This window comes from Eutrema salsugineum, unplaced genomic scaffold, assembly GCF_000478725.1.
Source record: "Eutrema salsugineum unplaced genomic scaffold, Eutsalg1_0 scaffold_5, whole genome shotgun sequence".
Taxonomy (NCBI): Eukaryota; Viridiplantae; Streptophyta; class Magnoliopsida; order Brassicales; family Brassicaceae; genus Eutrema; species Eutrema salsugineum.
Genome location: NW_006256612.1, coordinates 543,226 through 615,314, shown reverse-complemented (window position 1 = coordinate 615,314; position 72,089 = coordinate 543,226). Strand labels below are relative to the sequence as shown.

At 35.5% G+C, this 72,089-nt stretch overlaps 5 protein-coding genes and 2 non-coding genes across 8 annotated transcripts; 3 read left to right on the top strand and 4 right to left on the bottom strand.

Moving 5' to 3' along the window:
• Nucleotides 1–20,183: 20,183 nt before the first annotated feature.
• On the top strand, nt 20,184–21,197 carry LOC112084175. The gene has a single exon (XM_024153411.1). The coding sequence runs from the start codon at nt 20,184–20,186 to the stop codon at nt 21,195–21,197; it is 1,014 nt and encodes a 337-aa protein (XP_024009179.1).
• Nucleotides 21,198–27,227: 6,030 nt separating this feature from the next.
• LOC112084174 lies at nt 27,228–28,784 on the bottom strand. The gene has a single exon (XM_024153410.1). The coding sequence runs from the start codon at nt 28,782–28,784 to the stop codon at nt 27,228–27,230; it is 1,557 nt and encodes a 518-aa protein (XP_024009178.1).
• A 2,883-nt stretch (nt 28,785–31,667) lies between these two features.
• On the bottom strand, nt 31,668–31,774 carry LOC112084232. Its single transcript, XR_002898191.1, has one exon. It is a non-coding gene; the product is annotated as a small nucleolar RNA R71 (small nucleolar RNA).
• Nucleotides 31,775–34,849: 3,075 nt separating this feature from the next.
• LOC112084173 lies at nt 34,850–35,239 on the top strand. The gene is made up of 2 exons (XM_024153408.1): nt 34,850–34,972; nt 35,015–35,239. Exons 1-2 carry the CDS (start codon nt 34,850–34,852, stop codon nt 35,237–35,239), a joined length of 348 nt encoding a protein of 115 aa, XP_024009176.1.
• Nucleotides 35,240–46,154: 10,915 nt separating this feature from the next.
• LOC112084225 lies at nt 46,155–46,259 on the bottom strand. Its single transcript, XR_002898184.1, has one exon. It is a non-coding gene; the product is annotated as a small nucleolar RNA R71 (small nucleolar RNA).
• A 12,548-nt stretch (nt 46,260–58,807) lies between these two features.
• On the top strand, nt 58,808–60,751 carry LOC112084144 (extensin-like). Of its 2 annotated transcripts, XM_024153256.1 has the most exons (6): nt 58,808–59,066; nt 59,272–59,376; nt 59,586–59,690; nt 59,902–60,006; nt 60,213–60,317; nt 60,607–60,751. In XM_024153256.1, exons 1-6 carry the CDS (start codon nt 58,847–58,849, stop codon nt 60,618–60,620), a joined length of 654 nt encoding a protein of 217 aa, XP_024009024.1. In that variant the 5' UTR covers nt 58,808–58,846; the 3' UTR covers nt 60,621–60,751. The 2 variants fall into 2 exon arrangements, with proteins under 2 accessions (XP_024009024.1, XP_024009025.1); XM_024153257.1 differs by lacking the exon at nt 59,902–60,006.
• Nucleotides 60,752–70,508: 9,757 nt separating this feature from the next.
• On the bottom strand, nt 70,509–70,964 carry LOC18991639 (ubiquitin-conjugating enzyme E2 D1). Its single transcript, XM_006414956.1, has one exon. The coding sequence runs from the start codon at nt 70,962–70,964 to the stop codon at nt 70,509–70,511; it is 456 nt and encodes a 151-aa protein (XP_006415019.1).
• Between the last annotated feature and the right edge of the window lie 1,125 nt (nt 70,965–72,089).

Below are 72,089 nucleotides of genomic sequence, written 5' to 3'. Positions count from 1 at the left end.
AACCATGTTGGAAATTCATCCGGATCATTCGGGTCCACCTAATAAGAAAACAACTTGTTTTAATTTCTTGATTTTGCATGGAACCATGTTGGAAAATCATCCGGATCATTTGGATATATATCAAAGTAGTCTTTTAATTTATATTTTATACGTATTTACGCTTTTAACCACTGGGCATAGTGTTGATCTTTACGGTCATTGATTTCAGTTTCAGAAACCCCAAAGATGCATTCTTTAACCTCATCAACGAATGTGCTGAGAAAACAACAAATAGTTAATTAAGACTGACAAATATATATATATATATATATATATATATATATTTCTTCTGGAAAAAAGTATCTTTCGTACGATGATAACTCTTCGCAATTTAGCAGGATATACATATGTGCACTGTGATAATCTTTTTCATTAGACCACCAAACTTCTTTTAGTTTTCCACTAAGACGTCCGATCAGCGAGAATATGTCAGGTACACCCTCAACTGCATATGTTTGGCCAACTCCTCCATCATCATATCGAGTAGCTCTTTTGCGTGTTCGTACTTTCGGTGCAAAATAGTACAAAGTGAAGTGCGAAGTCTCTTGCGTCAAGCTTCCCGCCACAATTGAACCTTCCACTTTAGCTAGATTTTTGGCTTTACCCTTAAGATGCTTCATGAAACGCTCGAACGGATACATCCACCTGTACTGAACTGGTCCACCGAGCTCTGCTTCGTGAGGGAGATGAACAGGAAGATGTTCCATAACATCAAAAAATGATGGTGGGAAGATCTTTTCCAAATTGCACAACAAGATTGGAATATTCGATGTCAGTTGTGATATTACATCAACTGATAATGTTCGTGTACTAAGATCCCGAAAAAAAGCACCAATGCCTCCAACAGCTTCATGGACATTTTTGTAAGAGTTCAGCAAATGCAAATGGAAATAATCGTTGCATAAACACGTGGCATTCATGGTTTTTCATCCCTGCAAACTTTACCCCCTTCTCAAAAGATTTAGAAAGATTAGAAACATACCCATCAGGAAATTTAACGTCAGAAGAAACCCATCTGAACAATGCTGACTTTTGATCTGCACTCAACCGAAATACAGGAACTGGTGCTTTCCGTTTCTCAGTATATGGAACTCACTTCTGTTGCATAAATCAGGCAAGTCCAATCTTGACTTACCATTGTCTTTTGTTCTTCCCGTTACGTTCATAACTGTATGCATGATGTTATCAAAAAAGTTTTTTTCAATGTGCATGACATCAAGATTGTGTCTGAGCAGATGATCTTTCCAATAGAGTAGTTGCCAAAATATACTTTTCTTGTGCCAATTATGATGAACTTCATAACCTTCAGGCATATTTGCAGGAGTGTGCCAGTTTCTCCAACGCGTTACTGTTTCCTCCGCCCCCTAATGCTCGATTTGCGCATGTATATCAGCTCCTGTTAAATTTACGGGTGGAAGGACATGTACACTTTTGTTCTTCATAAATAACCTCTTGTTCCTCCGATATGGATGGTTATCCGGTAAAAACCTCCGGTGACAATCAAACCAACAGGTTTTTCTACCATGTTTTAACTGAAACGCATCAGTTCGATGAAGACAATAAGGACAAGATAACCTCCCATGTGTAGTCCATCCTGATAGCATACCATAAGCGGGGAAATCGCTTATTGTCCACATAAGCACAGTCCGCATAGTAAAAATTTTGCCCGTAGAACAGTTATATGTGCGAACGCCGGTATACCATAACTGATTCAACTCATATACGAGTGGCTGCAGAAATACATCGAGAGCTCGCTTCGGATGATTGGGACCTGGAACCAAAATACTTAGGAAAAGAAATTCCCTTTGCATGCACAAATCTGGAGGAAGGTTATAAGGAGTTAGGATTACTGGCCATAATGAATATTGTCTACCAGACATACCAAATGGACTAAAACCATCAGTGCGCAGACCAAGATAGACATTCCGTTTGAACTTAGCAAAATCTGGGTATACCATATTGAAGTGTTTCCATGCCTTTGCATCTGATGGATGAACAACTTCTCCACCTACTTGTGTATGTTCTGCATGCCATCTCATTGATGCAGCTGTTCTTTCAGATTGATAAAGCCGTTTTAACCTATCAGTTATAGGGAGATACCACATACGCTGGTATGGTATCCTTTTACGCCCACCAGTTTGCGGCCTGTATCTTGGTTTTTGGCAAGATCGACATTCCTCCAGCTGATCATCATCTTTCCAAAAAATCATACAATTGTCAACACATACATCTATCATCTCAGAAGGTAGACCAAGACTAAAAATCAACTTCTGTATTTCATAGTATGTTGCCGCTGCCAAGTTATCCTCCGGTAGATACTCTTTCAGAAGATCAGCCCAATCATCCATGCAAACCTCAGCCAGGTTATGATCTGTTTTAATTAACATCATCCTAGCTACCAACGATAATTTAGACAGGCCTTCTCTACATCCTTCGTAGATTGGCTGATTAGCATTGTCTAACAAATCATAAAATCGTTTGGCATCTACAGTAGGTTCCTCAATAGCATTACCAGTATGCGTTTCATGAAATGCATCAGTCACCATCTCATGCATCCTATCATGATCTAGACTTCGATCAGATTGATACTGATTAGGCTGATGACCATAATTTGATTCATCAAAATCAACATGACTTTGATAATTACTACTACTACCAGCATTCCCATGAGTATTCCTGCCATATCCTTCTCCATGTAGATACCAAACAAAATATTGTGGCATAAACCCTCTATTTAATAAATGCGTCCACGTGGTTTTGGTTAGTGTATACCTCGTATTCTTGCATTTCAAACAAGGACAAAACATCTTCCCGCTATCTTTCGTTCTCTCCATATTTGTGGCCTGATACATAAATATTTCTAACCCGTTCTTGAATTCTTCTGTCAACGCCCCATCTGTATCTTTACGCATATACATCCAGCTTCTTAGCTCGTATATAGACATCTTGAAGTAAACTCAAAATACATCTCTTTTTATTGATTAGACAATAAAAGAGCCGGTCTCTTGTGTCACGTCTAGCCACGTGAATTGAGTAAACCTTTTAATATTATTACTTATTTTTTTCAAAGAAATAACTACTAATTCTGGTTTCCAGCAATGGACAACCCAATTTACAACACTATACTAAGGTTTAAGAGACCTAAAATGTGTCTCCAAGATGCTGATGCTCTTATGTTTGAATGATGATGTGTTGTGAATGAAAGAAGGAATGAAGATCTATTTATAACAAAATTTCGGACTTTACGACGCTTTTACGACAATTTTTTACATCGCTTTTACATTCAACATTAATATTACGACGATTTTACGTCTATTATGCGATAAAATATTTCAAAGACATTAGATAGGTAAACATGTTTTAAATGTTCCTCACCTAACTTCTTTGTCGACGTAAAATTGTCGTAATGTACATCGAATATAAGTCTTCGTATATTCGTCGTAATAATACATCTAATTTACAACGATTTTGCAATTAATAATCTCTCTTTATCGATATATAATCGTCATAATTCGTCGTAAATTGTATGTCGAAGTTACGATGATTTTTTTGTACGACGGTTTTACGACGATTTTTTGGTTTGACGTAAAATCGTCGTACAATCGTTGTATGTTTGCGATGATTTTTAAACCGTCGTAATGGACTGTTGGAAAACGATTGTTTTCTTGTAGTGAACAGTATGGGAGATGCCCATACTTTGCTTAACATCGTACTCTGAGAAGGATAGCGACACCAAAAAGGCGCGGTCAGAAAGCGGGCACATACTGCCAAGGAAAGTAGGTGAGAAAGCCAAACGAAGACATGCACATGACATAATCATCAAACCCAAATGAGATTGCCAACCGACCCAATGACCCGACACCCAGGATCCAATCCGGTATACTAACTCAGGTCAGGTAAAACTCTATAAATACTTCTCTTCCTCTAACGGAGAGAGGGGGATCAGATTTGATTCCGCTATCTTGACTCACCCTTCTTGACTCATGTTATCACATAGATATTTGTGAGCAAGAAGAGTACTTTTATATGCTTAACACTTCTTATTTCTGAGATTTCAAGTCTCTTCTCCGGCCGTACTCCGGTCATCCTCATGACAGATTTAGCTCGGTCCACTTCCTAACTCTCATATTATCATATATATAACTGTGAAACTAAGGAGCTTTAAAGATATTCTCTTCTAAACACACAGATTTCCTCACTTTCGAGACTAAGTCTCATTTCCGACCACTCATCAGTCAACTTCATGGTTGCTCCTATGCGGTGAAGTTCATCCACCCCCAAACTCTTATTTTCTTCTCTTTCACCTCAAAGAGCCCTCCATTCAAACCTCGTTGCGGATCCATCCCTTCTAAGGACCCGACATGCACCCAATTTCTTCACTCGTTTTCCGATTATTCTTTCTGCTCTCCGATTCACCACTCTGTGGTCTTTCTTTATTAGTTTACTGACTTGAGCGTCGGAGAGCCATCGAAAAACATCATCCCATCGTATTTTGTGGGCCTTCATGTCTCTTCCTTTTTTTGCAGGAGACTTGCCCCGACAAAAGGACTGAAAATCCCCTAAACACTAACTATATAGATCATAATGAAATTATTAATTTTAAAATCTAAATAATTTACCAATTTCTCGTGTATTACACAAAACCTAAGTTTAAGTCAATCTTAATTAATACAATATATGTATTCTGATAACACCGGATTTTGACCATTTTTATGGATCATTTTAATATCTTTTACAGGTGTTTTTACTCCATTTTCAAAGGTTTTCAAAGGATTTCTATGTTTTCGGATTTTAAAAGAATTTTCAGGTAATTTGGGATAAAGAGGCACATAATGGAACAAAAAGACTCTTTTGGATAAATGCAGACCGTCAGAACTCTCATGGAGAGACGAAGACCTTCTCACCATCTGATCACCCTCAAAATTGGACAACTTATAGAAGAATCAACCAGCTTTCAATTGAACTTGGTTTGGAGACATTCCAACGGTTGGATCTCAAGAGATTTCATTAGCCCCGGAGCCACTCGAAGTCGGCCAGCAGTTCACGCGACCGCAGCCAACAAGCTATTTGCCGCGGTCAGAAGCTTCTCGACCGCGGCCAACAAGCCAATTGCCGCGGTCACAACACTCCCGACCGCGGCATTCAAGCTCCGACTTAAAGCCCACTTATCTGAAGTCCAAAGTCATTCTCAGCCTCAATTTCGGAACCCTAGAGACCATGGAGCATTGGAGACTATAAATACATGTCATTTAGGTCGTTTTTAGAGAGAATCCTTCATACTTTACAGAAACCCTTTTCCTTTAGCCGTTTTTATGAGATTTTTGTAGAAGATTGTTCAAGTCCGAGTTCTTCAATAGAGAAGCTTTCTTTATCTCTTTTCTTTACTGTTTTTCATTACTTTTATTAAAACCAATGATGATGTCGAACTCAGCCATGTCTGAGTAGATCCCGAGTTGGGCTTAGGGTTCCCGAAAGGGGCTCTCATAATCGATTAAAACATCTAGGTTTATAGATCTGGGATTTCGACCTATTCTCTGTTTATTCTTGTTCTTATTGCATGTATGCTTGATTGATCACCTAGTATCTGATCTAGATAGTTAGTGTTGCGAAAGTTTTCATTAAGTATCAGCCCTAGAATGAAACAGGCGATTTTTCCGTAGGAGTGGAAACCTACCTGCGGCAAGATCGTGAGTATTGACGAGTCTTGTGCAGCTCTTGCGTTCTCTCCCTTCCAGGGCCAGAGTGGAAACCTACTGGTCAGGGTTGCGAGAAACAGTTGGTTATGATCACGACGGTGACGTAGTCATACCGCCGTACTCTAGCTCTAGAACCCATATATTGTTATCTGTCAATCCCGATCTATCTACCCTAGTGTTAAAACCGATTATGATCCCTTAGAGTTACCAAAAGCTCAGCGTTTTTAGCCATAGTTTACAATTCCATCGATTTTTACTTGCTTTCTTAGACCTGTATTTCAATTTCCTTAGTTCGTTATTTACTTGCTTTATTTACCTTTCATGCGATATTTTACTTGCCTTATTTTTGTTTAGTTCCATATTTTACTTATTCCATTTGCATTTCATTCGATTTTCTTTACTTGCTTTTTAGGATAGATTTATTTGCTTTCTTTTGTTTTAGTTTAATTCGCAAGAAAAACAACCAACCTTTAAAACCAATTTAGTCTAGACATAAAGTTAAAAACCGTAGAAGAATACCAGGCACACAAATCTCTGTGGATTCGATCCCTAAATACTACAACTGATTAGTTGTGCACTTGCGGCTTTCATTTGTTTTGTTAAGGGTAAAACTTGTTCCCTCATGTAGTTGACACGAGCACGCATCAAGTTTTTGGCGCTGTTGCCGGGGATTTGTTTTGCTGCCTTTTGCTATTTTTCTTGTTTTAACTTCTGTTCTAGACACCTGATCTCTAGTTCTTTCTTGAAGTTTTGCTGAATTATCTTTCCCTTCTTTTTTTTTCTCTGAATTGCATGAATACCAGGCGCAGACCTGTAGAAAACATTCCAATTCTAGACGAGATAGACAAACACGAAAGAGAACTTCAAAGACTTAGACGAACGCAAGGAATGGCCAACGACGACCAGCCTGGAGATCCTATTAACCAAGCTTTAAATATGGACCAAGACGGGTCCGAACATGAAGAAAATGAAGAGAATGATCACAGAGGAGGTGATCATGCTCGACAAGATGGAGAGGAGGATGAAGTTCCTCCAAGAAACCGACCAAAAGAGAAAGAAAAGGAGAAGCCGAAAGCTTCTGCAAAGATCAAAATCATCATTCCACCAGATGCAACAGAAACTAGTGAGGACCAAATCCAGGAGCTGATTGAAAATACAAAAAGGGTTTTGAACAACATTAAAGTCCGAAAGAAGAATAAAGGAAAGAAGACAGCTCCTCAAGGAGAAGAAGTAAAACCTCCAGCAACCGGAAGTGATAAAGGCACATCAAGTGGAGTGCCATTCAAATCAGCCTGATTCCTCATGCTTACGTCGAGCTAAACGACTTAAAACAAAAGCGCTTAATGGGAGGCAACCCATTTAGGTACTCTTTTTTTTAGTTTTCTTTTCCTTTTTACAATATATGCTTTCTTTTTCTTTTTAAGTTTTAGGTATTTTATAAAACAAAAACACAAAAAAAAAATCAGAAAATTAGAAAAACCAAGAAGAAAAAGGTAGGTTTTTAGCTGCTCGGCCCGGCAAAGACTAGAAGATTGGACCATAGGCCGCAGGAGGAAGAGCCGCGGTCGCGACCGTTCGACCCGCGGCCAAGGGTGCATCGACACGGCGCCGTGAATGTGACCGCGGCCGAGCCCTCAACCACCGCGGTCGCGCGTCTCCTGACCGCGGCCGTTGGTCGTTGAGGTGATTCCGTGGATTTCTGCCGCTTCCCGGTGTTGCCTGGTGTTTTCCCGGTGTTGCCTGGTGTTTACCTGGTGTTACCTGGTGATTCCCGGTGCTTCCCGGTGTTTCCCGAAATGTTCCCGGTAAAACCCGAAAAGATCCTCCGTAAGTTTTAAACTTTCCTAATGTGCAAACAAGAAAAGGTAAGTTCCCGTAAACTTAAAAATTTCCTGAAATTTTCCGTTTTTGCTTCAAAAACGCTTTTTAAAGAAAAGGAACAAACTTTTTGGATTAAATCTCCTTCTTCTCTTCTCTTCCAAAAAGATTTGGAGATTTAAGAGAAAGAACACATTTTTAAATTCTTAAGCTTTTTAAGAGATTTTTGGCTCAAACCTCACTCTTTTTCAAAGCTGATTTCAATTCTGCCGTCAATTCTCTCTTTCCAGCAAGGTATGAACCTCAAACTCACCATTCTTACTCGATTTTGAACTTAGGGTTTTCTTTAAAAACCCAAAATCTTGGTCTATTGATGGTGTAAATAGCTTAAGAATGATAGATTATCCATTTAGGTTATCTAAAAATCGATTTTAGCACCTAGCTTAAGAGAAATTGAGATTTTTGAAATTTGGACTCCACATGCTTAATAAAAATCGAATTTGGAACAGAAAAATTGATGAATTTGATTTAGTCTTATGTGATTAGTGATTAGTATTGGGTAATCTTTAGAATTTACATGGAAATTGCTCATAAAAACCGATTTTTAGAAGATTTCTATGTTGAGAACATCAAAAATCCGAATCTGGTCAAATCAAATTGAGATTTTTTTATTCTTCTTAAATTATTTTAATTATTATTCTTCTACCAGTGGAAATTATTCATTTTTAAAAATTAATTTTGTTATATTAGAGAATGTATAAATTAAAATTTTTATAAATATATGCATAATGATAGATATAAAAGACATATTGGTAGACAGCTCTTTGCATCACGGTTCAAAGAGCTGTCTCGAATGGCTTATGATGTGCTTTGTATTCCCATAACAACAGTGTCTTCTAAGTCATCATTCAGTGCTGGGAGTTGAGTTCTTAACAAGTATAGGAGCCGGCTTCTTCCATCAAATGTCCAAGCTCTGATTTGTACAAGAAATTGGCTGTGTGGCTTTGAAGTAATCAGTAAGTTTACATCAATCTTGAGTTAATATCATAATCACTTTCTGTCGTATGTTTGTATTGTTGTTTTGTTTTTTATTATTATTTTTTTATACATTGATTATATGAAATTGCTGATGCTTTATGATAGGTGATTCCGAGTTTGAGCCATATGAAGAAAATGAAGAAGATGATGGTGAAAGTGGAAGAAAGAAGATCCGAACAACATAGAAGCTATTAATGTCTCTATCTCCCTTCTATCTTTTTTATGACAATGTTTTAGTTGAACTTGTATCTTGTAAGCTGAATCTCGTTTTTTGCTGCAATTAAGTTAAACTCATGTTTTGAATCTTTTCATTTTGATACAATTAAGTAATTTTGAAAATGGTCTTATTTGGACTTATGGACAGCCCAATTGATCATGGTCCAAAATGGATTTGGTCTTATTTGGACATGGTCCTATTTGGGTGTGGACCATTAATGTCCAGAAAATAAAAATGTCCACTTGGACAAGCCCATTTGGACATGGACAGCCCAATTGACACTGCTAGTCATGAACTACTTGATTTCTCTGATTTAATATCAATTCTACTTGCTCATGGTTTTAATTAATCTCTTTATGCTAGTATTAGTATAACAGATCTTAATGTGTTAAAATCAGCATCCATATTCACTCTTTTTCCAAGAATCATTTCGTTTTGCAGAAAAATGGAACAAACCAGATCCCGAAGAAGCCGTCGCACTGGTGGCAGCTCCGAAGACATTCCCGATGATGCTACTCTAGGAGAGTACATGCTAAACCAAGCCAGACCGAGAATAAGAAGCTATGTCATGAGATTGTTCCAGCACTCAAGAGAAACACGAGCACCTCCCGAGCCACCACAGATTCGATACATTGGGAGGGAGACAAACCCGAGAGTGGACTATGCAAGGCGTTTCAAGAAGCTGAACATCAAACCCACGCCTTGCATTGATTATCATACACTCGAGATGCTTGGAATCAGAGAGGATGTGATCTGGTACATCGATGCACTTAAGCTGAGACCCTACATGGAGCTGAACCTTTCGACTTATCCCGAGCTAGTCCGTGAGCTTTTAGCGACCGTTACACTCCACCACACGAAGAGGAGGAACCCCAGAGCATCTGATGACATCTTGTCATTCTCTATCCACGGACAGCCTTATTCTCTCACCATTTCCGAGGTTTGTGAAGCTCTTAAGCTTCCATACACTGATGGCATTTACCTTGAAGATGAACCTGATCTAAACCTGTGGAGAGAGATGGGTCATGGAGCCTATGATAGTGGGAGATCTAAGTCAGCCCTTCTTAGCCACCCAGCAGTGAGAGTTGTGCACAAACTCTTAGCACACATGATCTTCTCTAGAGACAACATGGGAAGTGTTTTGAAGACTGAGCTCATCACACTTCAGATTCCGTTTATGGATGATCCACGACTTGCCTGCTTCGCATGGATCATAGCGCAGAATATGGTAAAGGTGAAGCATGATTTACATGGTTGCGAGGACGCTACTCCAGCTTTCGGGAGTGCTATTACAGCGATACTACAGGCTGTAGGATTCGATTTCTCATCTGATGATCCACTTCCCGATGTCTGGTATGATCTACTTTATCTCTCTCGCGATCACACTATCTCTCGTGACGCTTTCGATCCAGACAGGTTTGGTTACAAGTATTGCACTGGCACCGAGGAGCACCGAGTCCGCTTACCTTCAGCATCTATCCCGAGATTGAGCAACGGAGGACGCCCTCGATGGACTCCAGAATCTGATGATTTTCTGCCATCTGTACCTCGTCTACCATTCACCATTGGCCAATACATAGTGGCCAAGGCGAAGCGTGATGCAGCTGCAGCCCGTGCTCATTTTTAGCCATCTATTCCGACCGGCCACACCTCATCATATACATCATCACACACTCATTCCGATCTGGAGCGCAGAGTTGAGAGACAGGGACGACGCTTTGAGCGCGTTGTCACCTTCTTACAGGAGCAGCACCAGTTCGCAGACGACACATCGGAGGATGAGTGATTGATCAGCACTTCACTACCATCACGGTTCTATCATCATTTTCTTTTCTTTTATCTTATTTTATTTTGCTTTCATTCACCATCTTCTCACCAACTTTTTCACACTGGGGACAGTGTGATTCAAGTCTGGGGGAGGATGTCTATCCGTACTAATCATTTTTTTGCTTTTGCTTTTAAATTTCAAGTATTTTTTTTTAATTTTAATATGTAACCTATTTGACATTAAGTATTTTTCAGGAATATTTGACACAAAACTATGATGATTTAGACTTGCACGCTTCTACACTATGCATGATAGCTCATTTGTGCTTAGCACTAGACTAGGCGGTAGCTAGAGTACTTGCACTACGAACTCCCACCAGAGGACTTCTATTCATGGAGATTCTTTCTGACAGGATATACTAGCTCACTTTATTTGGACTTAATATTGATATCTAATTTTCTCATCATTGAATTTAGGCAGGCATCGACATACACATCTAGGACGTCTTTTACCATCACTTTTACCACTCTTTGTCGTCCTAGATGACCAGTTTATCTTTATCTGGTACCATACCCTAAACCAAAAACCCTTGTTTTCAATCCTCATGCATTCTCTCTTTAGTTGATATCAGCAGATATGTGCAAAAACGTCGGAGAGAAGAGGAGCGACGCAGTTTTCAGTCACTCACAAATGAGACTGAATGGAATTGGGAAGGAAGAGTATCAGAAACATAATAAAGCTTTACAAGAAAGATATTAACTGGTAAATTCGTGCTCTCTAAGACTCCATATCTAAAGGTGTTCCCTTTCTTTAAAAAAAAAAAAAAAAAAAAAAAAACGTGAAAAGAGAAAAGGGAACAAAAAGCCTAATGAGTCTTAGATTGTCGAAATTTGTGGGGCAATGAGCAACCACTATTCGTTTAAGGAGCTATGGTTTTGAAAGATTTACAAAAATCTAAGTCTGGGGGAGTTCGGACAGAACATGAAGAAGAAGATCAGGAATCTATGTCAAGAAGAAAGTGACTGAAAACTGTGGATACCAACAGCTTCACTCTCTTGCGGTTTTGCATAATGTCCTGCATCCTCCAGATCTTCAGGTAACCCTTAAACACTTTAAGCCATACCCCCAAAAGAATCCTTCTTTACACCTAGCCTAGATTGCCTTGCCTAGATTTTCTTTGATGAGAACCACCGAGATTTTTAATGAATGTTAAGAGCTAGTTGACTGGAAGTTAGATCTTAGTGCATAGATTTCTGCATGACGGATTAACGGACTAGTTATGCCTGTATTGCTAGTGAGAATTTTCTAGGCTATTCCCGATTGATGCATACTGATTGATATTGGTCTAGAAGTTTGGTCTCTGAGATTTTATTTAGTTCCTGCGTTTTCAAACCTCTCGCCGAGATTTAGCCTTTGTTTCGTTTGAGGACAAACAAAAGACTAAGTCTGGGGGAGTTGATAACACCGGATTTTGACCATTTTTATGGATCATTTTAATATCTTTTACAGGTGTTTTTACTCCATTTTCAAAAGTTTTCAAAGGATTTCTATGTTTCCGGATTTTAAAAGACTTTTCAGGTAATTTGGGATAAAGAGGCACAAAATAGAACAAAAAGACTCTTTTGGATAAATGCAGACCGTCAGAACTCTCATGGAGAGACGAAGACCTTCTCACCATCTGATCACCCTCAAAATTGGACAACTTATAGAAGAATCAACCAGCTTTCAATTTCACTTGGTTTGGAGACGTTCCAACGGTTGGATCTCAAGATATTTCATTAGCCCCGGAGCCACTCGAAGTCGGCCAGCAGTTCACGCGACCGCAGCCAACAAGCTATTTGCCACGGTCAGAAGCTTCCCGACCGCGGCCAACAAGCCAATTGCCGCGGTCACAACACTCCCGACCACGGCATTCAAGCTCCGACTTAAAGCCCACTTATCTGAAGCCCAAAGTCATTCTCAGCCTCAATTCCGGAACCCTAGAGACCATGGAGCATTGGAGACTATAAATACATGTCATTTAGGTCGTTTTTAGAGAGAACCCTTCATACTTTACAGAAACCCTTTTCCTTTAGCCGTGTTTATGAGATTTTTGTAGAAGATTGTTATCAAGTCCGAGTTCTTCAATAGAGAAGCTTTCTTTATCTCTTTTCTTTACTGTTTTTCATTACTTTTATTAAAACCAATGATGATATCGAACTCAGCCATGTCTGAGTAGATCCCGAGTTGGGCTTAGGATTCCCGAAAGGGGCTCTCATAATCGATTAAGACATCTAGGTTTATAGATCTGGGATTTCAACATGTTCTCTGTTTATTCTTGTTCTTATTGCATGTATGCTTGATTGATCACCTAGTATCTGATCTAGATAGTTAGTGTTGCGAAAGTTTTCATTAAGTATCAGCCCTAGAATGAAACAGGCGATTTTTCCGTAGGAGTGGAAACCTACCTGCGGCGAGATCGTGAGTATTGACGAGTCTTGTGCAGCTCTTGCGTTCTCTCCCTTCCAGGGCCAGAGTGGAAACCTACTGGTCAGGGTTGCGAGAAACAGTTGGTTATGATCACAACGGTGACGTAGTCATACTGCCGTACTCTAGCTCTAGAACCCATATATTGTTATCTGTCAATCCCAATCTATCTACCTTAGTGTTAAAACCGATTATGATCCCTTAGAGTTCCCAAAAGCTCAGCGTTTTTAGCCATAGTTTACAATTCCATCGATTTTTACTTGCTTTCTTAGACCTGTATTTCAATTTCCTTAGTTCGTTATTTACTTGCTTTATTTACCTTTCATGCGATATTTTACTTGCCTTATTTTTGTTTAGTTCGATATTTATTCCATTTGCATTTCATTCGATTTTCTTTACTTGCTTTTTAGGATAGATTTATTTGCTTTCTTTTGTTTTAGTTTAATTCGCAAGAAAAACAACCAACCTTTAAAACCAATTTAGTCTAGACATAAAGTTAAAAACCGTAGAAGAATACCAGGCACACAAATCTCTGTGGATTCGATCCCTAAATACTACAACTGATTAGCTGTGCACTTGCGGCTTTCATTTGTTTTGTTAAGGGTAAAACTTGTTCCCTCACATAGTTGACACGAGCACGCATCATAATCTACAATCAATTTTAAAATATTTTCAATCAAATTATCATATGTAAACAAAATTCACTGTTATATTATTTCACAACTAAGATTAACACCTGTTCATTACGCGGTGATTTTCCTTTTTTTTGAATTTTTTTATAAGAAAATGTTAGTCTTTTTCTGAATTTTATAATATGTTTATCTAATTATTATAGATAGATTTGTTGAATTATTTGATTAAATGTAACTATAAAGTTAATCCATTTTAACTTTTATTTTTCTATATATATGAATATAGTAATAAATTATAATGAAAAATATTGCAGAATTTTGAATATTTGTTTTGAATAAATGTGGATTGATTATTTATTTTGAAATATATAATATTTGATAGCATAATATATAAATATTAAATAAGAAATATCATATATTTAATGAAAATGAAAAAAAATACTTTCTAAATTTTCTTTTGGTTTGAAAGACAATTATATTCTTATTTTATTTATCTTTTCTTATTTGTACTTGCATAGTATATAATAATTTGGGAAAATGACGTAAATGACTTATTAACGTTTATTTTTTAAAATGACTTATTAAATAATTAAATAATAGTATAGAGATGCATATTGTATTGAAAATCGTAAATATTCAGATTAATACATTGTCAAAACTCATGTTTTCACCAATAGTTTTTAATAATCGATTGTTATTGCGAATATAACATGGGATATCATCTTCTTTCGTGTAATGAGTACACATAAACAAAATTTACTTAAAAACGAACTCTTTTAATCCAAGTCTTGCATAACATGGGATATCATCTTCTTTCATTTAATGTATTCATATAGGTTAAAAATTTACTTTTTCTCCAAAATGAACTCTTTTAATCCAAGTCTCTTGAAAAGTATTTTGAAAGTTTAAAACATAGAAATCACTTAAAAACATTGAAATCAGAATAAAAACACTTGCATAACATACCAAAAACGATTTATAAAAATGGTAAAAATCGGATGTTATCATAGAACTGGAGTTTTTTTTTCTTTAAAAGCGTTTCAGAGAAAGTTTTGTCTCTACATCTATCGAATTTTGAATGCTTTCAACTTTGGCTATCAAGTAAAAGATCCAGTTTTTATGCTTTGGTGAGCTCGAAGGAAGGGGTTATAATGGCACATGAAACAGCCAAGAATTGATGACTCGGGAGTATTAGGAGCAAACATCGCTGGTGGTTGAATATTTTTGGCGATAGCATTTAAATGATGCGGGGGTGAACTTAGGGATGACACATCTCATCTATACTCTAAAGCTGACACATGACTGTTGTGTTTATACGTCATTTGTTACATAGCTGAATTTTGCTTGGTTGGATTTTAATAAGAAAGGTTCACAAGAAATAATTGTGTCATGGAAGTTTCTTAAATTATATATTATGTTAGACCAACCACCGATATGTTATGTGCACTATATTTATTGTCTTTTCTCTTGATATTAAGTATAAGAAAACATGCTGAATTCCTACGAATTTTTTTACGAAAATTTTAGTTGGAAATTCTTTTTAATATTTTCCTACGAGCTTATAATAAAAAATAAAAGTTATAGAAAATTGGTAGGAAATTTCCTATGACTAAAATCGTGGGAAAACAGTCAAAATTTTTTAACCAATATTCAACCAAAAAGATATCCGTAGGAAATTTGATAAAAAAATAGTAGGAAATCGGTTGAGAAATTTTTACTGTGATAATGGTAGGAAATTCGTCAGAAATTTTGAACAACTTTACTACAAACAGAATATGTAGGAAATTACAAATCACTTTCTTATAAAACAAATATTTTATTATTTTAACTAGGTGGGGATCTGCGCCAAACGCGGACTTGCGATGTATACAAAGCTGATTACAAAATTTGTAGATGCGATCATTGATAAGTAGGAGGTTTGAAAGTTATATCTAATATTTTGAAATAATATGTTTTCATATCTTCCTGTTCTAACTATACTAACTATCATGAACCATTTATTTCTTTTTTTTTATAATGGCGAAAAGTTTTAGTAGTTGGACAATGGTATTGTGATCTGTATTGTTAACAAACCCATAAATTTGATAGTTGGATAATAGTACTTTTGAAAAAACTCATCACTTTATCAACTGTGACCATTATCGTTATGTGCATCAATATTTGCTGATGTACAACATTCCAATACCGCAGATCTTTAACTTGCAGTTTGTTTCAGTGTGTATTTTTCAAACACCATTATAGTTTTGTACTGATTTCTTTTATGTTTAATAAAAGTATCGATTCTCGACAATCAGAACAACAATTAATGGAAAAAGAGAAAGAGTATCAATTCTGAAGCATAAGTAAACCAAAGTGTCATTAAAACAAACTATTTAATTAATAAAGATCTAAACCAAAATAAATAAAATAAACTATCGTTTTCTTATATTCTGAAAGACGACTTTGTATACAACATTCAAATTATTGGTTTGTGGCTTACCCATAGTATACGTTATTAGAATCTTCAAAGTAGCTCTCGAAGTAACACGTGATATAGCCACATAAAGTTGTCTATGGGAAAATACGAGTTTTGGTAACTACACTCCAACCTTTTGCAAAGTTTATCATTGGTTTTAACTGATAGTCATTTCACAGGCGATTGCTATAGAGAATAGTCTACGCCTCATTCTAAAAAAAAAAACCTTGTTTCAGTGAGGGAAACAAACATTCGTGGGATCAAGACCTTTAGACTAATATACTCACCAGTTATGGCTAGCTTGAATAACATGTTTGGCCAATTGTGTTACCAAGAGTCTTGTTCCACTGCATAAACCACCACTAGGGTCAATATTTCGAAGCAACATAATAAGTGTTCCTATTTTCAATTTCATGGTTCAGTAATCCTGAGATCTTAATAATATTCAGATATTCCTGGGTGTAGACTTTTTCGTCAATCTTGCCCTTATTAGAAGTATCAATATTGTCCGAGCTAAATTATGTATGTTCCTCACCTAGAAAAATATTAAAAGAAGTTCACTAAGTATAACTTAAAATAATGATATGGAGCTCAAGTGTAAGATCATATATCTATATTTATAAAGCGTTAAATATGTTTACCTTGTATTTCCGATAACATGTATTTGTTTATTAATCTCATGTCTGCATTTATCAGGGTGAGAATTGCTCTATCTTGAAAAAACTTTGGGTCTCTCTCCAATCTGTATAAATCACCATACACTTCTCTTACTATCACTTTAACAGGATCGTCACATTATTTTATTAGTAAATCGTCAGAGATTTTAATTTTGGTTTCATCATCGTCACAAAATATATAGATCACTCGCTTATTGTTCCTTTTTATTGTTTTTTGAATGTCATGAAGACATTCCTAAATTATTATGAATCCTTCCTGAATATTTAGGGAGGCATTCCTAATTAAAAATTCAGACATGGATTCCAAAAGTTTAACAATATGTAGTTAGGTCTGAAATTAAAATGTAAACAACTTCTTTTTGGTCCGAATCAGCATACTATTCCAAAACATTGAAAACCTACTTGCTTCTTAATGATATTCAATCATCTTTATTCATCACAAAATTAGACCCGATCAAATCAAGAGAAACTGTTTGTTAAACAACAAATACATAAACATATAATACATTCGAAATCTTCAAGAGATATTTAAAACGTGATCATTGAGGGTTTCTTATTCAGGAAGACCTTCTTTAACTATTACGAATTTATTCCTGAAAATTAGGAAAGCTTTATTGAATTGAAAATTTAATAAGGTTTCTTAATTTTTAGGAAAAAAAGCTTACTAAAATCATCTTAACAAACTTCTCATGAAAAGACTTGTCCATGTTTGTACATATAAATATGTATAATTAAAAATGTCAAAAAAGTCGATGGTACAAAGATTAAAAGGACATTTGTTACAATAACCTTAAAAATATGAAAAATAGTCTAAATAGCCTTTTCAAAATTACCATATTTTTTTTAAAGACTTTTTTTTCCTATATTACTGATTTCTTTTATATTTAATTAAAAACGAAAATAAATTAAAAAAGGAAATTCAATCAACTTAAATAAAACTAACATTAAAAACAAATAAATACACAATTATTAAAGGAAAACGTCTATTTAAAAAAAAAGGAAATCATTTTTTTAAAACCAGTGTCGATGGTTTCTGTTACATTTTTGAAAAAGTACTCGGTTCCATCTTCTTCCTCATGAGACATCTTTTATTTTTAACTAAAATCTACTAAACAACAAAGGTATTAACAATCAAATTTATTACTTTCTTAAAAAAATCATAAATTGACTCATGTTTTCTTTTATTTCTGTATTAAGATTGATAATTTTTTAGGTTTCTCAGATTGTGTATTTTGTTTCTAATACTATTTTTTTGTGTGTAGGTACTCACTTTAAGTCTTACAAACCATGGTCAAAAAGGAACAAAATCATTTTCTGAGTTTTCAGAATTCAAAGTTCATGGAGATTCATGTAACTAAAACCAGTTTCATGTAGAAAATGAAAAGCATGTGAACTCTGCCATGTTTTAGCAGACTTCGAATCTACTTATTTTTGATAGATTTCATAAGTAGACTTAAGTAAAGTTTATAAACAATCAGTAGACTTGCGTAAAGTCCACAAGTTTTTTGGCAGACTCCAATAGCCAATTTCGCAGACTTATATTTAGTCCATGGAATTCGGTAGACTTTATAGAGTCTACAAGTTTTTGGTAGATTTCAATAGCTAGTTCCGTAGATTTACGTTTAGTCTACATACATTTGATAGACTTTCATGAAGTCTACGCATTTTGGGTAGACTTTAAAGTCTGATCCGACAGACTGATTACAAGTTTGACAACACTTGATAGACATTCGTGAAGTCTACATGTTTTCAGAAGACTTTGAAAGCCCATCCTGCAGACTTACTTTTGGTTTGCTGATGATCAGCAGACTTGCGTGGAGTCTAGGTAATTTGAACAGACTTTAAATATTGGGTCGACAGACTTGCATAATGTCCTCATGGTTTTGGTAGATTTAAAAGTTCTCTCTGTAGGCTTGCGAGTAGTCTGGTAGATAGGATCTTTAAATCTGCTAAAAATGTGGAGGCGATAGAACTTCATGAAGTCTACATGTTTCCAGAAGACTTTAAAAGCCCATCATGCAGACTTACTTTTAGTTTGCTGATGATCGGCAGATTTACGTGAAGTGTACGTAATTTGAACAGACTTTAAATCTTGGGTCGGCAGACTTGCATAATGTCCTCATAGTTTTTATAGATTTAAAAGTTCTCTCTGCAGACTTGCGAGCAGTCTGGTAGATAGGATCTTTAAGTCTGGTAAGAACTTGCAGGCGATAGGAAAGTTTATCGACTTATTGCAGACTAACTACAAGTCTGCCGGTTTAAAGTTTGGCAAAAACATGTAGATTTCATGAAAGTCTACCAAGCACTCCAAATTCAAAGTAAGTTTGTCTGATTGGTTTTTGTAGTCTGCCAAAAATGTATAGACTTCACACATGTCTGCTGAGTGTTTTGCAGGCTTCTAGTATGTCTGTTAAAATTCGATTTTGAAGTCTACCAAAAACATTTAGACTTCATGTAAGTCTACCAATTTTTTGCTGAAAAATCATAAGTCTGCGTGATTGGGTAGTGTCATCTACCGATAACTTGTGGATTTTATATGTTGGCAGACTAAATATGAGTCTGCCAAATCGTAATCTAAAGTCTGCCAAATAGTTCTATATTTTATGCTATTCTGATTTGTTTTTCTATATTTATTATATCGCAGGAAATTGGTGAAGTTCATAAAAGTTGAGGAACTCTTGATGAAACTAGTGTATATGAGGAAAAAAGTGGTACTATTGATGGAGGTGTTGAGGCTCCAGAAAAAAGTGGTACTCTTGACAGAGGTGGTGAAACTGATGAAAAAAATGGTACTCCTGATGAAATTGGTGAAAATGAGGCACATAATGGTGCTCCGGATGGACGTGAAGAAAATGAGGTCAATAGTGGTATGCCTAGAGAATTTGGTGAAAATGAGACACACAGTTTTTCCTTAGATGAACTTGATGAAGATGGACAAACTCGTGTTTCTATTGATGGTAGATATGGTTCTACTTCAGATATGTCTTTCCATGAGGATATTGGAGAGCATATGATTGGTGGCTTAGAAGGCACACAAAATATTTTGCAGATCCTAGAATGTATTAGGATAGGGCAAGTATATACTTCCAAGGCGGAGTTACAATATAAGTTGCGGCAGATCACAATTTTTCAGAACTTTGATTAGTCAACATATAAGTTGACAAAAACGTTGTTCATTCGCTGGTTGTTCTTGGAAGATTTGTGCATCGGCAATCAAAAAATCCTCAGAGTTTAAATTGTGAAATTACATAGACATTCATACATGTTTAGTCACGGAGAGGTGTTCTCGTCATCGACAAGCTACGTCAAAGTGTATTGGTGACTTATATTTGAGAAAATTTGGAAAAATTGGTGTTGGAATTATTCCTATGCACATTATGGATGTCATGAAGGCGGTGTATGGTATTGCTATTGATTATTGGAAGTCGTACAAAGCATTAGTGCATGCACGTGAGCTTGAACAAGATACATGGGAAAGTGGGTATGAGGATTTGCCTATGTTTCTTCATAAGATTAAGGCAGCGAATCCAGGTACAATTACCAGACTTATATGCGACGAGCAAGACAGGTTTAGGTTCTTGTTCATTGCATTTGGTGCATGTATCAATGGTTTTCGGTTTATAAGAAATGTGGTTGTGGTTGATGGGGCTCATTTGAAAGGAAAGTTTGAGGGTGTTTTGCTTGTCGCCGCTTCGCAGGATGGAAATGGTGAGATATTCCCCTTAGCTTTTGGGATTGTAGATTCTAAAAATAATGCTTCATGGGAGTGGTTTTTAACCCAGTTACGTATGATTTGTGATGACCAACAAGAGCTAGTGATTATTTCTGATAGACATAGATCCATTAGAAAAGCTGTTTGGAAGGTGTTCCCACAAGCTCATAGAGGAATATGTACCTATCATCTCCATGAAAACCTCATTATGAAGTTTAAAGAGAGTACTACACTAAAGTTGGTAAAAAAAGCTGCAAGGATGTACAGGGTTTCTGAGTTTGTTGCACTATTTAACGAGATTCGAAGGCAAAATCCTGATATTGCAACATATTTGGAGAATGCTGGTGTTAGTTTGTGGTCTTGCGCAAATTTTCAAAGAGACAGATATGACATAACGACAAGCAACATTGCTGAGTCTATCAATAAGGTTCTTAAAGATGCCCGTGAGTATCCAACTGCTTATTTTTTAAAAGAGCTTCGGAAGCTATTTTCGAAGTGGTTTATGAAACGGCGGGAACAAGCTATGTCACTGCAAACATTCTTTACTCTAAGAGTCGAACTTAAACTGGAATATCAATGCAGTATTGGCAGTACTCTTATGGTGCATCATATAGATGCACATCATAGCCATGTCACCGGCGGTGCATTTGCTTGTATTGTTGATATACAACAGGTATGATTTCTTTTTTTTTTCTACTCATATTCTCTGAATATTACCTTATTATTACCATCTTATAACCTGTTGTTATTGTGTTACTAGTTTGGTTCAATCGTCTCGTACAGGTAACAGAGGAGTTGTACTTGTGGCGTTTACGACGTCGATAAGATACCATGTGAACATGCTCTTGCTGTTATTGGGAAGCGACCACATCTATCTTTGGAAACTCCTGTGCATCCTTAATACACAAAGAATACCTTTGTATGGTGCATATACCTTGTTTAATCCTTTTAAATCTTTAAATTTCAAAATAGGAGGACCATCAATGTTTGACGGACGACCAATCTTTGCTCCGAGACTGGGAATGGTATTGTAAGCCCATACTTGAAGCGTTTGTACAAATCCATCTAATGTGTATGAATTAGCTTCCAAATTTACACGTTGATTCAATCAGCCGCTTGAAAGCCTCTCTGCCCCAAGGATATTTCTCAAATTCGGGCAAGTCAAAAACCATTCGAGCAAATTCAAACGGAAGCTCCTTTTTATCATCCTCACCTATTATGAAAGTTGCTAAAATACACAGATACGTAAAACAAATTTTGTCTTCTCTTGACCAAGAAGAAACGTCTTCTAAAGCTCCTTTCAACTCTTTCTTGCAAGGGCTCTTCCTGCTTACTTTCAACTTCTTCCACAACTTTTTATGTGCCTTTGCTTCTATGCACATTTCAAAGTCGTTATGTCTTCAAACTCCGACAAAGAGAACCGAGCTGGTGTGTTTCCAAACAAGCACCACATCTCATGCTTTTTTTTGCATGCAAGTTGATTCACAAGAAGATACTCGACGATCTTAGATGACCAAGTGAACTTATTTTCTACAAACTGTGTAATTACACCCAGCGAAGAATCACGGATGTAGGTCCATACTTCTTCTCCAACAGTATTTTCTACTTATTCTAGAAACTCGGTTTTACTATGGCAATTGATGCTTTTTTTTTAGGTTTTGGCTCACAACCACGTGAATACAACCGTAATGGAAATCTTAAATTCACATTTGTTTGAATCGACATTCTGCATAAACAAGAATCAGAATTTACTAAATTTAGCACTCAATATCAAGCCACCAACCAGTATTAACAAAAGATTCTAAATAATTAACAAAGCAACACTAATAAAAGGCATAAAAGAGCAATGGTTCAGAAAAGATGGATCAATTTCTTGTACAAAATTAATCACCAAAAGAAAAACTCTTATGTCTACGCTTAGCCACACTCATCTAAATCAGACAAAAACTTACCAAAAGAAAAAAAACTTATAAAAAAAACTTTAATCAAACAAACATTGAATCGTTGACCAAGTACTATAAAAGTCAGCGTATAATATCTAAATAAAAAAAATAAACTTCTCAATGTAATTGACCACAAAAACTACAAGTAAAAATAACAAACTGACGAATATAATCTCTGCAAACTAACAAACTGCCTTTCAATGTAATCTCTGCAACTCTTAAATATTTTCAGAGATTTGAATTTGGAAACAAGCCAGACGAATTTGGAGACAAAGACAGACGAATTCCGGAGACAAGCTGGCCAAGCAAATCCGATATTCAATTTCAAAGAAGAGTTAGGCGAATTTGAGGACAACAGGATTTCGTTGGAGAAGAAGTATAATAGAGAAATGGTGATACCCAAAATACGATGAATGAAACGGACAGAGATGTTGGTGTGTCTTTTTTTTTAATCGTCTGAATTTCATTAATCAAAGGAAAAATGGAGTTTTAGAAATCCTAAAACCCTCTAAAACAAAGCTGATAAAACAAACATAGCACCAAAGCCTAAGAAAAGGACAATTACAGTGCTACAACTCAGCTTAAATCAGATAAGGGGATGCAGATCACCAAAGTGCTCCTGATCCCAATGGCTCTTCCTAGCTAATGCGCCACCACGTCCCGTTGTATCTGTTCGTGGAGCCATGAAGGTCCCCCTAGTGCCAAATAAGATTGAAATCTTCCATCTCGCAGGACACTCTTCGCTATTGCTCTAACAATGTGATTTGATTTTGGAGATTCTAAATCGAAATCGCATATCACGAACCCTCGGCGGAGTAAATGTATCTTTTCCGTTAAAGCTCTATACCTCGGCCACGACTCTGGTTTGGATATAGCATCCATTGCAGCTTTACAGTCAATGGCTATACGAACTTTTAGCATATGAAGATTTGTTGCACTTTCCAATACCCATATTACACCCCTTAGCTCTCCGGTGATCTGATTGGGGGAGCTTGTAAAGGCCTCTCTAGCATGATATTTCACCTCACCTCTATGGTCTCTCGCCATCCATGCTCCTCCACAGTGTAATCTGGCATTCCTCCAGTTAACATGCACATTGCACTTTATTACGTCCGACAGTGGAGGAATCCAGCGATCTTCCAGAACCCGCACCCTCAGAGAGTTGTTTTCAGGTTCCAAAGAATGTTTGTTTGCCTCTACCCACGCCTGAACGTCATCTATGATTCTCTGAGTTAAAACCGCCATCGTTTCCTGTTTCCCTTCGTATATGACTGCGTTCCTATTTTTCCATATGTTCCACATGATCCACGGTATTCGGACAGTAATGTTTTCTTCCAATACATCCGACTCCACCAAATCAAAGATGTAGGCCATGTTTTCCTCCAAAGTGTCTGCAAAGCCGTGACTCGGAAATGGGATTTGTGTGGCATTCAGTATCTGTTGTGCCGCCTGACATTGGAACATGACATGATTGATTGACTCAGTTGCCTGGTTGCAGAGTTTGCAGGTCGTGTCCACCTGTATTCTTCGCGTCTGCAGTCTATCTGCCACAGCTAAAGCTCCAGATAAGGTTCGCCACAGGAAGAAACGGATTTTTGGTTCAGTGCGAATTTTCCATATTCGCTGTTTGAGCGAAATACGGACTTGTTCCACCAGAGTCTGATGTGGTTGTGGCACCAAGGGGTGATTTGAGATAAACCATTGTCCACTCTTGACCGTATAAGCCCCCTGCTCTGTAAAAGCCCAAATGAACTTGTCTTCCACCTTTCCGATTTGTAAAGCCCGAATGCGCTCCACATCTTCAGGTGGGAATAATTCCATCAATCGGTCTTGCCTCCAAGTTCCTTCCTCGGAAATGAGGGATGAGACCTTGAGTTCCAGATCTATCTGTGCTTGTCTGTTCATAGGTCTACGCGGCTGTTGATCAAAAATCCATTTATCCAGCCATACTGCAGTGTTTGAGCCATCCCCAACAGATTTCATAAGACCTCTTTTCAATAACTCCTTTCCAAAGTCGATACTTCTCCATGCGTATGATGGCCGGTACCCTTCCCCTAACTCCAAAAAGCTCTTATTTGGAAAGTATCGTCCTTTATACAGCCTTGATAACAATGTGGTTGGCTCATTGAGAATTTTCCACGCTTGTTTGGCCAGCAAAGCCTGATTGAAGTCTTCAACATCACGAAATCCAAGACCTCATTTTGCCTTTGATTTACACATCTCCTTCCAGGATATCCAATGGATTTTGTTCTTTTTCTCGCAGGAATTCCACCAAAAATTTGTCATTGCTTGTGTAATCTTCTGACACTGATGCTTTGTGAGTTTAAAGCAGGACATTGCATACACAGGAAGAGCCATGGCAATAGACTTCAACAGAATCTCTTTTCCCCCCAAAGATAGTGTCTTTTCATACCATCCACTGAGCCTTTTGTTAAGCTTATCAGTAATGAAAGATAGCAAAGCTCGTTTAGAACCCGAAAAACATTCCGGTAGCCCCAGGTACTTACCATCTCCTCCCTCTTTCTCGATACCAAGCATGTTCCCAATACATCTCCGTTGAAAAGGGTCTATGTCCGCGCCATAAGTCACTGCCGATTTCTGGAAATTAATTTCTTGTCCAGAGAAGTCTCCATACAGCTTCAAGCACTTTAGGAATTCTGAGCATTCCTTGAAAGTTGCCCGACACAGAAAAAAGCTATCATCGGCGAAGAGCAAATGCTGGATTGAAGGGCAATTTCTATATAGCTTCATTCCACTTAGATTCTCTTCCTTTTCAGCTCTATTCATCACATGAACAAGTGCCTCCGCACATAAGATGAATAAGAAAGGAGACAAAGGATCGCCTTGCCGTAACCCCCTTTCTGGTTTGATGTACCCGTGTGATTGACCATTTAAGAGCACTGAGTATGAGACCGATCTTACGCATTCCATGATCCAGCCTGTCCACCGCGCATCGAAACCCAATTTGTCGAATAATTCTTGAAGGAATTGCCATTCCACTCTGTCGTAAGCCTTCGACATATCTGTTTTAATGGAGATGTAATCCTCTTTGCAGTTTGGGTTTGTGTGGAGACCATGAATCATTTCATGCGCAATCAAGAGATTGTCCGAGATCAATCGCCCTGCAACAAAAGCTCCCTGAGTTGGAGATATCAAATCTGGGAGAAATCGTTTAAGCCTGGCACATAAGATATTTGATATGATCTTATATGTTGCTGAGCACAGACTTATCGGACGAAGGTCTGTCATCTTGTTAGGGTTGGGAACCTTAGGGAGAAGACATATCTGCGTAAAATTCCATTCGTGGTGAAAACTCCCAGTTTCAAAAAATTGTTTCACCTCCACTGTCACCTGCGGTCCCACTATACCCCAGAATTGTTGGAAGAAATGCCCAGTCATCCCATCTGCACCTGCCGCGCTATCTCCTTTGATACTCTTCACCGCTAATCTGATTTCTCGATCAGATACCCTTTTTACCAACTCTGCATTCATCAGTGGTGTTACTCTTGCCTCCATCCCCTGTAATAATTCACTAGAGTTTCCGGGCTTAGTGGATTTAAACAGGGTTGTGAAGTATCTCTCCGAAATCTTCCCTTTTGCATCCTCAGAAAACTGGTCCCGTCCATCCTCATCTAAGAGCGCCACAATTGTGTTCTTCATTCTGCGTTTACGGACGCTCCCATGGAAAAAACTTGAGTTAGAGTCTCCTGCTTTTAACCATGCCTGTTTGCTCCGCAATTTCCAGTATTCCTCCTCCTCTCTAGTTACTCGAACTAAAGCGGTACGAAGCTCATTCAGTCTTGTTCGGTCCGGACTGAGTTTCGAGATCTCCTCCTCAAAAGATTTTTGGAGATGCTGTAACTGGACTTTTGTGTTACTTTGAATTGTTCTCTTCCATTTCGACAACTCCTTTCTGCAATCAGCTATGCGATCTGTGACTCGCCGAAACCCAGAATGCTTTTGCCAACCTCTCCTTATTACTTCTGTTGTCTCAGGTTTTTGACACCATCTCTTGTCGAAACAGAATCTTCCTCTACGTGTTTCGATGTTACCAGTTAAGCGAGTTAAAATCGGGCGATGATCAGAACCCCACTTCCTCAAGTACTCAGTGTGAGAGCGTGGAAATAATCGAAACCATTCTGCGTTACCAAACGCTCGATCCAACCTGCATTGAATCCACACTGTTTCTTTTTCACCATTAGCATTTATGATAGCCCTCCATCCACCCCATGAGAAGATATTGCCTGATGTTGGAGTTTCTTTTAGACGACAATCTCGGATAAAAGATCTGAACGGATAGAAACTCGTTTCAGGTCTATTGTGTCCCCCTGTTTTCTCCGAATTGTTAACAATCTCATTGAAATCCCCCACGAGGAACCAAGCATCACCTCTCCCACTACCAAAATCGGTTATCATATCCCAAACTTGTTGTCTTTTATCTCTTTCTGGGTCCCCGTACACAAAAGTTATGAAGAATTCCACTGCTCCGATCTTGACTTTTGTGTCGATAAGCCGTTTATTATGCAGCAAGATATCCACCTTATAAGTATCCTTCCAAAATAAAGCCAAACCACCACTGAGACCCACTGGATTCACCAAGAAATTGTGGCCATAACCCAACGATCTCGTAACTTTCAAAACGTGTTCACTAGAGTTTTTAGTCTCTAGGAGAAACAGAAAATCCGGGAGATGTTCACGACACATCTCCTCAAGGCGTCGAACTGTCAAGTCGCTTCTCATCCCTTGACAGTTCCAACTGATTGTCGTCATTGAGGATTGGATGGTTTCTGGTGAACCATCAAACCTTCAGCTTGTTTGGACATCTTCGTGGACACTCCCTCTCTTGCAGTTGCCTTGCGTTTACTCGTGTGTTCCACTCCGTGTTCTGTTTCTACCTCTGTCTCATTTTGTGAGGATCCATTCTGAGCTTTGCTTCCACGCGGTTTTCTTGCCCACGTTGCGTTTCTCTGCTTAGATCCCTTGTTTCGACTGTTTGTACCCGTTGAACTCTCCGTGCTCGTTCCAATTTTGAAGACCAGTTCACAGTTTGGGACTGGATCAGGGCCAGTATTATCACAGTGTGGGACGAAATTCACAATGCCCTCCATGTTAACACCATCCATTTTATCGTTTCCAGGTGGGTCTTTCTGCTTTATACCCGTATTGACCATTTCTTCCACGCATGTTCTCCCCTTTGTCACCTGATCGCCAGGAACCATCGTGTTCACTGGATTTGGATTTACGGTATCATGTGCTCTTTGGGAGTTTGGTTGACCTCCACTCTCCGCTAATGATGTTCCTTGAAACCGCATTGGACCCATTTTGTTGGTATCGTGGGACATGATTGTTTCAGCATTTGATTCTGAGATACCGACAACCTTGGGCGGAGCTTCAAGTCTAAGGTAAGATCGTTGTGCCACCGGATCCTTTGACAGATCATCGAGAGTCTGCTTCATTCTCATTTCCCTGATATATCTGTCATTCGGATCACCACTGTTCATGTAGATACGCATTTGATCAAAGACTTCTGGAGCTACTACATTTGGTCTTGGTGCGAACCCTGGGGGGGCTGATGGAATCAGATAAGGCATGATCTGATCAGCGAGGTTGTTGTGATGTTGTCTCTGCAGGTTTCCATTTTGAGTAATTTCAGACCTCTTCAAAGTCTCCGATACACCACGATTCTTCTGGTTGAGCAGCAAAGGGCATTTTGCTTTCTCGTGAGTTAAACGAAAACAGTTGAAACACTTCTTCACCAGACGTTCATATTTTATCTCTACCGTTTCCACACCTCCTCTGGGAAGATTAACCGTTTTCGTCTCTCGAACAGGTTGTTCCAGATCCAGGATGACTAAAACTCTTACGAAAGCTTGTAACACTGATTTCTCCGGGTCATATTCAATTGTTACAACTTTACCAATTCGGTCCGCTATTCTCTCAATGGTTTTGAGAGTGAAATAGTTAACTGGTATTTTATGAATACGAATCCAAACTGGTGCCGTCTTGAGAAAATTTGCAGGAGGGGTTTCCACCCATCTGTCCATAACCACTCCCCAATCATCGAAATCCCATATACCCTGCTTCATTACTGTCTTGATATCCGTCTCCAAGTCGAAGATGAATTGAAAACTTTCCCTTGTTAAAGCGATTCCTTTCACTCTTTCATAGACCTTCCATATTCTCGGCATCATTCGAAGCATTCGAGCCATATTCTGACAATCAGGGTTTAAAAGACGTCCAATCAAACTCTTACCACTTCTTTCCACAGCGCTATAGTCGTCCTCATCTGGCAGATCTATCGGAGTATCTTCGTCAAGAGACATCGATTTTAACGCGTTGTTTAGCAAGCCATCCATCAGAAGAAGAAAAAGAAGCTTTTTTTGTTGAGTTCTCCTTCGTTTGATTGCTTTGTGCTTGTAGGGTAACTGAGACGGCCGTAAGAACCCTAAATAAACACTAGAATTCTTTGAAGATTTACTGGGAAATCTCTTGTTTCGTGATTTTCGGAAGATTTTTTTGGGAGAAAAAAGGAAAATTTCGAAATAGATCGAATTAGCGGCAAGGAATATTTCCTTCCGAAAGTTTACTCCCCTAGGAATAGCTACACCAAAGCCTCTGTCCACGGGAGAGAGTCCTGAGCCCATATCTATTATACTTCTCTATTTTTATTTTTTTCATTCCTCCAAAATGCTGCCTTAGGACTTGAACCCTGTATCAGTAGCCGCATGATTAGAGTATTAACCACTGCACTACAACACATTTTCAGATGTTGGTGTGTCAAATAATATATTTAATTTAGCGTTTAAATTAGAGATATACCAAATTTCCTTTACTGAAAAAATATTATAATATTTTCTTTAAATAATTTATAAAACAAATTTGAAAATTAAAATTAATTAATGATAACGATAAGGGTAATTTAGGACTTATAATTATTTTAAAATGATTAGTAGGTTATGTGGATAATAAAATATATCATGGATTATTTGATAACACCGGATTTTGACTTTGTTTTAATATCTTATGCAGCTGTTTTAAATATGTTTTCAATGATTTTTAAGTGATATCTTTTTTTTTTAGAGTTTTAAAAGACTTTTCAGAAAACTTGGACTAAAGATGTGCAATTTGGAACAAATGAACAATTTTGGATAAATACAGGCTGTCAGAAGTATGATACTCGATGAAGACCTTCACACCGTCTGATCATCCCCAAAATTTGAGACATCATAGATGAGACAACCAGATTTCTAATGCAATTGGTTTGGAGAGAATCCAACGGTTAGATCTTTACATATTCCCGATGCACTAAAGACAGAAAATGCAGTCTCGAAGGAGAGCATAAGCTACGACCGCGACCAGACAAGGCTTCCCCGCGGTCAAGACCACCGCGACCGCGGCCAGACATCATTGACGTTCGAAAAATGACCTAATTTAAGCCCAAGTTAAGCCCCTACTTATTCTTCAAACCCTAGACGTTTGCAACGAATTAGAAGGCTATATATACTCATTTTAAGTCATTCAAATGACCAAGTTGTGGAGAGAGAGCAGAAGCGAGCCGCATGCCTCGGAGTTGCCGTCTTCGAGAGAAGAAGGAGTTGCCGAAGGAGCCATCATCGATCTCTATCTTCATCCTTGTTCTTCGTTCTTTACCTTTCTCTTATTTAATTTCCAGCAAACTACAATACTTATGAGATGTTCTTATACACTATGATTGAGTAATTCCATTGTTGGGTTTTAAGGGATTTTTCAAAGGGAATTCATGGATTGATTAAAGGTTTTTTAGATTAGGGTTTATCTTTAGATTTCTTCGTCCAAATTTGTGTTTCGTTTATGTGTTTCGTTTATGTGGCTTGGATTGATCATCTAGCTACTGCGATTAGGTTGATTTACTCAGTGAAAGTGTTGTCGAATCGATTAACCATATTTAGATCAACAAATTCTCTTAGACGGCGTGAGTCGATCTAAAGCGTTTTGTGAAATTATCAAACTAATTTGTCTAGCCACTTAGAGAACTGAATGGAAGTTTAGTAAATCTGGGTGAATGAATTTGTGATTAATACTGCGTGAGTAGGTTAGTCTTGGTTTGATTTCAGGAACATATCTATAAAAAACTTGATGTTTAATTCTCTTGTTAGCTAGTCTATGATTTTCGGCGAATTCCCTAACGCCAAACACCTTCTCGTATTGATTTGATCTTATTGTTTACTTGTTTTTAATTTTATTATTTGCTATTTTCTTCACTATTCACAACCCCCAAACAAACACCCATATTTTCATCTTAGCTCAATTCTCATCTCAAGTAAACTCGTATTGCAGTTACTTGGTCTTTAGTGGATCGAACCCCAAGTACTACAACGTACATCTGTGCGCTTGCAGAAAACTAGGGTTAAAACCTGAGAACATCAAGTTTTGGTGTCGTTGCCGGGGACCTTTAACGTTGCCTACGAGTTTCAGATCAGAATCGAGTCTAAGGTATCTTCTCTTGTTCATTTTTGAAAAAAAAAACGAAAACAAAAAATTATATATACATATAAATAATACTGAGATGGGCAAGAACAATAGACACTTGCAAGGTTTAGATAGGCTTAGAGGTAACCTCAACGTCCAACAAAACTTTGATAAGGACGATCGATTCCAAGACGCTCCTCGTTAAACCCTAAAAGATTATAACAGTCCGTATGCTTTCTATGAGAACCGTTCTCCCATTAGTCTATAACCCATCAATGTAGACTATGATAGTAGCCCTAAGCTCATAAAATTGGTCAAGCAGAACCAGTTCCGTGGTGATGCATCGGAGAACCCCATGGACAATCTCGAAGATTTTGAAGAAATCTGCAGCACCATGCAATCGATCGGAATACCTGCAGATTACATAAAGTGCAAGTTGTTTTCATTTTTCTCTGTGATAAGGCACGTGCATAGAGGCGGACCCAGTAAGAGAAATGGGTGGTCAAATGATACCCCTTAAATATTTAAATAAATTATTTTGAATATGAATATGATGAAAATTTTGTAGCACAGCAGGAAAATATGGCTTATTGAACCCCTTAAACTCAGGTTCAAATTCCTTTGACACCGGTTAATAAACTTTTTAGGTCTGCCACTGAACATGCATGGTTTAAGTCTTTGTCTCCTGGTTCACTCAGATCATGGGACGAATGCAAGGCTGCCTTCCTTAACCATTTCTACACCTCCTCTAGATCAAAGTTCTTGAGAGAAAAGATTTATAGGTTCCAACAAAAAGGAGGCGAACCTTTTCATGAAATTTGGGATCTTTTAAAGGTTACATCAGAAAACGTCTTCACCACGGTTTTACAGAGACATGCATCTTGAACACCTTCTACGAAGGTCTTGAATGGACATATAAGGCACCTCTAAATGTAGCAAGCGATGGAAATTTCTTGACAAAGACTGTGGAATAATCTTAATGGTAAATTTGAAGCTCTTTCCACTCAGGTTGGTAGCATGGACGTGCAGCTATCACAAACCATAGATAGTTCAAAAAGCATTGAATTTATTGAGAGACGAATCGCTGAGGTACATGAAAAAATTGCCCAAGACACCCGCAACCTTAAGCTTAAGTTAGGCAACATGAATGATCTTGGGTACAAGTTAGACATCATGTATGATTACCTCAACAAGAATAATGAGGAGTCATTCCAGAAGTTCACTAACCTCTAACCTCATGTCAAGATGCTCGGAAAACAAATCAGACAAATTGAAGAAAGTGTGAAGAGACAAGATGGTCATTTCCGGGAAAAACCGTAGACAATCCAATGTGGCGTTGCAATGTCATAGACACTGATGGTGAGAGAGAAGTCACGCCTATTCCTAAAAATCAAGATACTGAAGTTAAATCTCCAGCATTTCCTGAGGAGTATGATGCAATAGGCAAAGTTCCACACCAAAGGAAGCTTCATAAGATAAATGATTCGGTGAAGTTTGTCTTCCCCTACATAATTGAAGGTGTGGAATTTTCTGACTCTCTATGTGACACAGGAGAAAATTTGAATGTGATGTCTAAAGCAATTGCAAACGAGCTGGGGATGTGTGATATCAAACCTCCTCACGGTTCTGTTATGTTTGGAGACAATTCAAGCACGATTCCATATGGTTTCGTAACGGATTTGATGGAGCAAGCAGGAGAGTGTCTTGTTCCTGTTGATTTTCACATTCTTGAGATGGAAAATAACTCTCCCAGGACATTAATATTTGGAAGTTCATTCACTGCAACAGTGCGGACAGTTGTTGATTATCCCAACCGCAGAGTTTGTTTTTCTAAAGTCAAAAAGAGAATTTTCTATCCAGCAGTCTGTAGTGCTGGAAGCTCTTACTGTATAACCATCTACAAGAAAGAGAAGTTGATTTTAGACCCTGGAGATAACAAGGAAAGGTGCCAACACGTTTCTATACAAGCCCATTCAGTCGAGCCTAAAGGAGTTGTCGAATCGAGAAAATCGAAGCACAAAGCGAGAAAATCTAAACGCAAATCAAAGAAATCTAAGGGCAAGACTATCTCACCTGATGCAAGCTCGAGATTGACTTCTCTAAACCTTATTGGAGACGTGGAGAAAGATGGTAATGCTAAAGTAGTCACACCAGAGAACGTCCAACCCCACCTCCAAAAGCAAAACCTTCTGAGCTTCCTTGGTTTATGCATATCACGAATTACCTAGCAGCAGAGGTCGAACCGCCACAATTCTTTGGCTACAACAAAAAGAAGTTTTTGTGTGATGTTAGAAGATATTTTTGGGATGAACCATATCTTTATAAGCAGTGTTCAGATAACTTGTTTCGAAGGTGCATCTCCGAAGAAGAAGTTCCAAAAATCATTTTCATTGTCACAGATCTAACTATGCTGGACACTTTGCTACTGATAAGACTGTAGCAAAGGTTTTATAAGCTGGGTATTGGTGACCTACCATGTTCAAGGATGCCCATAAGTTCATATCTAAGTGTGATGCTTGCCAAAGACAAGAGAACATCAGCAAGCAACATGAGATGCCACAAAACTTCATTCAAGAAGTTGAATTTTTTTGATGTTTGGGGAATCGATTTTATGGGTCCTTTTCCTTCGTCTTTTGGAAACAAGTACACCCTTTTTGCTGTTGACTACGTGTCTATGTGGGTAGAGGCCATAGACACAGTGCCATGCTTAGATCTGCGGTGGCTTTAGGCGAACTAAAAAAATATGACCCTTACAAAAGATTAGTATAAAAATATCATCTTAAACATACAAAAAAATAATAATAACCGAAACTATAAAAATTATAAAACATAATTTTTCTTCTTTTCTTTTCTAAAAATTTATTTACCAAACTCACATAATCGAGTTATTTAACCACAAATCAGACGGCTATGTAACGTATAACCGGGAATCGGCTGACAATCCGGTCGAACTTTTAAAACCAGATAAATATGGAAATACTAATTAAAAATTTTCAAACCGATTGATCCAGTCAAACCCAAACTTTGTTTGAACATTGGTTTTTAAGCTTAAAAAGATTTTAATTGATACTAGATTTTGCGTCCACGCTACGCGTGTATACTTTTAAAAACCAGATAAATCTAGAAATACTAATTAAAATGTTTCAAACCGATTGATCCAGTCAAACCAAAACTTTGGTGAACATTGGTTTTTAAGCTTAAAAAGATTTTAATTGATATTGCTACTTATATTGAAGAAAAATTATAGGCCTCCTCATTTAGATATGGATGTGAGACTTTTTAATTTATACTTATTTTAAGTTTTTAGTTAAATTTCCTTTTTTAGTTTTCCTTTTTTATGTTTGAATATCCATAAAAATAAATATCAATAATATTAGTATATTGGCTTATCTCAAAGGAATAACCCAACAATATTTACCTCATTAACTATATACATGCACTAATTAATAAAATTGTGGCCTTAAACTTTTTTCAATTTTTGGTGGCCTTAGGCTAATGCCTAACTCACAAGACATGATGCACGGCTCTGCATAGACAGCCCCACAAAAGACACAAAAGTAGTAATGAAGATGTTCAAGTCGATCATATTTCCAAGATTTCATGTTCCGCGAATCGTGATAAGTGTGGTGGTTCTCACTTCATCAACAAAGTCATTGAGAATCTGTTGAAGAAAAACGGAGTGAAACATAAGGTAGTTACACCTTATCACCTACAGACGAGTGGCCAAGTGGAGGTATCAAACAGAGAACTCAAAAGAATTTTGGAAAAGACAATAGGACCAACAAGAAAAGATTGGTCAGGAAAGCTTGATGATGCTGTATGGGCATATAGAACTGCGGTCAAAATTCCATTGGGCACTACACCTTTTTATCTTGTTTATGGTAAGGCTTGTCATCTTCCATGGGAGTTAGAGCTCAGGGTAGAATGGGCAATAAGAAAGATGAATTACGACATCCAGACGGCAGGTGCAAAACGTTTGATTCAGTTGAAAGAGTTAGACGAGATTCGCAATAATGCCTATGAGAACTCTAAGATCTACAAAGAGAAAACTAAGGCGTTTCATGTCAGTAAAATAGTTTTTAAGACTTTCTCATTTAATGACCAGGTTCTACTTTATAACTCACGGTTAAAACTGTTTCCTGGGAAGTTTAGATGGCGATGGTCTGGGCCTTTCAAAATCAAAGACGTTTTACCATATGGTGTTGTGGTTCTATGGAACCGTCAAGGAGGCGATTTCACTGTCAATGGACAACGTCTTAAGTCATATCTTGCAGACATTCAAGAAGAAAAGGAAGATCCGATCTCCTTAGCAGATGCGCCGAATGCCTAAAAGACGACCAAGTCAAAGCTAACGACTTAAACCAAGCGCTTAATGGGAGGCAACCCACTCGGTATTTTAATTATTTCCCTTTGACCTTTATTTTCTATTTTGTTGCTTTGTTATTGTTTCCTTTAATTTCAGGTTTTTACAAAGAAGAACGAATAAAAGACGAGCAGAAATCATAAACCAGAAAACGGCAATCACTCCGGCCCTGTTGAAACTTCGACCTGCGCTGCCATCATTCCAACCGCGACTCATTCTTCTGGCAAGGTAAGTACATCTAAACACTTCAAAATGTTCATCCGTTACTAACGAAATTTGATTTTTTTTTAGTTTGTTTTGGACATAAAAAAAAATTTTCAAAAAGTTTTCAAATTTTATTCAAAATTTTTCAAACCAGGGACATAGGAAATAATACTATGATGATTTTAGACTAGTGTGCTTCTACGCTATCTCCTTGTTATAACTCTTTTGCGATTTAAAGATAGACTAGGTGCTAGCTAGAGTACTTACACTACGAACTCCCACCAGAGGACTTCTATTCATGAAGATTCATTCTGAATAGGATATACTAGCTCATCTTATTTGGAATTGACTTAAATTTCTCATTGAAGCATTAGATCAGGGAAAAAAATCATACATCCATGACTCCTTTCTCATATTTAGCTAGTTTCCCACCTAACCTAACCTCTTTCAAACCACATGCATTCTCATTTTTCATTTCACTATATGCAGATATGTGCAAAAATGTCGGAGAGAAAGAGGATCGACGCAGTTTTCAGTCACTGAAGACGGAGACCTGCGATTTCACCGGAATGATTCAACAAAAGGAGAACTCTTGGTTTGCCTCATAAAACTAAAAAACATTGACATTTCGTCCTTTAGACTCTCTCTCGTAATTAAAGGTTGTTTCCCCTTCCAAAAAAAAAATCCAAAAAAAAGAAAAAGAAAAAAAAATATGAAGAAAAGGAAATAAAAACCTTATAGAGTCTAGGAGGATCGAATATTATCCTTGAGACGAGCCTTGGTTCGATTATTTGGAGTTTAGGGAGATTATCTTTCTGATTCCCGAAAAATATCTAAGTCTGGGGGAAGTAGCTGTTTACAACCAAGGAGGAAAGCTTATGCAGCAACATTTGGCAAGGAGGACTGAAAATTGCGGACATCAACATGTCCACTCTCTCTTGCGGTTTTGCATAATATCTTGCATCCTCCAGATCTTCAGGTAACCTGAAACACTTTAACTCCACCACTTAAATAGCCCTGAATTACCAAACGCCGTCTACCCTGAAAGATGTCTTTAATAAGAATTCACTATGCACTTAATGAATGTAAAGAGCTAGTTTACTGGAAGTTAGATCTAAGTGTGTAGTATTCACATGACGGATTAACGGATTAGTTATGTTTGTATTTTGGTGAGAATTTTCTAGACTAGATCCAGATAGATGTTTTACGATAGCTTATGGTTTAGAAGGACGGTCACTGAGATATTGTTTAGTTCCTAAGGATTTTTAAAGATTCTTTCCTGACTTGATCTATGTTTTGTTTGAGGACAAACAAATGTTTAAGTCTGGGGGAATTGATAACACTGGATTTTGACCATTTTTATGGATTGTTTTAATATCTTATGCAGGTTTTTAACTCTGTTTTCAATGGTTTTTAAGTGATTTCTATGTTTTAGAGTTTTAAAAGACTTTTCAGGAAATTTGGACTAAAGATATGCAATTTGGAACAAATGAGCAATTTTGGATAAATACAGACTGTCAGAAGTATGGCACTCGATGAAGACTTTTTCACCGTCCGATCATCCCCAAAATTTGAGACATCATAGAGGAGACAATCAGCTTTCTAATTCAATTTTTTTAGAGACAATCCAACGGTTAGATCTTTAGATATTCCCGATGCACTAAAGACAGAAAATGCAGTCTCAAACAACCGCGGCCAGACAAGTTTTTTCCGCGGTCAGGACCACCGCGACCGCGACCAGACATCATTGACGTCCGAAAATGTCCTAATTCAAGCCCAATTTCAGCCCACTACTTATTCTTCAAACCCTAGACGTTTCCAACGAATTAGAAGGCTATATATACTCGTTTTAAGTCATTCTAATGACCAAGTCGTGGAGAGAGAGCAGAAGAGAGCCGCACGCCTTAGAGTTGCCGTCTTCGAGAGAAGAAGGAGTTGCCGAAGGAGCCATCATCGATCTCTATCTTCATCCTTGTTCTTCGCTCTTTACCTTTCTCTTATTTAATTTCCAGCAAACTACAATACTTATGTGATGTTCTTATACACTATGATTGAGTAATTCCATTGTTGGGTTTTAAGGAATTTTTCAAAGGAAATTCATGGATTGATTTCTGGTTTGTTAGATTAGGGTTTATCTTTAGGCTTCTTCATCCAAATTTGTATTTCGTTTATGGGTTTCGTTTATGTGGCTTATATCGATCATCTAGCTACTGCGATTATGTTGGTTTACTCATTGAAAGTGTTGTTGAATCGATTAACCATATTTAGATGAACAAATTCTCTTAGACAGAGTGAATCGATCTAAAGCGTTTTGTGAAATTATCAAACTAATTTGTCTAGCCACTTAGAGAACTGAATGGGTGTTTAGTAAATCTGGGTGAATGGATTTGTGATTAATACTGCATGAGTAGATTAGTATTGGTTTGATTTCAGGAACATATCTATAGAAAACTCTATGTTTAATTCTCTTGTTAGCTAGTCTATGATTCCTGGCAAATTCCCTAACGCCCAACACCTTCTCCTATTGATTTGATCTTATTGTTTACTTGGTTTTAATTTTATTATTTGCTATTTTCTTCACTATTCACAACCCCCAAACAAACACATATTTTCATTTTAGCTCAGTTCTCATCTCAAGTAAACTCGTATTGCAGTTACTTGGTCTTCAGTGGATCGACCCCTAAGTACTACAACATACATCTGTGCGCTTGCAGAAAACTAGAGTTAAAACCTGAGCACATCATTATTCTACCCATTTCAAGAAAAAAAAACAGGTTATTCTAGAAACTTTTCTCAAGATTAAAACAAATTATTGAGACTTATAGGTATATTAAACAAAATACATAAACATTTCAAAGGTATTCCTAAAGGTTTAATAATTCAGGAAAACATTCCTAAACCATTATGAATCATTCTTGAATATTAGGGAAGCCTTCCCGAACTGAAAACTCAGACCTGGGTTTCAAATTTCTGACGATCTGCAGTTTGGAAATGGTTCCAAAATGATTTAAGATTCAATGGATTTTTGCCGAAAACCTATAGCTTGAGCACAAAAGTTTTCAAAACCCCCAATTTTTTTCCTAAACCCCAATTTTTTTTCCTTAAAAATTGAGATTTCGATTAAGGTTTCGAAGAAGTTGGAAAATTATTTAAAGGAGACCAAGTTGGGATTTGCTCGATTTCCAGAGTGAAGATTTGCTAACTCCGATGACAATTTCATCAAATTCCAGATGAAATTCTGACAACAGTGGAAGTCGTGAGGCGATCATTGAGAGTTTTTGTGAGATTTTTGATTTTTATGGAGGAAGAAATAGAATTAGAAGTAATCATGTTTAATGAATGTTATATTTGTCCACGTGAAAAAAAGAGGGCTCCTTTTTAGAAGATTTAGTTTTTAGGTCATTAATGAGAATCACCCTTTTTTTAGTGATAGCATCTATAATTTTTTTTTTAAAAAAATCATTTGGAATTTTTAAAATTTTTGTCATTTTTGTTTTAATTTTTTTTTTCCAGATATTTATAAATTTTGATAAATATTTAAAATTCAAAATTATGGAAGTCACGTATATGAATAGATGTGCCTCTGTTCTGGTTTCTTTTTTTTTATAAAAAAAAACTTAATGTCCTAATATTTACTATTATTTAGTTTTTGTAATGATTAATATATATCAACTTGGATATTTTATTGTCGAATATTTTTGCATCAAAGGTATGTCACGCAAGTAACAAAGACTGACCAATTCAAATCAATTTAATTTGATTGGTGAAAAATATACGTAAAATTTAAAGCCAGTATCGGTATTCATCATGATGAACACAATTGACAATGACTTTATCAGCCTATAACCAATATAATAAGCCAAACCCAAGTTCATCATTCCACAAGATATCATAACCAAGATATTACAAGATTACAATCATAATTATTATTATTATTGTTAGAAAGTTATATAGAGGGATTGCAAAAAATAACTTAAAATTTGTTTTTAAATAGAAAAGCAGAGTTTTTATTCAATATTAAACAAGAGTAACCTAAAAGGATAGAAAAATTATCATTTTCTCCTTAATGAACAAACAAAAAACAGAAATAATAATTACTGTTATAAATTTGCGAAGTCTCAAAATCCTATGAAGTTTACTATTTAGAGTGTTGAAAAAAGACAAGAAAAAAGGATATTTGTATAAAAAAGGAGGGAAAACATGTAAAAGGAAAATGTAATTAAAAGAGTTAATCGGCTAAAATGATTTATTTTTTAAAAAATAAACTAAAACTGATTAAATTGCGATTGTTTTTTTTTAAAAAAAAAAGCAAAGGAAAGAAAAATTAGTTAAATAAAAAAGGGAAAAAACCATGTAAAATGAAAAGGAGATTTTAATGATTTATTTGCACTTACCTGTTGGATACATTTAAAGGTATGATTGCAAAAGCTGGAATCAGTGACTTGTAGGAAAAAAAAAATATGTTTCTTATTTTATGTAAGATCTTAAAGAATTTTGGGGGATGAAGTCTAAGAAAATAGAACAACAAAAAAATATGTTAATGATTACAATAAATAGGAAAGAACAAAAAGCATGATCATAATGTGTATAGCTGAAAGAAACGATTAATTAAATTAACAAAGAATGAAAACCAAAATTACAAAATCAATTTATATCGACATAAGCATTAAAGCTGAACATTTAAATAGGAAAAAAAAACAGAGCAAGACCTAAAGAATGCCGAGAAGTTAAGAAAATACAACTAAACACATATATATAAGAGGAAGAATACGCTAGGATTTAGGTTTCTGTGGCTATGAGAGTTATTAAAATTGCTGGCTCATGGCCTATTATCGAAGAAAAATCTATGTCATGGGTTTGTACAAGTATGATTAATGATAGACCTATCAAAATAAATTAAAATGACACATAATATTTTTCATTAATGCCACGTAGGACAATCAATGTGGTAATGACACATAGAAGTTTTGACCTCGCAAATAATAGTATAGACTAGGTAGTAATCCGCGCCTTGCGCGGAGTGAAATATTTATAATTTTTTTATAATATCTTTGTTTGAAATAAAAATATAAACAATAAAAACTTAAAATTCTAAAACAAATATATTATATTAGTATAAACTATATTGTTATATAAAAATAAACCATGTTGGTAACAGTATAAAGATAAAATTGTAATATATAATGTTATATAGTGTATTTTAATATTAGAATAATTAAATTAACTTTAACAGTAATGAAAAGAAAACTACGTATGAAAAAAATTTTGAGGTTGATTTATGAAGATTTTTAGAGTTTAAGATTTAATGGTTATTAATTGGTTTGTGGATTTGTACATTATAAATAGATTCTACTGTTATTTGTAAACATATTATAATATTTTTTAAAAATCCATTGTTATTGGTTTGATAATTTTTATAATCTAATAAAAATATATTGTTATTCAAAAGGTTTTTATTTTAGTGATTCTATAATTCTATTATAATCTAGTGTTATTGGGATAAAGATTCTTTACAATTTAACTCATAAATCAGAATTTTCAAAATACTACATATATGCCTTAGATTCTCAAAATCTGTAAATCCACAAAACTCTCTGCAAATTTAACAAATCCAAAAAAACTCTTGAAGATTTGACTAATCTCATAACTTTTAAATTTAACCAAAATCTTTTTAAATCCAATTGACAATAACACCTCCTCCCCTTTAGCATAAATAATAGAAATGATAAAAGTAAATAAAACAAATAATTAACTTCTGAGTCGATTAAAACAATAACTTAATATTTTTTTGCAAAGTCTTATGATATTCACCTTTATTTTAAAATATTCTTCAAAAGTTTTAAATCAAAGGTTGAGTTGGAAAAAAAAATAATTATGGGAAAAAAAATTATAATAGTTCAAAAATACTAATTTTCAAATTTTTGTTTTTTAAATGATGAGTAAAATGTTATAGAAGTCATTTCTTATTATATAGAGGATAATCGTAGGGATTCCAAATTGTTATATATAATTTTTTTTCAAAATTTTGATTTTTTTTTTAAATAATCAATAATAAACAGAAATAAATACAAAATATATCTGATAACTATATTAGGTAACAACCAAATTCCATCTGTATTATATTTTAAAAATTTGTAACTGATATTTTTACAAAAAGTAAAATTTTCGTTTTTGTCTTGAATATTTTTTTTTAAATGGTTATACTACAATGATTTTTTCTAAAAGTATAAAAATCAGAAAATAATCTATAGAAATATTGAATGCATAGTTTTACTGAAATATTTTTCAATCATAAACAAATAGCTTCATGCGCCGAGTGAAGTATCTATAAAACATTTTATTTAACATGATTTATTATATTTAAAAATAAATAGTTTACTTGATTTTATATGTATGCTAATAGTATTATGATGACTACTAATATGATTTTGTATTAGTATTGCAATTACAAATATCTAATATGATTATAAGATTTTAATATGAATTTTCATCTTGTTTTTTTAATATGAATGTAATTTTATAGTTAATATTTTAACTGAAAAATTGATATATCTTATTAAATAAAACATTTAGTGAATATTTTTTTTGTTTTTCAAAATTCAAATTATCGCATATGCATAAGATATAAATTTATTATATGTTTGATGTGATAATTGATTCAATAAAAGTGAACAAAGAGAATAAAAAAATATAATGATTTAAATTATTTTATATTATATTATTAAAATCTCAAAAAAAATTTCTGTTTGATTGACTAATAAATGTATTTTGAAATTATTTACTAATTTTCGTTTGTTTAATTATGGAAAGAAAGATATTTTTTTGAACCATTACTTTTAATGATTAGTTTAATAAGATATATTTGATTCTCTAACCAAATTAATATGAGTGGCATTGATTGTAATTATTCTAGTAACATAAGCTTTTTTCATAAAATTCTTGAGAATCTCTCTGAGCTTGACACCTCAGCATGGCTAATTTGTAAATCACACATGATCCAAAGGTCTTTTTTAATGTGTCCTTGTAAAATAATAATATAAGATATCCTACAAATTTCGTAGCAAAATCAGCCAAAAAACGAAGTGGTAAAAGTCTCACATCGACGAAATAGAGTAAAGGTCAAACTCAACATATTTTTTAAATAGTGATATACTTTAAATGAAAAAATACTGAGTGAACTAATACAATTTGGGCTTCGAAAGCCCCATATATAGCTAAAATTGATTTCTAATTAATTGTTAATTGAGTGATTAATCGCTAATTGGACTAATTATTCGTTGACTAAATCGACTAATCATTGACCAAGCCGATTAGTCGATAGTCAGATTAGTTCTTCCAATTAAAGCTAATTGGTCTGATTTTTAGAACATGGGAATCTATTAATTTTGGATTTACTTTTTTGAATTTATTTAATAATTGAAATTATTTAATTTTAGAATTAATTTAATTGAAATTATTTTTATATAGTTCATAAGAAAATGGTGGGAATATGGTACGAAAAAATTCGTAGAAAAATGGTAGGAACTGAAAAGTGGAAGGAAAGTAGTAGCAATATAATTGCCCTACGATATTTTGACCAAATTTTCTGATAAAATTATCCGACGAAATTTTCGTACCAAGAATTTCGTAGAAAATTTCTTACCATTTTCTTACATTTATGATTTCTGACGGCTTAGAACCTACAGAAATATTTCGTAGGAAATTGGTAGGAAAAACCTGTTTCCTATGATTTTCTGATGATATATATCGTAAGAATATGTTATCTTTTCTTGTAATGTTTGACCTAGTTCAATTCGTATTGTTTCATCACCAAAATCATAAAAATTAAGCTATCTATTTTACCTAGACAAATAATACTTTACTAATTAGTTGATTAACTGGTAAGTCGATATTATATTGTTCTTATTTGTCATTAGGAACTAGAAAGTGATATGTTTCCAGAAAAATATATAACTATAAAAAATAACAAATACCTAAGAACTAAGTAATATCAACGATCATGTGCAGAGTGAAATTATTATTACAAAAAGTTTAAACGTAATTTCAAATACAAAATCTATTATAATTGTTGGTGAAATTATTATCCGATATTTGAGATCCACTTGTATATGCTAAAACATGTAGTAGTTTTTATTAATGTAATGATTTTTTTTTAATTATTTTCAAATTTACAATGAGTTTCTTTTTAAATTTGAGATTACTGAAATATGAAATATTTCACAATTTTTTTTTTAATTTCACAAAAAAAATATATATTTTGATATACTCATATTTTACATCATTTTAGCATACTTTAGTTTTTGAGTCCCATGGATATGTTTTCTTAACATTCTTAGAGTTTTAGGTATTATCTTAGCATAGATAGGTTTGCATAAAGTCTAAGCGTGGCTTGCATTGTTTTGGTGTCTAAATCCGGTTCTTGAAGACATTTGGATACTTGGGGAGTTATGGAGCCAAATATCATTGAGTCTGGAGCAAAGGAAAGCGTGTAATGAAAGGCAAAAGCTTGTGGCTGAGGTGCTTTTATCATTGTTCAAACCAGTGTGATCAAATGTGATTGGAACAAAGCAAAACTAAGGAGATTCACCCACACCGTGGCCGGTACTGAGGCTCACACCGAGTGACCTCAGAAGCAAACACTGAAGTGCCAAAGATCATCTAAGACTGGTGTTCAACTCGGTTCCAAGCTCAACACCGACCACACATACATTCCAGACCGAGTGTGACACCGACCCCTACACCATGGCCAACACTGGTCTCAGTCCCTCGGTGTTCTCCATCCTTCGTGTATTCTCCCTAAGTGTCCCTACTGGTTTCAGGCTCGATATCATCGCCGAACACACACACACTTCACACTGAGGCCAGCACCAAGTACAACACCGGCCGGGAGCTTCTTCACAAAAACTGAGACACGTCACACCGAGACCAGCACCAGCTGATGTGGTCTGTCACTAGGCTGATGTTGACCACTTAAGGCCATCTTTGACCACCGGCTTTACACATCATATATAAGGTTCTAGAGCTAATTTATGTTGTATCTCTTCTTCTCTTATGTTCTTGGAGAGAAAAACTCAGTCTTTGTATAAGATATCTTCTATTTTTATGCAATTCAAGTTTTAGATTCATCTGAATCTCTGTATTCTTATCTCTTTAATAATGATTAACACCCTAATCTTTTTAGATTTCTGGTTTAGTCATAATTAATGTGTAGTCAACTTTTTAGGCTTTTGGGTGTGTAAATTAGGGTGCTTAGATGTTGATCCTTGATGTTTAGGGCTTAGATTCTTCATTTGCTTTCTTATCTAGTTCCTCCTAATGCCATATTTTCTTGAGAAAGTGAAATCTGGGTTCATAAATATTTCATCCATCAAAAGTGTTTGATAAAATGCCTGAATAAGCTAAATGACAGTTTAATGTATATTTCACATGAAAATGCTTGTTAGATCATTAAGTGATAATTAGAACTGGATTATAATGCTTGTTGATTCATCTTTTCACTAATGAGAATTAGATCTTGATAAGTTAATTAACAAGGTAATCATCATCATGAGAGTGAGTTAATTGAAATTAAGAGTTCTTAGCTAAAGGAAATGTCTTTTTGATTGCTTTAACATCATAGATTAGCATTGAATGGATCCTAGTTTTACCTTATTGAATCAATGTCTGTTTAGTTATTTTCTTGTTTGCTTTTATCAATGCTTAATCTTGTTTAGTTTATCCTCTTGCTAATTTGAATTTGGTTTATTTAGGTTGTTAGATTATCATTTAAAATCAACTTTGTTGCTTAACTCATTTAGTTTCTTGCTTTCCTAGTTCTTAAGACTTAACCCCTTATGGATTGATACCTCTTATGCTGCATAGCATCTATAGTATTGATTTCTAGATTGACAAAACAACTACTTATCAATTGGCGTTGTTTCCATTGGGGTTTAGCTTTGAACATTAGGATTTGGAGTCTTTGTGAGATTAAGGTTTATTTTCTTTTGTTTTACTAATCTCTTTCCAAGTTTTGGTGTTTTTTCTTTTGCAGTTGTATGAAGACAAGGAGTAATGGCAGTGCTCACGGAGAAAAAGGAGAGAAAGAGAAAGGGTTCAACATCTCCAGCGGTTAGGCATGGAGAATCTGAATGCTGAGAATGAAGTAGAGCAACAGGCACAAGGTGCTCAAGTGCAACAACAGAGGAACGATTTGAATGTTCAGCCTCAGGGTAATGGAGGCAATGGAAAGAGGCACCAACAAGGAGGAAATCAAGATCACTTCCCACCAGACTATGCCCGTGAATATAGACAGCCACATCATGCACCTAGAGAGCCCATTCTGGTTGGCACAGGAGATGCTGCAAACACTCATGTGAACAGACAAGGGATCCAAGCTTGTCCTATTGGTTATAACAACTTTAAAGTCAAAGCATGCTTGATCAACATGGTTCAAAACAACAAATTTCATGGACTGCATATGGAAGATCCATTGGATCATGTAGATCAGTTTGACAGACTGTGTAATCTCACCAAGATAAATGGTGTGAGTGAAGATGGGTTTCACCTCAGGTTAGTCCCCTTTTCCCTTATAGATAAAGCAAGACAGTGGGAAAAAAATCCGCCTCAAGGATCTATAGTATCATGGGACCAGTGGAAAACAGATTTCCTAGCTAAATTCTTCTCCACTTCAAGGACTGCTAAGCTAAGGAATGAAGTCTCTAGTTTTACTCAAAGGCATAATGAAAAGCTTCAGTGAAGCTTGGGAGAGATTCAGTTACACTCTTTAGTGTCCTCAACATGGTTTCAGTGAGTCATATCTGCTCAGAAAATTGTATAGAGGAGTTTTACCAAAGATTAGGAGTCAGTTTGATACAGCTTTTAATGGAAACTTCATTGCCAAAGAAGTTCATGGGTCAATGGAGCTAGTAGAAAACTTGGTTCAGAGCAATGACACTTATGGTGAGGAATATGACAGATCCTATAGAGATGAAGGCAGTCCAAAGAAGCAAAGAACCAGAAAGGATATAAAAGAGTTGAATGCTAAGCTTGATAAGGTTTTACTTGCTTCACAGAAACCAATTCACTATGTTGGTGAATTTGACCCAAGGAGCTTATGGACACTGAAGTTGTCCAAGAGGAGGTCCATTATGTTGGTAATCAAGGCAACTACAACCAGGAGTTTAACTATAGGAATTATCCTAATTTTTTTATAGAAATCCTAATGTTGCAAACCCTCAAGACCAGGTGTATCTAGCACAACATAACATCTCTTAAGATCACCACCAACAACAATACCAGTAAAAGTATCAGTACCAAAGCAACTATAAGTCTGAAGCTCCAGCAAGATTTCCTCCTGGTTTTGGAAACCCATCACAATCATTAATGTCAGGGTCCTTAGAAACAAGACATGAAAGCTATGTTACAACAACCTCTTCAGGGCCAAGCTAATGGAACAATGGATATCAGAAAAAAAGAAATGGCTGAGATTCACAATAAAGTTGATTGTCCTCACTCAGACTTCAATTCAAAGATAGAGAACGTACTCTCCCAGTTTGAGACATTAGCTTCTAAAGTGAAGACTCTAGAGAACAAAAAGAGACACTCCACTTCTCAAACTCAAGGTTCTTAATCAGGCAACTCAATTGCTAATCCAAAAGAGTATTGTAATGCTATATTCTCCAATGCTGATAATCAAATTTCTGTTCAAGAAATTAAGTTCCTGATGTAGGGATTTTTAGGATCTAAACCCATTTCTTAAATATGTTAATGTCATTGCAGTATTTAAGGTATCAATCCAAATGGGATGGTTCAATCACTAGAAATCCATAGAACTAAATAGGTTAAGCTAACCAGATGATCTTAAATGACTCTAACAACCTAATTAAATGAAAACAAAACAAACTAGAAAACATGGAATTAAGAAAATCTAAAGACTAACAACTAAACAAAGACTAAAGCAATGCAAGAAAAGTGGATCCTTAGGTGGGATCATTGACTTTGGACAATCTAGATGTGATCTATGATGTTAAAACAATCAGAAACTTGTTAAACCTTTGGTCTAGATCACTGAATAAGACTAATTCACTCTCATGACACTAATTCCTTTGTTAATTACCTAATCAAGAACAAACACTCATTTGTGAAAAGACTAATTAACAAGCATTAATTTCAAGATCTAATAACCGATTAACCTCTTAAAAATTCACTCTCATGAGCTAAGAAGGTTAATCATAAATATACAAGGATAGCAAGGTCAGAGAATCACTACTTTCTTTGGTCTACATCAGTAAAGAAAGATTAACCAACTCTCATGACCTTAATCACTTTGCTAATCATTATTATCAAGATTTGATTCTCATGAGTGAAAAAATGATAAGAAGGCATTAACAACAGATTTCAATAACCATTTAACTCATTAGACATCTATTCTCATAGGCTAAGCAAGAAAAACTCTTCATTTGGTTCTTTGGGGCATTTCATCAAACATCTTCTGATGTGAAATCTCCTATGAACTTTGATTAACTATCTCTAGTCTAATCAAGCATTAAACACATCAAATGAAGAAATAAAGAAGAAAGTAAGTCTTAAACAACATAGATCAACCCCAAAATTCCCTAATCTATCACACCCATGGATCCTAAAAAGAGATTACTCACTAAACATGCTCAAACCCAGAAAATATATGAAGATAAGGGTGATATACATATTTAATGATGATAAAAGAAGATAGATTAAAGATAAGAAGACAATAGATGCATTCAAACTACAAGAAAACTATATACAAGGTCTTGTTTCTCCAAAGGGGAAGGTTTTGAAAGAGAAAACAAGACAGATCCCAGAAATTAGGTCAGAACATATATATATATATATATATATATATATAGTGTTAAGGGTTGGACCGGCAACTCGGAATAAAACGGGTTTTGACCCAGTCAAAGGTGGTCTGAGGAGGTCAACATCAGCCATGGCTTGACCGATATCGGTGGCCGATGTTGTGAGTGTTCTTGAGCTAGGAATCAACATCAGTCTCTTCTTGTGTAATGTCGTCGCTGATGTTGTTTGGTGTTTGTCCGAGTGCAGCATCCGTATAGGGCACATCAGGCATGGCTTGGGTGATATGGTGACTTCAAGACATGGTGGAGTGAGAGCAACATCAGTCTTGATCAGGCCAATGTTGTGGCTGATGTGAAATGTTGGTTGTTCGGCTCTAATATCAGGCTGGGAGAATAAGGCCAACATTGGGGTGAGTTAGGGTAGTGTCAAGGCCGATGTTGCTTCTTTTCTGGTTCCAACATCGGCTAAAGCACATTGGCCATGACTTGGCCAATGTTCACATCTTCTTGGCCGAGAATAATCACTCCTTGTCCATTCTTCAAGACTCTCCAAGCTCTATATGTTGCTTTTGTTTTACGTTATGTTCTTCTTCTATACTACTAATTACATGTCTTTTGCCCAATATAAGTGAAAAGACTCAACAAGGAACATCAAACCAAGACTCTTGCTCATTTTGAGCAAGCCCAAACCAGTGTCACTCTTTTCTTGTACTTAACTATAAAAACACGCCTACAAGAAAGAGCTCAACTTAATGAATCAAACAAATTCCCTGAATGAGTAAGTATAACTACACCTTTGTAATTTCTTCCCTCCTTAGAAGTAGAGGCAATTTGTTATATATTATCTTTTTCTCTACTACCAATATCTGTTCCAATATAAAAATTAAACATATCTGTGTTCTCTAATGATATGATCGTGACCAGCTCAGAGGAGGAGGAACCAGAGGTAGCTGGCAGGATCACTCGTTCCAGAGCTAGAGAGATGGCTAAGGAGGCTCACACACTCATGGCCGCAGAGGACATCGATCAACTGGAGGCTGGAGATCACATCTTCAACATCTCTATCTTGAAGAATGAAGAACCCAGTAACAATGACTAGGTAACTTAGGTGATGATTCTGTACTCTTTTCCTTGGTGAGGATTTTGGAAGGCAAGGAGGTTCTTCTCCAAGGTTTTTAACGAGGCAGAAATCATTGCTACGTCAAGTTACTTAGAAGTTGTTACTAATGGGTAATTATGTGCAAAGTCACAATGACTTGTGCACTAGTGTTTTAGGCGCACCACTTAGGTTTAGAAGGGACGCCTCGCTGTTTTATTTTTAAATTAAACTTCGTGTTGTTTTTTTATTTCAAAAAGCCATGTAGTTTGTTATTAGGGCTGCGATTTTCTCTCTTAGTCTATTAAAAAAGAGAAAATCGCCTAAGTCATATTCAGTGAAGAATTTTGATCAAACTTTTAACGTGTTCTTCTCTCTTTGATTTCTGAGAACTAAAAACTCTGAAATTCGAATCTCTTAAAAACTTATCTGTTTACAAGAGATTCTTCTATCCCTCCATTCCATCGATTCAATCATCATACTACCACCACCATTCCATCGAGTCTACCTCTTCCACCATACCATCGACTTGAGAAACCAAACCATCATCTCCCTTCATTGATCCGCCGCACCATCACACATCCACGACTCGATCCGCCGAGTCTCCATCATCTTCATCGAGCCATTATCGTGTCACCACCACCACCATATCGCCTCATCGATACAGTCTGGCCATTATATCGCTGCCTCTATTGCCTTGTTCTTCAGAGTTGATCACCTAGGATCGTATCACGTGGTATCAGAGCCAACTCTGAACCAAAGGCTGAGCGAAACTCTAACCCTAATCTCTTTTGAATTTTCGTATCTGTGTTATTAGGGTTTAGCGAGTTCTGTGCATCGATCTGTTTCCCTTGTTTCGTATCGTTCGTGCTTGTTATTTGTTTTGGATCGATCGCTGTTAGGGTTCCTGCTGTTAGATCAGTTTGATATTTATAATCGAGTTCTGATAAATCGTTGTTATATATTGTTTTCTAGTTTGAGATTTCGAGTCTGTTCAATCCATTGTTGTCGTGATCGTTTAGGTTTATCAAGAGCCTCGTGTCCTCGATTAGTTTGTTAAGAGTCTGCGTGATTTCGTTAGGTTTGATAGGGTTTCGTGATCTCGTAACTAGTTTGTTAGTGTGTTAGGGATTCGTTAGTCTTCGATTTTTTTTTTTTAAGGCTTCGTTGTTCATTGTTTTTTTTTCGTGCAGGCTTGTTAGGAAATCTTTTTTGTGATTTCGTTAAGTTTGAACTAAAAAAAAAATTCGTCAAAGTTCTTTAATTTCGTTAAGTTTTTTTTTAGATTTCGTGGGGTTCGTTTAATTTTTTTTTTTATGTTGAGTTTTATTTTGATCATGCTGCTGTTTTTGTGATTTCGTTTAGAACAAGTTACTGCGAGTTCTTTTAATTTTTTTTTTAGGTACCATGGAGCTTTCGGCTGAGGCGATGGAAGCTCTGAACCGAGCAATGTCTCAACAAATTAAGGAAGCGAATCAAGCCATAGCAACCCAGCTCACACAACAAATCGAACAACTCAATGACAAGTTCGAGACAAAGATGAATGATCTGCTCAAAGACCTCAGTGCAAGTGAAGAAGAGTCGTCTCAAACTCCAACTCCGTCGGAAGCAATGCGTCTAGCTAAGGGTAAAGGGCACATAGGATCTTCTCGGAAACTCCCACGCCACCCAACACCTTCCGAAGCCAGGACTAAAGCTAAGTCCAGCCGAAGCCAAATTGGGGGCAGAGAGACTACGTTTTATCCGAGGAGGAATCCTACTGGTGCAGATCGAGATGGCCCAAGGGTAGATCGTCAGCACCGCAGAGAGGAATTATTGCTGGGCATCAAGTTACCCTGGAATCAGACCCAGAATACTATGAGGAGGACGAAGCTTCTGATCATAGCAGAGAAACTGTGAGACGAGATCGAGGCCGAGGACATGGTCGAGATTATGATCCTCTACGTCAGCAGCTGCGTCATATCAAAATCCAGTATCCTCCTTTCCATGGAACCAATGATCCCGAAGCTTATCTAGATTGGGAAAGGACGATGGAGTCCAATTTTCTGGTCCAAGGAACCTACGAGCTCAACAAGGTGACAATTGCAATTTCAGAATTTCATGGGTATGCGCTTCTATGGTGAGAGCAGTTGGGAGTCACCAGAAATCGCTTGAGGGAACTTCCGATTACTACTTGGGATCAGCTCGTTATACAGATGAGGAAGCGGTTCGTTCCAGCCCATCATCAGCGCGAAATACTCAACAAGCTTAGGCGCCTCGTCCAAGGTACGAAGTCTGTTCGAGATTACTATCAAGAATTGGAAACTTTGCTCATTCGTGCAGATTTACGAGAAGGAGAAGAAATGGTAATGTCGAGATTTCTTGGAGGACTTAACCGAGAAATTCAAGACAAGGTGGAACTTCAGGATTTCGCAGATATGCAAGAGATGGTGCATAAGGCGGAATTGGTGGAATCTCAAGTCAAGAGGAGAATCATCAAGTCCACATTCACGCCTAGTGTACCTAAGCCTAAGGAGATCAGCAAGCCAGCTTACTCCAGAGACATCAAACCGCCCTATACTGGAGTTAAAGAAGAAGCTAAAGCTGAGTTCAAGCCTCGAGGTGGTACTTCTATCAAATGTGATGTGTTTCAAATGTCAAGGAATGGGACATTATTCTCGCGATTGTCCAAACAAGAAGGTATTCTTGTTACAAGAGGGAGGAGAGATAGTTCCTCAAGAGGATTCAGAGGCCGAATATGAACTAGAGGAAGAGCAAGAAGCTGCTGTCGTGGGCGAGATGCTGGTTGCCAGAAGGACTTTGAGTGTTCAGAGTCAACCTGAAGAGACTTGTCAGCGAGAGAACCTGTTTCATACAAGATGCTTCATTAAAGAAAAAGTTTGTAGCCTGATCATAGATGGAGGAAGTTGTACTAATGCTGCAAGCGAAGAGATGGTTAAGAAACTCCAGCTCAAGACTATTCCTCATCCAAGACCGTATAAGCTTCAGTGGTTGAATGACAGTGGAGCCTTGACCGTATCTCAGCAAGTTATAGTTTCTCTATCTATTGGGAAGTATGAAGATGAGATTCTATGTGATGTTATTCCCATGGGTTCGAGTCATGTGTTGCTAGGCAGACCATGGCAATCAGATCGTAGGGTGATACACGACGGTTATACCAACAAGCACTCATTCGAGTTCAAAGGTCGCAAAATTACCCTCCTACCTCTCACGCCTACCGAGATTTACCAAGATCAGATCCAGATGAAGCTCAAGGAGAAGGAGAAAGTCGCCAACAGCCTCTACATAAACCACAGTGAATTTTCTAAACTCTTTGATCCTGAAATGACTACTTTTATGTTTGTATACAAGGAATCCCTTGTTAGTACTAACCCTTCACAGGAGCTTCCTAGTGCTATGTTTGAGATTTTGCAGGAATACAAGGACGTTTTTCCAGTAGAAATTCCACCAGGGCTACCTCCAATTCGCGAGATAGAGCATCAGATTGACTTGGTACCAGGATCAGCCTTACCTAGCAGGCCAGCCTACCGAACCAATCCTGTAGAGACTAAGGAGCTGCAGAAGCAAGTGGAAGAGCTGATGAGCAAGGGACATATCCGAGAAAGCTTGAGTCCATGTGCGGTTCCAGTTCTGTTGGTGCCAAAGAAAGATGGTTCCTGGAGGATGTGTGTAGACTGCCGAGCTATCAACAACATCACTGTGAAGTATAGGCATCCGATTCCAAGACTAGATGATATGCTGGATGAGCTCTGAGGATCGACAATCTTCTCTAAGATAGATTTGAAGAGTGGGTATCATCAGATCAGAATGAAGGAAGGGGATGAGTGGAAGACGGCATTCGAGACAAAGCACGGACTATACGAGTGGCTAGTTATGCCGTTTGGCCTCACCAATGCTCCCAGCACCTTCATGAGACTAATGAACCATGCCCTGAGACCATTCATTGGCGTGTTCGTAGTGGTTTATTTCGACGATATCCTCATCTACAGTAAAGGTTTGGAAGAACATCTAGATCACATCAGATCGGTTCTTGATGTTCTTCGCTCTCAATCTCTCTTTGCTAATTTATCTAAATGTTCATTCTGCACTAACGAAATTGTTTTCTTAGGCTTTGTAGTAAGTGTAGGAGGAGTTAAAGTAGATGAAGAGAAGATAAAAGCTATCAAGGAGTGGCCAACCCCCAAGAATATTGGAGAAGTCCGAAGTTTCCATGGCTTAGCAGGATTCTACAGGCGTTTTGTTCGTGATTTCAGCACCATAGCCGCGCCCTTAACAGAAGTAATCAAGAAAGATGTGGGGTTCAAGTGGGGAGAGGCGCAAGAACAGGCTTTTACAGCCCTTAAAGAGAAGCTTATCAATTCGCCCTTACTAGTACTTCCTGACTTTACTAAGACTTTTGAGATTGAATGCGATGCTTCTGGTGTAGGTATTGGAGCAGTTCTTATGCAGGATAAGAAGCGCGTCACTTACTTCAGCGAAAAATTAGGAGGATCAACGCTGAATTATCCCACGTATGACAAGGAGTTATACGCATTGGTTCGAGCTCTCCAGACGTGGCAACACTACCTATGGCCTAAGGAATTCGTCATTCATACCGATCACGAGTCTCTAAAGCACCTAAAGGGTCTGCAGAAACTTAACAAAAGACATGGGCGATGGATGGAGTTCATCGAGACATTCCCCTACATTGTTAAGTACAAAAAAGGTAAAGATAATGTGGTCGCAGACGCATTATCCCGGAGGTACACTCTTATTTAGACTTTAACGTCAAAGTTGATTGGATTTGAGCACATTATAGATCTTTATGAATCTGATACTGACTTTTCTGAGAGCTATGCCAAGTGTCATAAGTTTGCCTGTGAGAAATTTTATAGACAGGATGGATACTTGTTCTTCAGTAACCGATTGTGCATACCACGAGGATCCATCCGAGAGCTACTGGTACGAGAAGCTCATGGAGGTGGATTAGCTGGAAATTTCGGTGTCACAAAGACACTTATTGGGCTACAAGAGCACTTCTACTGGCCGAACATGAAGAAAGACGTTGAGAAAATCTGCTCTAGATGTGTCGTATGTAAGATGGCTAAGAGTAAAGTTCAACCTCACGGTTTGTATACTCCTTTGCCTATTCCTTCTCAACCTTGGACTAATATCGCTATGGATTTTGTAGTTGGCTTACCTCGAACCAGAAATGGTAGAGATTCTATTTTTGTAGTTGTTGACAGGTTTAGCAAGATGGCCCACTTCATCGCTAGCCACAAGACAGATGATGCTGTGAATGTAGCTAACTTGTTTTTCAGGGAAGTAGTAAGACTGCATGGAATGCCACAGGTTATCATTTCAGATCGAGACACGAAGTTCTTAGGACATTTTTGGCGAACGCTTTGGGCTAAGCTGGGGACAAAGCTCTCATTCTCAACTACGTGTCATCCTCAGACCGATGGATAGACCGAGGTGGTGAATAGAACGTTGTCCACACTTCTAAGGACTTTGGTTAAAAGTAACCTCAAGACTTGGGAAGAGTGTCTGCCTCATGTCGAGTTTGCTTACAATCACACTAAGCATTCCGCTACTCTCTTTTCTCCTTTTGAAATTGTATATGGGTTTAATCCACAATCACCTCTAGACTTGATCCCTTTGCCTTTAAGTGGGAAATGCAGCTTGAATGGCAAGGAGAAAGCTGAACAGGTCCGAAGAATACATGCTAAGGCTAAGGAGAACATCAAGAAGAAGACAAAGCAGTATGAGAAGCATGCCAACAAAGGACGAAAGGAGCTGATTTTCGAAGAAGGAGATCTGGTGTGGATCCATCTGAGGAAGGAGCGATTTCCAGCCGAGCGAAAGAACAAGCTAATGCCCAGAGTTGATGGACCATTCGCAGTCATCAAAATAATCAACAACAATGCCTATCAGATTGATCTTCAAGGTAAGTATGATGTTTCTGATGCTTTCAATGTTTCTGACTAGCTTCCTTATGTTGCAGATTCAGATTTGAGGACAAATCCTTTTCAAGAGGGAGAGGATGATATGATCGTGACCAGCTCAGAGGAGGAGGAACCAGAGGTAGCTGGCAGGATCACTCGTTCCAGAGCTAGAGAGATGGCTAAGGAGGCTCACACACTCATGGCCGCAGAGGACATTGATCAACTGGAGGCTGGAGCTCACATCTTCAACATCTCTATCTTGAAGAATGAAGAACCCAGTAACAATGACTAGGTAACTTAGGTGATGATTCTGTAATCTTTTCCTTGGTGAGGATTTTGGAAGGCAAGGAGGTTTTTCTCCAAGGTTTTTAACGAGGCAGAAATCATTGCTACGTCGAGTTACTTAGAAGTTGTTACTAATGGGTAATAATGTGCAAAGTCACAATGACTTGTGCACTAGTGTTTTAGGCGCACCACTTAGGTTTAGAAGGGACGCCTCGCTGTTTTATTTTTAAATTAAACTTCGTGTTGTTTTTTTATTTCAAAAAGCCATGTAGTTTGTTATTAGGGCTGCGATTTTCTCTCTTAGTCTATAAAAAAGAGAAAATCGCCTAAGTCATATTCAGTGAAGAATTTTGATCAAACTTTTAACGTGTTCTTCTCTCTTTGATTTCTGAGAACTAAAAACTCTGAAATTCGAATCTCTTAAAAACTTATCTGTTTACAAGAGATTCTTCTATCCCTCTATTCCATCGATTCAATCATCATACTACCACCACCATTCCATCGAGTCTATCTCTTCCACCATACCATCGATTTGAGAAACCAAACCATCATCTCCCTTCATCGATCTGCCGCACCATCACACATCCACGACTCGATCCGCCGAGTCTCCATCATCTTCATCGAGCCATTATCGTGTCACCACCACCACCATATCGCCTCATTGATACAGTCTGGCCATTATATCGCTGCCTCTATTGTCTTTATCTTCAGAGTTGATCACCTAGGATCGTATCATCTAAGAAATTAATTCTAACAGCAGCTTAATATTTAGCTTCTTCGTTTTTTATAGGAAGCATAACCAAAGCTTCACATCGCCTTAAGCCCTCTCTTACACCAGAAGACGAATATCCACAATTTATTGGGTATGACAGCTATATGCGACCAGATTATAGATAGATTGGGAATAAAGCGTAGAATAAAAATTATGAAGAAGAAAATAATGGGCATTTATGTCACTCAAGATTATAGGTTTACTTTAGAATTTTTTTTTAAAGCTGAGTTATCTATAATTATAGGTTATAGGTTTAATTGTGTGTTGTTCTTTCTCAGTTTCTCATACTTCAAATGAGTTATCTTTAATTGGGATAGCTATGTATAATACAGAAGAAGATTATCAACAAAATAATTCTCTTACAACCAAGTCCAGACCAAAACCAACTTCAACTACAACAATTGGTATATGTTAATCATATACCTTTTTACTATTTACTAATGTATACTTAAGTCTTAATTATATACTATCTCGGTAATGAAGGGACAAGCAAGAGGAGTATACAACGTTTTTTGGAGCTCAGTTGAAACAGATGAGGATTTTCCTCGACTTCTTGGGTTTGACAACTCTATGCATTCATATTATAGCTTAAGTATCAAGAGAAGAATGGATATTATGAAAACAAAAATGGCGTTGTGCAATGACCAAGAATGTGTGATTCTAAATTGTAGCAACATGTCTTAGTCAATATTCTAATTTACAGTTTAATATGAAAATTTGGAAAAGAAAAAAAAATACATTCTCATGTTTTTAAACACTAGATGTAGTTGGATAATCTCATGCACCCTCTTACCAAAGAAAAGGTCTTTGGTATTTGTAACGCATTTAAAATGTTTTTACTTCATAGTCAAAGTTGAAATCTATTCAATTTTGACAGTTGTAGAGACGAAACTTTCTCCGGAACGATTTCAAAGAAAGAACTCCATCTCTATGATAACACTCGATTTTTATAATTTTTATATATAATTTTTAATAGTTTATGCAAGTGTTTTAACTATGTTTTCAAATTTTTCTAAGTGATAGCTATGTTTTAGAGTTTTAAAAATACTTTTCAGAAAACTTGGAATTAAGGAGTGCATTTTGGAGAAAAATATATATTTTGGAACCGTAGCGAATATGTTAAATAATAAATAATTGATTATAAAAAACAATTGGTGAAAACATGTGTTTAAGACAAGGTATTAATCTGAATGTTTACTACTTTTTCAATACATTTTGCATCTCTATACTATTATTTAATTATTTAATAAGTCATTTTACAAAAACAAATTATAATGTACGTTATTACATATTATGCAAGTACAAATAAGAAAAAATAAATGAAATAAAAAAAATTATAATTGTAAAGAAAAACTAGAAAGTATTTTTTTCCAATTTCATTAAATATATGATATTCATTATTGAATGTTTATATATCATATATTTCAAAATAAATAATCAATCCACATTTATTTAAAACAAATATTATTGCAATATTTGTCATTAAAATATATCAAAAAAGATTAAAATCAATTAAATTAAAATTTATTTAAATCAATTAATTCAAAAAAATCTATCTATATTAATTATGTTAAAATATTATAAAATTTTAAAAAGGTCAACAATTTGTTTTTAATAAAACTAAAACAAATTTAAATAAAAATTACTTCGTATTGTAGCATGAGTTAATCCTAGTTGTGAAAAAATATAACAGTGAAATTAATAAGATATAATTAACTTTTTGATTCTACATTAATATAAAACTAGTAATGGTTTAATTGATATAATAATATTAATTTGAATACTAAATCTGAGATTTGGAAAAGTAAATTTTTTTATTTTAATAAAAACTTTAACATTTGAAAAAATAAATGTTAGATCCATATTAGCTATATCATTGATCATGGTTTTACGCGTTATCTATATTTTCTAGTAGTTTAAGTTTTATTTATGATAAATCTTTAATTATATATCTTATAATGTATTTGCATTATTTGGTTATTTAGATTAATAATATTTACATTTTTCATATGTTTAATATTATAGATATTATAAATAAATATAACTAATCAATAAGAGATACATTTCAGATTTTAAATGATATGGTTAAAATATATTTTTCTAATTTATGATAAAATTTAACATAAGATTGAATTATTTTTTAAAATTTTATTTAATGAATATATCACTAATAGAGGTAGAATTTAAAGATGGGATTCTCAACTAAAATTAACTCAAAATATTAACATAAGATTAAATAATAAATATAAATATATATTAAAAATAATATTATATTGATGAGATATTAAATGAGTATATTACTAATAGAGATAGAAGTTTATGATGAGATTCTTAACTAAAATTAACTCAAAATATAAATATTAGATTGGTGAGATATGCTATAAGTATGACACTAACTGTACAAGACTTCCTAATTTTTTTTTTACATTTTAAAGATAAAGATTACTAGGTGTTCATTTTTGAAGTTCGAAGTGTTATAGCATGATGATGAAACATGGTTACTCTATCACCTTTTTAACTTTCTTTCTGTTTTTTTCTCTTGTTTTACATTTACATTTTGAAACAATGGCTGCAAGAACATCAGTTAATGTATTCGGTCCACCTATCACTCTCGACCAATCAACACAACCATCCCCAAAAAATTTTTTACCCAAATCTTCAGGTCCTAGTCCCAGAGGAGAAGGACACCCACATCTACTAGGTATACTATAAAAGTTATCATAGCTAGTTTTGTATCTTAGTAACTATTGTTATTGATATTGATCCATCTTTCGGATTTTTTTTTATGCAAACTTTATATTTTATTTTTTTCAAGCGGATATAAACTTAAATCGATAAAAAAATAATGTTTATATTCTTTATGTTCCCATAAATGTTGTTATTGAAAAGTTATGTTTTCTTTTCAGGTACATCTATCACTCTCGACCAGTCACCACAACCATCCCCAAAAAAGTTTTTACCCAAAGCTTCAGGTCCTAGTCCTGGAGGAGATATACACCCTCACCTACTAGGTATACCATAAAAGTTATCATACATGGCCAGTTTTGTATCTTAGTGACTATTGTTATTGATATTGATCCCTCTTTCGGATTCCTTTTTATACAAACATTTGTTTTTTATTTTTTTCAAGCAGATATAAACTTAAACTGATCAAAAAATGATGCTTATATTCTTTATGTTCCCATAAATGTTGTTATTGAAAATTTATGTTTCTTTTCAGGTCCACCTATCACTCTCGACCAGTCACCACAACCATCCCCAAAAAAGTTTTTACCCAAAGCTTCAGGTCCTAGTCCTGGAGGAGATATACACCCTCACCTACTAGGTATAGCATAAAAGTTATCATACATGGCCAGTTTTGTATCTTAGTGACTATTGTTATTGATATTGATCCCTCTTTCGGATTCCTTTTTATGCAAACATTTGTTTTTTATTTTTTTCAAGCGGATATAAACTTAAACTGATCAAAAAAATGATGCGTATATTCTTTATGTTCCCATAAATGTTGTTATTGAAAAGTTATGTTTTCTTTTCAGGTACACCTATCACTCTGGACCAGTCACCACAACCATCCCCAAAAAAGTTTTTAACCAAAGCTTCAGGTCTTAGTCCTGGAGGAGATATACACCCTCACCTACTAGGTATACCATAAAAGTTATCATACATGGCCCGTTTTGTATCTTAGTGACTATTGTTATTGATATTGATCCCTTTCGGATTCCTTTTTATGCAAACATTTATATTTCATTTTTTCAAGCAGATATAAACTTAAATCGATAAAACAATGATGCGTATATTTTTTATGTTCCCATAAATGTTGTTATTGAAAGTTATGTTTTCTTTTCAGGTACACCTATCACTCTCGACCAGTCACCACAACCATCCCCAAAAAAGTTTTTACCCAAAGCTTCAGGTCCTAGTCCTGGAGGAGATGGACACCCTCATCTACTAGGTATACCATAAAACTTATCATACATAGCCAGTTTTGTATCTTAGTAACTATTGTTATTGATACTGATCCCTTTTTCAAATTCCTTTTTATGCAAACATTTATTTTTTATTTTTTTCAAGCGGATATAAACTTAAACCGATCAAAAAAATGATGTTTATATTCTTTATGTTCCCATAAATATTCTTATTGAATAGTCATGTTTTCTTTTCATCTTTTACTTAAACTTAGCATCAAGGATAATTGTTTGGAATTCTTCTTTGAAGCTAATATTATATTGAATTATTTACAGGAATATCAGGCTGATGTGTCAACACCAAAGAACTTCTCATATGTAATAAAATAACAAAATTATTAAAATATATGTCATTCATATTAAAGTGTTTGAAATTTACTTATATATATTACTAAGCTAATCATAAATTAAAAAAAAAATATATACTCTATTTCTCTCTCGCTTCCTATTATGTCTTCTAATTAAACCATATTATTTATAATAAATCATCACATTATCAACATGAACAAAAAATATTGCAATTTTTTCACATAAGATTAAAATTTCTTAAAAGCAACATAAATTATCCACTTTACGAATGAAAATGTATGTGTTAAAAGTTTTAACAATATTAGAATAGGAAAACGAAGGTGTTAAATATTTAATATTTCAATATTTGTGAAACTACAAAAAATTGTTAAATATTTAATATTTCAATAATCTCAAATTCAAAATAAAGTCGTTACGAATTTGAAAATAGTTAGAAAATCATTATGTTGATAAAAATTATTACATGTTTAGCATATACAAGCGAATCTCAAATATCAGATAATAATTTCACCAACAACTATAACAGAATTTGTATCTGAAATTACATAAAACTTTTGTAATAATAATTTCGCTTGCATGTGATCGCGGATATCACCTAGTTCCTAGTTATTCAATAATTTGTTTATATTTATATATTTTACTGGAAAGATATCATATTCTAATTCGTAATGACAAATAGGAAAAATACAATATCAACTTACCAGTTATTAAACTATTTAGTAAAGTATGTAGTTTTTTTCTAGGTAAAGTAAATAGCTTAATTTTTGTGATTTTGGAGATAATACAATAAGAACTGGACTAGGTATAAGATCAAGAGGAAAAGACAATAAATGTAACGTACGTAACATACTGGTGGTTGGTCTAACATATAATTACCATTAAACAATTATTTCTTGTGAACATTTCTTATTATATATAGTTCAACTGGGCAAAGTTCAGCTATGTAATAAAAGATGTATAAACAAAACAGTCAGGCATCAACTTCAGAATATAGATGAGATGAGTCATCCATAAGTTCATCCCCACATCAATTAAATGCTATCACTAGAAATATTCGACCACCAGTGTTTGCTCATAATACTCCATAAGTCATCAACTCTTGGTTGTTTCATGTGTCATTAAAACCCCTTTCTTCGGGCTCATCAAAGCTTCAAAACCATATCTTTTACTTGATAGCCAAAGTTGAAATTTTTAAAATTTTGACAATTGTAGAGACAAAACTTTCTCCAGAACGATTTCAAAGAAAAAACTCCATCTCTATGATAACACATGATTTTTATCATTTTTATATATCGTTTTTAATATGTTATGCAAGTGTTTTAACTCTGTTTTCAAGTTTTTCTAAGTGATTTCTATGTTTTATAGTTTCAAAAAACTTTTCAGAAAACTTGGACTAAAAGAATGCATTTTGGAGAAAAGGTACATTTTAGAGCCCTTACAAATATATCAATAAGAGCCAACTGATTATTAAAAAACTATTGGTGAAAACATATGTTTAATACAAGGTATTAATCTGAATGTTTACGAATTTTTCAATATATTATGCATCTTTATAGTATTTAATACATCATTTTAAAAAATAAATTTTATCATGTAAGTTATTACATACTATGCAAGTACAATAAGAAAAGATAAATGAAATAAGAAAAAATATAATTTTCTTTCAAACCAAAAAGAAATTATAGAAAGTATTTGTTTTCCATTTTTATTAAATATATGAGATTCATTATTTAATGTTTATATAATATATATTTCAAAATAAATAATCAATCCACATTCATTCAAAACAAATATTCAAAATTTTGAAATATTATTAATTAAAATTTATCATTTTATTTTTAATATATATAAAAACAAAAGTTAAAAGGAATGGTTTTAAAATTTATTTAAATCAAGTAATTTAACAAATCTATTTGTATTAATTAGATAAAATATATTATAAATTTTAGAAAAGGTTAATAATTTGTTTTTATAAAAAAATTCAAAAAACATATTATTGAAAATTACATCGTAGTGTAGCATGTGTTAGTCCTAGTTGTCCAACAATATAACAGTAAAATTAATAAGATATAATTATTTTTTTTAATTCTACATTAATATAAAATTAGTAATGTTTTAATTAATATAATAATATTAATTTGAATACAAAATCTGAGATATGAAAAGTAAATTTTTTTATTTGAAAAAATAATATTAGTTTTAATACAAATGTAAATTAAAGAGTTTATATATATATTTAATCTTTTTTAAAATAATTAATTTTTTTTACTAAATAATGATATACAAAGATAAATAGAAATGAACCAATAAAAAGGGAGTTGATGTGTCAACCCCTCGAGAGTCCCCTCCAATTATTATATATTAGATTTTTTATTCTTTATTTGTTTATTTTTTAAATATATTATTTTTAGTTTTAGCTTTATAACCTGCTTTTTACCATTTTGCATTTTTAATGATCTTATTATATATTAGAAAATTGAGAAATTTTCGAGTTTTTTCATTTCAATCATCACACAACAATTATTTTGAACTTTCTAAATTTCTCAATTTCATATTTTGTTATTATATATATTTGACTGAATCCATTTTTTCAACCAGTACCTCTAAAGTTTTTTATATTTATTTGTTGTGTTATTATTTTATATTTTTCTTTTCTATCATTTTTTTCATAAGAGGCGAAATAGATTATTACAGTGTGTTACAAGAAATAATTGTAGTGGAGTATTCTGATTTGGTAAGGATGAAAACCGTTCTCTTAAAATGTGATTGGTTGCATCCAATAGTTGGAAGAGAGATACAATTTAACAAATTTGGGGTGGTAGAAGTGAATCAATCACGACGCTACAAGAAGTTTGAGACATTTATTCTAGCATCATCTCAAGCAGAACAAGTCGCATTTATACCATATCCTTGAATTCGAGCAAAAAGGATCCCATGGTTAACGGTTATCAAAATGGCTCCAGAAGACAAAATCGTAGGTATTGAGGATCTTCCACTGCAACAAGTGATATGACCCTGAAGGAGAGCAAGAAAAATCAATAGGAGTTTTGGCAAGGAAAAGACCTGTATGACTTTTTCAGCACAAACAAAGGCTAAGATCAATTCTTCCAGACCAACAACCATTTGGAAAACATTATCATCTCATCCAGAGAGCACCACGAAGTGGAATCAGTTCAATCGGATTTCAGATGAAGGAGTTATTAATTTTACAAGTCAGACGAACTCGAGCTTAGTCGATTTGGACCTGCGCGCAATCAAAGGAGGATTCCGACCAAGCCAGAAGGAATCAAGCAACATGTTCTGGATTCTTAATCCATCCCAGAATCACTTCGAATTAGATTCACATCAAAACCGATTCAAAATTGGGAGATATGGATTTACAAACCAATGGATTTGCTTCAGGTCCGATTATACGTCGACGCCAAAGATCAAGTCATACCGCCCGACTCAGAAGACATCTCGACATGAAACCACTTGGCGAAGCTTAATAGATCTCTTGTGGTTCTAACAAACCCAAGAACAGGAGAAATGGCCATTGGATTACGAAGATATACATAAATGTTTAACAAAGACGTGGTATAACAAGAGAAGATCAACCAGTGGTATAACAAAGAAATCAGCACCATCACCGCATCATGGTTTGATATTGGAGTCGAATCACCTCTAATTTGGGTTTACCAGATCTTTACCAAATCTTTGTCAAAGTTAAATTCTCCGATCTTCGCCTGAAGTCTAAGACTAAGAAAGCTACCATATAATGATGGAGTTACCTTATTAAATATAAAGTTAGCAATACATTTAAATATTTACCTAATATAATCAATATTTTAACAGTATAAAATTATTGTTATCAATCTAATATATTCTATATCGTGGTTAAATATAAATATAATGGTTATACGCAGTACAACAAGTTTTAATAAGCTACAAAAACATTTAAAAGGTTACAAAAAACATGTAACCCTTCACATAATAACAATTGTAGTCGATGTCGACACTGTCATCATCACCAGAACTATGGCTATATGGGTATCATTAGATTCCCATCACTAAAGAGAAGAGGTTTTATGTATAAATTTTTGTCAGATTCATCTTTATTTTTAAGTTAGATTCATGTATTTGTTCAATGAAAGAAATAATAAAAAAGAACCATTGTAAGAAAGAAGAAAGAGAAAAAGTCATTTCCTACAACTACTACCCTGTTCTAACGAGGTCATTTTTGTTATTTCTTGTAACACTCTGGATTTTTTCATTTCTTACTGGTGTTAGTTAGATTTATAAGTTTCACATCTGTCATGAATATCTGTCTCACTCTAAAAATATACACACACAAAAATTTTGATTAAAATATATTTATTTATTTTCTATAAAAATTCTCATCTACCAGTTAGTGATGAGAAATAACCTCGCGTGCCCAAGTGATTCTCTCATGCCGGTGGTGGTCCCTCTTTCTTTTAGTGAAATGTGTTATCTCCATATTACCTTGAATTTTGTTGAAATACAAAAATGAAAAATCGACCAATGAGAATTTGAGAATGTTCAGCCAATCAAGAGGTTTAGTGGGAAATTTCGACCAATAGGAAACAATGAGGTTCAACCAATAAAAATATTTTGGACCTAAATTTCAGCTAATCAGAAATTATGAAAATTCTGCGTTTTCATTGAATTAATTCGATTCGTATTCGACGATTGGAATCATCAGAAAATTGGGTTTGGAACAGCTTTTCCACTTCAATTCGACAAAGCTCTTCCACTTCCATTCAAACAACAAAGCACGATGTAAGTGATTCTTCTTCCTCTGCCTCTGAATTTGTCATTCATTACTAGTTGTATTTGATTCGATGTTTCCCAAGAACAATTGGGTTGGAGATATAAATTCAATTTACAAAATAAGGCAATTCAAAACGGGGAAACTTCATTTCTTATGGACATTGGGTTGCATTGGGTCACATTTGCGATTAATGGACTGTTGAGGTTTAATCGTAAGTAGATTTTAGGTCTACCAAATTCGCAGACTCAGGATAACTTGAACAAACTGGTAATACTGGGATTAGTGGTATTAATGAGTTAAATTGATATGCAGAGTTTATGTTTTTTTTTCAGAACATAATGTTAACAAACATACTCTTTGATTATGGAGGACATAATTCAAGTACCAAGGATAAATGAATTTCAAGAGAAGGTTTCATGTACGGTATAATGTTAAAGAAATCAAGCTTAGAGGAGATACACTACTCTGATTTAGTGTGTAGGATATACATGAAGGTTGGGATAGGTGAATCGTCGACAAAGTTGAAACTGAGTTATATTCTGGTAGTAGTGCAAACGAATAAATAATTTTATATTTTGGATGATGATGATCTTGGTGTCTATCTGACGTCGTTCGATAAAGAGGGACACAGAAGTGTCTTGCATGTAGAGGTTATCAACGTAGTCGGAGTATCTGAGGTGACTGAGCAAGTTTCACGTGTAAAGAGGGTAAGTCCAGTTGATGTGAATAACAGGGAGTTGAGTACAGGTAATGATTTAGCGAGTGAATGAGTTTTTGCTGACCACAATGCTCAATTTAATGATGGTGTCCTAAGCTATTTACACAGGAAACAGTTCAGAAGAACAATATCATGAGCCAATGATGGAGAATGATGATGGTGTGAAGTTATCTCGTGAGAATGAGGATTACGGTGGATATCAAGATAACATAAGTCAAAATTATTGAATGCTTGATATTGTTGAACCTCCCGCATGTGTAGAAGAACAACGCTTTGAATGTGAATGGGAAGATGGTATGAGTCTGAGAGTAGGTGAAGGGTTTAGCTGTAAGCAGGATCTAATAGATTTAGTTTCCAGAGCTTCTCATAAGAATAATTGTATTGGTATCATTGTACACAAGTTTGATAAGAGTTGATACTATGTGAAATGCAGTGAAGCTGGATGTAACCGGTATATAAATGCCAGTAAGACAGTGAATTCAAATATATTCACAGTTAGAGTATATAAGAAGATGCACTCTTACTCTCGGACTTCTGTGTGTACAAGCGACAAACGAAGGAAAGTCACACCAGGATTAATTGCAGCAGTTGTTAGTAAACTTACCCAGGTCAATTAAAACCACCAACTCCTAAAAGTCTCATGGTTTTGGTTCAAGGAAATGGTCGTGTGGATGTGTCATACTCTACAGCATGGAGAGGCAGACAGAAAGTTATAAGTTATGTTCGTGATACTCCAGAAGAGAGTTTCGAGCATCTGCATTCTTATTTGTAAATGCTAGAGCAGATGAATCCGGGTACAAAATCAAGTGTGAAAGTGGATGAATCTGGAAGATTCAAGTACTTATTCATCACTCTGGGAGCTACCATTGAGGAAAGTGATCATTGTTGATGTAACTTTTTTGAAGACTAGATTTGGTGGAGCCCTTGTATTTGCAACAGCTCATGATCCAAATCATCCCCATTATCCCTTTTCTTTTGGGTAGTTGATGGGGAAAAGAATGATAGTTGGAAGTGGTTCTTCACTAACCTTAAAACCATGATACCTGACAGTTCTGAATTAGTGTTTGTTTTGGATATGAATCAGAGAAATCATCATGGCAATAAAAGAGGTGTACCCGAAAGCTAAACATGGTTTTGGCATCTATCATTTGACCTAGAATGTGAAATCGAGCATTCGGAGAAACAAAGACTTAGTTGTAGGTAAGTTCTTGAATCTGCAAGGAAGTATACAAAGGCTGAGTTTATTGAGGCATATGCTCAACTGGGTGAAAGGTATCCAGATGCAACTAAGTATTTGTATGATAATTTGCATGAGGAAAAATGGGCAAGGTGTTATTTTCCGGGAGAAATGTATAACATCGACGATAGTAACTATGCAGAGTCTATGAACAGTGTATTTGATGATGTGAAGAACTATGCTTTATTACCTATGATGGATTCCATCGTTGCAAAGATATCTGAGTGGTGTAACAAACATAGAAAGGAGTCTGCTACAGTACCTGAAGCACATAAACTGGTTCCTCTTGTCGAAAATATTTTACATGGGACTGTTTAAGCTGCGGCGCTCTTAGTTTTGAGTGAGCTAAACTCGTTTCTGCTTGAATATGCTGTGGTCGGTAGAGATGAGAAAACTTATCTGGTAAACTTGAAAAGCAAATCTTTCTCATGCAAGCGTTTTGATATAGACAAGTATCCTTGCGTCCGTGCAGTTGCTGCAGAGACGAGTTTTATGAACAGGCAAGATAAAAGAGAGGATATCCCCACGCATGATTTTTGCTTGAAGTAATATACTACTGAAATGTGGGCACTTACATATTGCAGGACGGTATACCATGTTCCTTATCGTTCAAAGTGGGTAATTCCAGATGATATCAAACAGATGACTTCCCCAAAACCACCAGAGTACGAGAAAAAAAAGGGAAGAAGGCAAAAAGAGAAGGTTTGCTTCGATTGGAGAGCATGGCCCAAGTCCAAACAATAAACGTAAGAAAATGCAAGGTTATACTCAGGGTGGAGTCTGGGCTCCCTATTTTAATGCTAGTAATCCTGAGGAGAATACGCAGGGTAATACTCAGGAGAGTGAACAATCTTAATTTGTATTTGTATGAATAACTTGGTACAACTAAGTTCAGCTCTGGGTTTATGATTTGCTTATTCTTTCGTGTTAAAATAAGAAAATCGATATGTGTCCAATATTTTGTAACAATTCTGGGAAACAAGGGAGAATGTTATGTTTCTTTTCATCGAAAAAGAGCTTCGTTGAAAAAGAGACACATCTCAGTTACTTTTTATTTTTTTCATACTAATATTAATATACATGTAGACTGACATAATAAGACAAAATAAGACATACCTTTTTCAGACATAAGTCATATATATATATATATATATATATATATCCTTTTGGTTATCGGTATCGGTATTTATCAGTTTTGTAAACAAAATTTAAATTACAAGAAGCATGAAAATGTTGAATTATACAATAATTCCAGCAATCGATGACATTCTCGTAGATTATATACATAATTATATTATGATTAACATTTAAACTAGACAAAATATGTAAATTCACAATATTTGAACGTAAAACAAACTTTTCTCATAAAACACATCACAGTTCTATGCTTACTTCACATTGAGTATCCATATAAGGCATTGAACAATACGTAAAAAGTGAAACACGAAATCTGGTTACATGAAAATGTTGGGGCAGTAAATTAATTGCTATAATTGAAAAATACAACTACAAAATTATATATTTAATAGAGGTATTACTAATTTTTTGCTTAAAATCGCAAAAGTACAACTATTTGAGAGTTTTTATAACTCGCATACTAGATACAAAAACGTATCAAACCTCTTAAAAAGAATTAACATGTGTTCACTTGTTGTTGAATATTAGCTTTGGGCGGCGGCACGTGAGACGGGTATTCTGCGTAATAGTTAAATAATATTATATTTGTTTTAGAAATTTTGGTTTTTGAATTCCCCCCCTAATTCCCCAAAATCAGAAAAATTCGAACTTTCCCCCATTTTTCATTTTTCAAAAGGTTATCCCCTTTCTATTCATATTTCTGTTCTTTCTCTCTCTTTTAAATGTTTTTCTTTCTTTTCTGTTTCCTTATCACGACGTGAATATGGACCTGAGCTACAGTGACAACAAGAGGAACAAAAACTAATCGACAAGCTTTACCACATAGCCGATGGTGACTTTCGGATTCCGATAGGATGTCCATGTGGTGGACGAATCATCGAGGAGAACTCTGAAAATCCAGAAAAGAGATACTACACATGCAACGTGTTTAAGGTATTAGTTGTTCTAATTTTCTGGTTTACTTATAGAATTGCAAATTTTATTTAGAGCCAAAATACCTGTCTTGCTTTTAATATTTCTGGGTTCACTTTTACGATTGCAAATTAAATGTCTAAATTTCTGGGTTCGGAGCTTAAAATTGCATTAGATGTCTAAATTTATGGGTTCATGGCTTAGGATTGCGAATTACTTATTTTGATTTTTGGAATTTATGTGTAGAACAATGGCTACCACATTCGGAAAAAATGGGATCACGCTGTCAAAAAAGAGATTTCTAAGTTAAGAAATGAGATTCATGACCACTGCGTGAAAATTGCAAAGATGTCACACCATAAATCTCAAATCAAGCAAATGCGTATGGAGCTGAACAACAATGCTTAAGAGATTGCAAAGCTGAGGGATTTATTGGTGAGTTTAGGGTTTAAGGTTTAGAATATGAACCCCTAGAATGTTTCACGTGTTTATCTGGGATGAATTACCTTGTTTCTCTAAGAACTTATCTTATGCTGAATTTCTGGTAATTTCATTTAAACGAAGGTGTCACTAATTAGACCGATTTTTACCAAATTTTACCAACTATTGTAGTTTGAAAAATTTCACGTAATTGGGCCGAATTATACCAATTTGTACCAATCACTATCATTTGACAAATTTTCAAGTACTTGGGCTGATTTATACCCAGTTTTACTAATTTCTTAAATTTAGGATATTTTCTAATTTTAGTTTGTTCTCGTAGTTGGGCCGATTTATACCCAGTTTTACTAATTTTTAAATTTTAGGGTTTCTTCTAATGTTAGTTTGTTCGCGCAGTTGGGCCGATTTGTACCCAGTTTTATCAATTTCTAAATTTTAGGGTTTTTTCTAATTTTAATTTGTTTGTGTAGTTAGGCAGAATTATACCTATTTTTACCAATTTCTAAATTTTAGAATTTCTTCTAATTTTAGTTTGTTCTAATTTGAACGCAAAATTTGCAAAAAATTATTCATTTATCACAAAAAAGGTTCATAATACTTAAAAAATTAAGAGAAAAAAAAAACATACTAAATTTTTTTTTTCCGCCATGGATTCAATCTATGGCGTGCAATTGGGTCCAACTTCGAGCGAATTCATCGAACTGGACCTTGTCATTGTGAAACATTACTGCGGCCTCTTCCCTCACCACGTCTGTCTCCTCCACCCGTGGATGGATCAGCATGTCTTGAAGAGTCATCAACATCTGACCCACCGTCGTCGTCATGCACCATGTGTCATTCATCAGCATAGGGTGGAAGATGTCCCTGCCGTGGCTGACGCTTGGGTGGAAGATGGGTGTCTTGAAGAACACCTTCGGTGGCTTCAGCATAAACCCTGTTGAGAAGTAGATGCCAAGAGAAAAGACACTTCCTTCATTAAGAGTTGCCTTAGGACCGGTGATGGTGGCCGTCCACTCGTAGAAATCGTCGTCCTTCACACTGGCGGAGTAGTTGGGAGAGGGGTGATCTTCAAGGTCCTTGAGGGACCTTTGGATCCAGAACAAAGCCATGGGTTCTCATGGGGAAGCCATTTTTGTGAGTTTTGGTACTTTAGAGAGTTTAGGAAATTTAGGGTTTCTGGTATGGTGTGATGAAGTGAAAAGGAGAGAGGGGTATTTAAGAAGAACTGAGGCGGTGATTCTTAACATCGTCTCACAATGAAATTAAATGGGGCAAATAAATGCATCCACTCACGATGAAAATGAATCGATTCTCGATGTAAGACTGGTACAACTACCAAGTCTGATTACCGTTGACTAACTTTTCAAAGACGCATCACTTAAGTTATGATGTCACCTATACGGTCTTCTTATAATTTAATGATTTATTTACCCTTTCTTAAAATTACCCTAAATTGCATAACAACCACCACGAATACCCATTATCTATGTATTTAATTTATCCGATTTGACAGTTACCCGATTTCCTAATTATCACTACAATAATTTTTACGTGAAAAATAAACACAACGAAATTAATAATTATTATGGGCTTCAACATAAACAAAACCCAACAAAGTGGACTCAAAAACGAAACCCATCAAGATCCAACATAAACGAATTAATCACAAAGTAATTAAAAAACACACCAAATCCAACAGTAATATTTGTTCAAAAAGAAATTCGAATTCACAGCAAGCTAGAGGGAACATAAAGATTTTAACTCTTCCTCCTCTAATGATGCTCCGCGCCTTCCTCAACTGAAGCTCCAGGTTATTGTTCCTACATGGTAACACAGATAAAGACCAAGTAGTTCAATCGTGACACAACATAGTTTTACCTATGAGTACCAAATAATACAATTACATTTATAACAAATGTAAAATACATGTATCTCAGTCCGTCCTTTGGTGACATACGTCCTAATAACCGCTGGCTTCGTCTTCTTCTTCTCCTTGTCCTTCTCTGCTACTTCACCTTTCACTTCTTCACTGTCTTCTTCATCTTCTCCTTCTTCTCCTTCCTCTTCACCTTGTTCTTGTCCTTCTTTCTCTTCTCCTTGACCTTCTCTTGTTGCCTCTTTCACATAAGATTCAATAGACTTCAATCTTATATCAATGGCATCGATGAGGTCTCTCATTTGGAGGAACTGATCATCCATACTCTTTTTCAACCCTTGAATATTGTCCACAATTC

What these genes read in the sequence shown, in the direction of transcription:
- LOC112084175 (XM_024153411.1), top strand. Translation starts at nt 20,184, where the DNA reads ATGGATGTCATGAAGGCGGTGTATGGTATTGCTATTGATTATTGGAAG.
- LOC112084173 (XM_024153408.1), top strand. Translation starts at nt 34,850, where the DNA reads ATGAATTACGACATCCAGACGGCAGGTGCAAAACGTTTGATTCAGTTG. An exon ending in AGAAAACTAAGGCGTTTCAT is followed by an intron (nt 34,973 to 35,014) that starts GTCAGTAAAATA and finishes TTTAATGACCAG; the next exon opens with GTTCTACTTTATAACTCACG.
- LOC112084174 (XM_024153410.1), bottom strand. Translation starts at nt 28,784, where the DNA reads ATGTCTCTTGACGAAGATACTCCGATAGATCTGCCAGATGAGGACGAC.
- LOC112084144 (XM_024153256.1), top strand. Translation starts at nt 58,847, where the DNA reads ATGATGATGAAACATGGTTACTCTATCACCTTTTTAACTTTCTTTCTG. An exon ending in AGGACACCCACATCTACTAG is followed by an intron (nt 59,067 to 59,271) that starts GTATACTATAAA and finishes TTTTCTTTTCAG; the next exon opens with GTACATCTATCACTCTCGAC. An exon ending in TATACACCCTCACCTACTAG is followed by an intron (nt 59,377 to 59,585) that starts GTATACCATAAA and finishes GTTTCTTTTCAG; the next exon opens with GTCCACCTATCACTCTCGAC.
- LOC18991639 (XM_006414956.1), bottom strand. Translation starts at nt 70,964, where the DNA reads ATGGCTTTGTTCTGGATCCAAAGGTCCCTCAAGGACCTTGAAGATCAC.